General features: G+C 41.4%; 1 protein-coding gene across 3 annotated transcripts; it reads left to right on the top strand.

Annotated features, from left to right (window-relative positions):
• The first annotated feature begins 14172 nt into the window (after nucleotides 1–14172).
• Nucleotides 14173–41525, top strand: LOC122485350 (phosphatidylcholine transfer protein). 3 transcript variants are annotated; one of them, XM_043584004.1, is made up of 6 exons: nucleotides 14173–14438; nucleotides 32106–32220; nucleotides 34787–34866; nucleotides 38022–38193; nucleotides 39066–39133; nucleotides 40266–41525. In XM_043584004.1, exons 1-6 carry the CDS (start codon nucleotides 14295–14297, stop codon nucleotides 40329–40331), a joined length of 645 nt encoding a protein of 214 aa, XP_043439939.1. In that variant the 5' UTR covers nucleotides 14173–14294; the 3' UTR covers nucleotides 40332–41525. The 3 variants fall into 3 exon arrangements, with proteins under 3 accessions (XP_043439939.1, XP_043439938.1, XP_043439940.1); XM_043584003.1 differs by having other exon boundaries at nucleotides 14182–14438; nucleotides 32103–32220; XM_043584005.1 differs by lacking the exon at nucleotides 14173–14438 and adding an exon at nucleotides 20274–20583 and having other exon boundaries at nucleotides 32103–32220.
• Nucleotides 41526–72089: the final 30564 nt, after the last annotated feature.

Raw genomic sequence — 72089 nt, 5'->3', positions numbered from 1 at the left:
TAAGATAGACACTCAATTATTTTTAATTTCCTTTACCCACTGGGAGTACACGTTTGACTCTCCGGATAATGTAAATGCCGAACATTTTGTAACATAAGTGATAGCCAAACTGCAATTATGTGTCTATGATCTTTTTGAAATTTTCTTGGATACATGAGTGAAAAGAAAATCAAAATAACTTTCAGGTTATGAAACCATTCAAACCAGCTACACACTAGCTCTTTCACCTCTGCGCCCTCTACTGGCTGAAGGTCTGTATTGCATCAGCAAATTTAACCATTTCAAACAAAAGGATCACAATTTCCCTCAGCGTGTGACTGAAAGTCCTAACACACAAATTGCCACTTTAAAGAATCATGGTGTCTTCTTTTTTCCTTTTTAACAACACCAGGAAAACTTATTCATAATGTAAAAATTAAATGGGGATAAAAACAAATAGGAAATAAAAATCAAATGTAAACTTCATCTTCAATGGAACTGTCAAGATTGTGTTTTATCTTTACTCTATTTTCTCTACATAAGATGTATGTTATTTGTCTTACAAAAATAGGATTATGCTGTATATAATTTTTACAAACTTGCTTTTAGTACTGCTTACAGCAAACATCTTTCAATGTCAATAAAATGGACCACGTAATGGTTACATAGTATTCCATTGCAAGGATGTCCCATAATGCCTTTATAAATATTTACACAGTACACATTCAGTTTGATTTCAGCTTTTCTTATTGCTGTGTTTCAAAAAAAAATTTCCCTTAAGCCCCATATTCTCCATGAAGATACGTCAGAAACTAAAGCAAAAATTGATAATACTTCATGAACAATATTGGGGGCTAAAAATGATACATCAGTGCCCAAGGTCTCCATATAGTGTATAGTCAAAGATTTCTACTTCCTGTTTCCATTTCCTGTACTGAATATGCTTTTCCACTAAATCTTATAAACATATATTTATCATAAGCAAAGAGTGAACATTTTTAAAAGACTTAAAGTCTTTTTCTCAGTAAAATTCAAGAAGATATTTCATCTCAAAAATGAGAGTTGGCACCATGAACAAGGAAAAATCTGAGGTCTGGAAAAACTGGGTGAAAATTAGAAATAGATTTACCATGTTCAACTCCCAGTGAAGGAAGGAATGTCCTCTATTACACTGAGAAAAGCCCAATTAGTGAAGCTGAAGGTAAACCAGAGCGTTTTCTCAAGGCTCACAGGTAATAATAATTAGTTGAAAATAATGAGAGAAAAAGATAGGAAATAAGGAGTCTGAAAGGTGTAGTTAGTGCAAAGCAGGAATTCCATAACAGGAGCTGGAACCATGAGAACACAAGCAAAAATAAAAGCAACAGAAGAAGAAATTTTTGAGCTAAATAAATATTTGAGTCTGAAGTTTTAAAATGGTTCATTGAAAATAAATTAAACACATGCCTTGGTATAACCAGGCAAAACTCCTGGACATAAAAGGCACATTAAACTTTCTGTTAGAATGGAGACTTTTAAAGGAAAACAAATATGTATCTTAGAGAGGAACACAAGTCAAGCTATTCTCCCTGAAGCTAAATGCCAATCTTCAATGTTTATAGGACTTTGAGGATTAATCAAAATTAAGAACTCAAGAATAGTGAAGATGTAATTTAAATTTCCCTTTCACAAACTTCCTTTCAGAGCTCCAGTGAGGAAAACCAACAAAACCGTAGTGCTCTTGTTTGTGGAGCAGGGAAGGGGGGGCTGGAGCTACACCTGCTAGTTTGCCCTCCGTCCAATGATGGAGCCAGAAGTCTCTCCTCAGACATTTTGAAAACCACTGTTTCGCTCCATTTAATAACATGGGGAAGGAAAATAATTGTATAGCTATTGAAAAAGCTAGGTGAATTTAACCTTTTTGCCTCCCCTGGCAATATGATTGTCTATGTAGAAAACTGAGAACAATTTAAAAATGAATGGAGCCTGAGTGGCTCAGTTGGTTATGTGGCTGACTTTGGCTCAGGTTGTGATCTCACAGTTTGTGAGTTCGAGCCCCATATAGGGCTCTGTGCTGACAGCTTGGGATTCTGTTTCTCTCCTTTCTCTTACTGCCCCTCCCCCCCCCACTCTCTTTCTCAAAATAAATAAACTTTAAAAAAATGAATGGAACTAATGAAAGAATTTAGTAAGGTGGTCAGTTTATAATATACATTCATATATATGTATGCATATATTACACATGTATATATATGATCAACAAAATATATGTATATACATACAATTTATGTATGTATATAAATGCATATAGATTTATAGATTTATTATATATTATGTATTATTTATTATATATACATATATATATATGAAGATCAACAGAATTCTAATTCACTCAACAGATATTTATATACCAGATGTGTGCTAATAACTAGGGACACAGTGGTGAGGGGGATGGACAGGTCTAGATGTTGAACTTATGCTCTGATGAAGGAGACAGATGCTCAACTAATTACAGATCAAGATCGTGCTAGAAAGCAATTAGCATTTATTTGCTTACTTTTTATTGTTTTCCTCCTGCAGGTTCCAGCACAAGTGGAAATCAGATTTGTACAGGAAAAAAAGGCAAAGGCTGAGATAGCACATAAAAGAGGCTGGGAGAGAAGACTCTACAGAAAAAAGATTCGGGCTAATTCCTGACAGATGAGAATGAGTGGGGAGTGTGGGGAGAGAAGCTGAGACAGAGAAAAGCTCAGGGGACACTTGGCGTGACCGCAGACACTGAGGGACGGAGGCTGGAGCACAGTGAGGGGACAATGGGGAAGATGGGGATGGGGGCACAGGAAGGTCTACTCAGAGGGAGGCATGGGACACTGTAAGGGGGGTGAGAACTCTTAATGTTGTTTTATGCAATGTGAAGCCGGTGGACGGATGTCAGGAGAGGAGTGACAGGAGCAGTGGACACCACATTTTAATATAGCACTCCCTATCTCTCTGTAGGGGGAGTGGGTGTCTTACCAACTGGTGGGAAGGACACTGGGCAGTCAGGGGAACAGTGATGGTAGCCTTGGCCGGAGTGGGCAGTGTGTATAGAAAGAAGTGAACAAACTCAACCTATGTGGAAAGTACAAATAGCAAAAACTATTGAGTAATTGTATGAGGGGTTTGAAGGAGAGAAAGTAGTATCAGTGTAAGGTTTTCAAACTTCCAAACAAATTTGATGGACACACGACCGTAGGGAGATGGTGGCAAGGAGAGGCCACCCGAATGAGGCCTTTGCCCACGTAGAACTGGCCTAGGTTAAGCAGGCAGAATTCACCAAGGACTTGGTCTACGTTCCCAGAGAAGACAGGTAGGCTTCTGACCCAGACTTGAGAGCTGCCCTCTGTGAGAGGATCCCAGGTGTACAGAAGAAAAGGGCAGCAGTATTTATGCTGATGAGTATCAGAGTGTAATCTGGGGGCCACAGCCCAAGTGAAACCCTAAACTTTTGTCTGAAATGCCCTAGTGTTGACCTCAGGTCCCCTGCAGTGATTAGTCAGGGCAGCGGAAGGGACTTGGAAATACAATACTTCCAGCTCATCTCTGGAATCCCTTTACTGGAAGGAAGATGGTTGGCAACTTATTCTCTGACCCCCTTCCAGGATTTAAACACCTGGTTTTCTGAAAGTCAATTTTAAGAAAGTTGACATAAAGTATATGTCCCATTAGGTAAAATTATAAACTCATCTTCCCTAACATCGGGTTTGTATGTCTTATTTTTTTTAGCAGAGTATATAGACTAGGGACCTTCAGTCTGTATGGATCTGTGACAATATGGTTTGACTAACTGAATCACCAAATTGTTATCCAAAGTATTATCTCTGTGTGCCTTAATTCTCTTATTCTAATTCTCTCTCATAAAATAAAAATGGTGCCACAAAAGACCCTGAATAACCAAAGCAATCTTGAAAAAGAAAAACAAACCTGGAGGCATCACAATTCCAGACTTCAAAGTTTTATTACAAAGTTGTGGTCATCAAGACATTATGGTACTGGTACCATAAAATTAAAGTGCTGGAATATAGATACAGATGTAGATAGATATAGATATATATCACATACATAAAATAATTTCTCAAACTAATTGTTCATGTGTTCATGAGGATGGGATCTCACAACTTTGTACCCTCCAATTGCTGTTACGGCCATAAAAACATAAAAGATCACACTTAAGGAGGATTCAGATATTGTCTTTAACTTATCCTCTTATCTATTAATGTACTCACTTGTTTGATAAATATTTACCAATGATAAGTATTTATCAAACAACTGAGTACATGAATACATAAGCGAGAACAAATTAAAGGCAATATCTAAATCCTTTTCCGGTACTAAATGTTACAGTTTTATGGCTAGAATGGTTCATAAAAAGTCTTTTAGGAGTGAAGACCTTCATGGATATAATTGAGTTAGCAGCTACATTCATTGTTTTGTGTCTATCGATCCTATATTGGTAATAGAAGATGTAGGTATGAGAAAGTAGGCTCTAGAACCCAATAGGACTGACTCCAAGCCTCAGCTCTGCCTTTGACCTACCCATGTGACCATGGGAAAGTTCCTTCATTTCTCTAAACATTAGTTTCTTCATTTAAAACCTGGAGATTATAATGGAACTGATTTCAGAGTAGTATTGGAAGGATTAAATGAAAACACTTAGCATAGTTTCTGGCTCATAATGAGTACTCAGCAGGCTTAGGCTATTATTAACTGACTTACAGGTTATTATTTTATAAGCTTTGGAGCCCAGTAACAGCGTCATCACCCTCTTTATTTTCTCCACTGCCCTAGCAAGGCAAAACTCTTGAGCATTTTATTTTTAAAAAAAAATTTTTTTTCAATGTTTATTTATTTTTGGGACAGAGAGAGACAGAGCATGAACAGGGGAGGGGCAGAGAGAGAGGGAGACACAGAATCGGAAACAGGCTCCAGGCTCTGAGCCATCAGCCCAGAGCCTGACGCGGGGCTCGAACTCACAGACTGCAAGATCGTGACCTGGCTGAAGTCGGACACTTAACCGACTGCGCCACCCAGGCGCCCCACTCTTGAGCATTTTAATAAGAGCAAACGTTCAACAGTACAAGTCAAATAGAAGTAAACTGATTTGGACAGCCATTGAGACAGATTAAATTCAACTCAGCTATAGAATTGAGCAATAACTATTGAGAGAATACATTCCATAAGGGTTCACTTTCACATTACAGAGTGCTTTCATTTGTATTATTTGTATAATCCTCTCAGCAAATCCTTGAGATAGGTATTATTTTTATATTACTGTTGAGTAAGTAGGTTTAAAAAATTAAAATGATCTCCCCAATTCTTAAAGTGACTAGAACCCTGATCTTTTGACTCCAAAGCTAGCTTTTGTGACCATGACTCTATCTTGGGAATCCACAAACCAAATTAGTTCTATGCTGTGAAAAATATCACTGTGGGAATCTGATCTTTACCCAGATGTTTTTTTTTTTAATTTTTTTTTTCAACGTTTATTTATTTTTGCGACAGAGAGAGACAGAGCATGAACGAGGGAGGGGCAGAGAGAGAGGGAGACACAGAATCGGAAACAGGCTCCAGGCTCTGTACCCAGATGTTTTAACCATGATGTCATATAGTTCGTTCTTTCCTCAGTTGGTTACTAGTAACTAAGGACAGGTATACTTTTAGTCCCCCAATTAAAAAAACACACATAAAACAACACTGATCAATCACAACAGGTAATCTATAGTTGTTCTCTGTGCAAAGTTAGGCATTTGTGAGCATTCATTATTCATTCACTCATTTTACATGGTATTCCAGAATAGTGTTTTTCTTTTCCTTCTGCTATTTTTAATGGGAACTATAGTATTATATATTTATTGGAATTATTTCTTTTTTATTATTTTTTAAATATCTTATTTTTGAGAGAGAGTGGGGGAGGGGCAGAGAGAAAGGGAGCCACAGAATCAGAAGCAATCTCCACGCTCTGAGCTGTCAGCACAGAGACTGATGTGGGGCTTGAACTCACAAACCGTGAGATCATGACCTAAGCTAAAGTCAGACACTTAACTGAATGAGCCACCCAGGTGCCTCTAGAATTATTTATTTAATTTGTTTACATTACACAAATTTCAAATATATAGGAAAGTGCAGAGAATAATATAACATTCATGAACCCACTACCCAGCATATACACTAATATCGTGCCTTATTTGCATCATAATTTTTTAAAGAAATAAAATGGAACAGCTACTCTTGAGGAACAGCTACTCTTGATGTTAACATGAATCCTTCCCAGTTACATTTTGATGTTTACAGACTAAACACTACTAAATGCTATAAATATAAAATATCTTATTCTGTACATCCTTCTGCAACTTGTCTTCTTCATTCAAGAGTGTTTTCAAGATTTGTCTACCACAGACAAGTAGATTCTTTTTATTAAATGTTTATTTACTGAGAGAGAGAGAGAGAGAGAGAGAGAGAGAGAGAGAGAGAGCATGCACATGCAGGTGCAAGCCAGCAGGGGAGGGGCAGAGAAGGGGGGTGGAGAGAGAATCCCAAGCAGGCTCCATGCTGTCAGTGCAGAGCCCAATGTGGGGCTCGATCCTATGAACCATGAGATCATGATCTGAGCTGAAATCAAGAGTCAGACCCTTAACCTGCTGAGTCACCCAGGTGCCCCCAAGTAGATTTTTGTTTGTTTCAAAAGCTATATAATGGATATACCACACTTTATTTATTCTGTGTTTGGAGAATATTTTGTGTTGTTTCCAATTTTTTGCTACTGGAACACTGTGCCTATTTACATAATTATTAGTGGTTCCCTCAGGTATACCCATCAAAATGGACTGCTGAGCCAAGTAGCATGTGGATAGTCAATTTTAATAGGTCTTTCCAGGTTGTTTTTCAAACTATCATTTACATTTTACCTAGAACATTTTATGACAGTTTTCATTTCCTTGTATATTTACCAACTTCTAATTAAAAGAAAATTTTTTAATGTTTATTTTTGAGAGAAAGAGAGTGCACGAGCAGGGGATGGGCAGAGAGAGATTGGGACAGAGGATCCAAGCAGACTCTGTGCTGACAGCAGCTCGCCCTATGTGGAGCTGAAACTCACAAACTGTGAGATCATGACCTGAGCCGAAGTTGGTCACTCAATCGACTGAGCCACCCAGATACCCTACCAACTTCTAATTTTTAAGTTCTTGACAATCTAATAGCTATGAAATGGTGTGATTTATTTTGCATCTCCCCACTTACTATGGAAGTTAACTTTTCATGTGTTTATATGCCATTTGGGTTTTTTTCTCTGTTCATATTTTCAGCTGCATTATCTGGGTTTTTCTTATTGATATATAGGAGTTCCATGCATATCACCAATATTGATTTTTTGTTGTCAATGTACCAAATGCCTTCTACCAATCTGTGTGTTGGGTTTTGATTTATCTATAGTGTATAATTGAACAGGGGTTTTTGCTTTCTAATTGAAATGTTATTTTATGGTTTCTGCTGTTTTATGTCTTTAAGAAACCTTTTCTTCACTCTTGGGTCATAAAGGTTTATTTACTTTTATATTGTCTTCTGCAAATTTCAACATTTTGCCTTATGCAGTTAAGTCTTTATACATCTGGAGTTTACATTTTTATGTGACATGATAATGGAAATTCATTTTTGTATAAGGATAGTCCCCTGTTCCAATACCATTTTTTCTTTACCATATTTCACTATTGTAGTATAGTTGACAAACAACATTACATTAGTTTCAAGGGTACAATATAGTGGTTTGACAAGTCTTTTCATAATGCTCTGCTCACAAGTGTAGCTACCATCTGTCACCATGTAATGCTTCCAATACTATATTTTTAAATTATCCATTCTGTCTCACATGCTAGGGTTCAGTATGCACATGGATTTGTTTCTAGAAGGAAAGCTGTTCAATTATTTATTTTTCCTAGACCTGAGTCAGTATAACAGTATTTTCTTTATTATTGATCCTAATATCTGATAAGGCAATTTTTCTCCCCCCCCCCCGAAAGGTACTTTCCTACTTTTTCAAACTGCTTGATACTGTTAGGGTCAGCCGTTGGGCACGGTGAAGATAGGAGTTAGAGGCTAAAAAAATTTTAGCAGTCAAACGCTTTATTGGGAACTAAGGTTCCGGGCGAGGTTCCGTGACTCAGGGAGTGAGAGTCAAGGAAGCCACGCCAGGGTGTGGTGGGGTAGGGTTTTTAAGCTGCAACGGTTCAGGGTTTAGGTCCGGGTGGGCCTTTTTTCGCGCCAGGTCATGCTGTCGCTCGGTGATTGGTTGACCTTCAGTTTGTTCTGGCCCGCCGCTTGGGGCTTTCCGTTGGGTTGCGCTGACAAGATGGCCGTCCCCTCCACTGTGGTTCCAGGGACATTCTAACAGATACCTTTCTTGTGAAGTTTAGAATAGGTGTGTTAAGTTCTTTGAACACTCTTAATGGATTTTTGCTTAAATTTCATTGGATTTATAGTTTGAATTGATAGTGTTGGGAAAATAAAGTTTTACACCATAAGATGGCCAAGGGGACTAAAACAAGCTCTGGTCTCTAGCTTGGAGACCCCTCTTCTGGGTTCTTCTTGCCCTGTTTGCCCCGCGTGCAAAAACCCACCACAGATGTGGAAGCTGACAACTATAAATAACCCTTCCCCCCTTCATTCAGAGCTCGGATCTTTGGAGAAACAGTCTCCTCTGAGCCTGCTGGTGTTAAATAAATCGACCCACCAAGATCTCCGAGTGCCGCTTGGTTTTTCCACCAGTGTTCCAGACTGGTTCCGTAACAATGGAAATGCTCTTCTTAAAAAAATTAAATATCCTAATCTATGAGTAAGATGTCACCCAGGAAGAATTACAGAAAACAACTCTTCTCTAGGTGTTTTAGGCAGAAAGGAATTTGATGTGGGGGATTAACTGCTGGCTAGGCTCCTAGAATAAGTATGTATTTGTTTTGTTTTTTTATTTTTCAAATATATGAGGGCAGGGATTGGCTATTTTTTCTTTCTTTTTTTCTTTTGTTTTTGCATTGTCATCAGAGAATGATATATATTCTTTAGTGTTTGTTGAAAATATCTTCTGTGGCTTACAGGATCATCAATTTTAATGAATGTTTAATGAGAGTTTGCAAATTATACGGGTGTTCTGGCTATTGGGTATGGGGTTCTATAAATGTCCTTTAGATCAAGCATATGAATTATATGCTAGTGTTCCATCTCTTTGCCAATTTTTTGTCTGCTTGACCAATCAATTTCCTAGAAAAGAGCCTTAAAATGTTCCACTGTGATTGTGAATTTGCTGATTTCTCCTTGTACTGATGACATTTTTTTTGCTTTACATATTTGAGATTATGTTGTGAATTATATAAATATAAATTTAAGCATTCAGAATTCCTGAAGAGTTCTGTCCTTTATCATTATCCCACGAAATCCTATTTTTTTTTCCTTGCCTTAAATTCTATTTTGTTTGATATTTTTAGAGCCATACAAACTCCTTTTTGTTTAGGGTTTTCTTGTGTATGTTTTCCATACCTTTCATACCTCTCATTTTCTGTGTCATTATATTTTAGTTATTTCTCCTGTAAACACACATATAGCTGGGTTTTCTCAAAGTTTCTATTTTGAATAATTTTAAATGTGCAGAAAAGCTGAAGGAATAGAACAACAAAAAAAAATGTTTATCTTTCCCCTAAATTCATCAGTTGTTTATATTTTGTCGCTTTTGCTTCTCTTTCTTACAATTACCCAGTTTATCACATCATAAATATTGAACAATTATTTTTATTGAACTCTTTGAATGTAAATCACAGGTATCGTGATACCTTACTCTAAAATTATTTATGCTAAATTGCGTGCATTCCATTATATAAATATATACACAATATTACAAATGCATAAGCACACACACTCATATATACACATTTTAATCATTTAACATTTTATTGCTGAGTAATTCATTGATGGGTATATCACAATGTGTTGTGATAAAATCAATTCACCTCTTGAAGGACATTTGTGGGTTTTTTGTTTTTTGTTTTCCAGTTTTGGGCTACCACAAATCAAGTTGCTGTGAACATATGTGTACAAGTCTATATACGGACAGTGCTATTTTTTTTCTTTTGGGTATATACCTAGGAAGTGGAATGCCTGGATTCTATGGTAGGTGTATTAAAGAAATTGTCAGTTTTCCAAAGTGCTTGTATCATTTCCATTCTGCCAGCAGGGTATGAGTGTTCTATTGCTTCCACATCCTTGCCAGCACTTGCTTTGATCAATCTTTTTAGTTTTAGCCATTCTGATAAGTGTATAGTGGTACCTCACTGTGATTTTATTTTATTTTAAAGTTTTCATTTATTTAGGTAATTTCTACACCCAGGGTGGGTCTCGAGCTCATGACCCCAAAATCAAGAGTCCCATGCTCTTATTTTAAATTAAATTACCTTACTGACAAATGATGATGAATATTTTTTTCATGTTCCTATTTGCTACTGATATATCTTCTTTGGTGAGCTGTTGGTTTAAACCTTTTGCCTACTTTATTGGTTTGTGTTTTGAGAATTCATTCCATTAAATTTTAACATGTGCAATAGACTAAAACTAATCAATATCTCTTGTTTACCTCCTATAAATAAAACTCTGAACTCACCCTCCCTGTTTTAGGTTTTTGCTCTTTGGGATTTGAGTTACGCTTTGTTTTATTTGTCCATTTGTCTATTTCTTCCCCACCTGTCCATCCCATCTCTAACCTCTCCCTTCTCTTCTTTTGGAACTCCAGTCAGAAATGTTTTAACTTTTCAGTGTATCCTTCATGTCTCTTACTTAATCTTCACCTTTTCCATTTCTTTCTATCTCTATGTTGCTTTCTGGAGAATTGCCTCATAGCTGCCTTTTTATCTATCCCTTTCTCTTGAACAATTTTACCTGTTCTAATTTTAGTGACTATTGTGTTTTTCATTTGCAGAAGCTTCTCTTTCAGATTTATTTTTTTCCTTAGTGTTCCTTTTCTAGACCTTCTTTTATTTAGTTGTCATAAATGCATATTGAAAATTACTCATATTGGCCTGTTGTTATCTGTAGTTTTTTGGTTCCGGTAATCCTGTTTGCACATCTGCTAACTCTCTCACATGGAGAGTTGTTTCCTCAGATCTTCGTAACTCATTTATTGTATATGTATCTTCTGTGGGTGTTGTCCCACACCTCAGTAATTCTCCTGGGTAATTCCATGTGTCCTTCTTGTGAAAGTGTCCCTGTCTCTAATTCTGGCAGGATCTCAGGGGTTTCAGTGGTCCTGAATCAGATCTGGTGCTAATTTCTCTCTTTGTGGCTCCCATACAGGGCAGATGACATAAATTTAGGTCACATCTCTGGCATACACTCGGAGTTTGGTTTCTCCCAGCTGTCTTTTTATTTCTTTCTACTTAAGGCTTCAGGAAAAGCATGAGCTTCCTTGAGGGCCCCATGGTCTACAGCCTGGAGATTTTTCTGGTTTACTTGGAATGGAAGGGGCAGATCTGGAGGGATCCAGGCTTTATGAGGGTGTCCCCTGTCCAACCTCCCACCAACTATGGCCCAATACCAAGTCTTCAGTCCTTGTGTGAGTATTAGAACCCCAGCCCCAGCCCCTGGGGCATCAGTCTGTTTGGATTTCAGGAAGCTCCAAATATATTATTCCTCTCTTCCCCACCAGTGCTCTGAATCCGTGAGCTCTGAGCTCCAAATCCATTTAGATACATGCTGAAGTCTGACAATGGAAATTAGCATTTCCCCTTTATTACAATGAAGCAGAGGCAACTAAAGAATTACACCACTGCCTGAAACCAATCTTGCCCTCCAGGCACAGGCAGCAGTAAAAAGTCTCAATTCCAGTCCCACAGCCCACACTCTGGAGTTTACTACATAAACTAGGGCAGATAAAAATGTGTATTTTCTACAAGTAGGAGGAGCCAGAAGGGGTTGATCTGGGCTTATCTAATAGTTCCTGTTCTCAAACTCATCAGCCATTTAAATCACACATCTCCTGAGAAGGAGTGTGTGAATGAGTGAGGCCAGGAGGATTACTCTAAAGGAGGGAAGTTCCTCCACAGAGAAACACGGCATGGGGGAGTGTTGGGGGGGGGAGGGGGTAGTCAATCCCTTCTAAAGATATCCCTTGTGCTTGCGTCTCTGGCTTTCATTCTATCTTCCCTTTCTGAAATCTGGTGCATACTCTTCCTTTATTTTCAGCCAAACACTCTATTTAAGACTATTTTGGTGTATTTTGCCCAGAATTCCCATGTTTGAGGCCAGGAGCTTCAGCTGTCATTTGTTGGAAGTTCTCTAGAGAGTGTTTTCACAAAGGAAACAGGATGGCCTATTAAAATAGGCAAGTCCTGAAGGAGAACAGGCCGTTTTAGACCTTTCTCCAAGCCTTTTCTAGGTTTCTCTGAGGCTGCACAAAATAAAAGCTATTTGCTTCCTTCCTTCATAAACTGTAATAAAGTAAACATGTGCATAAACCTCAACATAGCCAAATGTATGTGTGCTTACCTTCTGAGTTTAGTAGATAAACACACTTTTAAACATATGCAGTATGTGCAATTTGAATTTCTGGCCTTATATCTCCTATTTCACAAAATGCCATTTACATAACATTTACGTAGCCATTTACATAGCATTGAAACACTGAAGCATTGCAGCTTCATCAAAGCACGCATTTATAATGGGATTCCTTGAAGATGTTTGAAAATACTTCCTAGGTAATGGGTTTTGATGAAATTTCTTTTTTCAAGCAGTTGAATTTCAGTTTAAATATAATACAGTTTTGGGGCGCTTAGGTGACTGCCTGTTAAGCCTCTGACTTTGGCTCAGGTCATGATCTCGCGGGCCCTGAGTTCGAGCCCTGCTTCAGACTCCTTGCTGACAGCTCAGAGCCTGGAGCCTGCTTCAGATTCTGTCTCCCTCTCTCTCTGCCCCTCCCCTGCTCGTGCTCTCTCAAAAATAAATAAGCATTAAAAAACCCATATATATACTATATATAATACAGTTTGTATAAAGAAGAGAGAATTTAAGAGGCATTACAAAAACAGTAGGAAAATAGGTCTCTAATCTCTTGTGCATTTTGTCTAGAACCATCCTCATAGAACAAAACCGAACCAGCTCATAATTGAACAAAACAGTAGCTTATCTGTGCTGCCAGATCTGATCTTATTTCTCTTCTTGGAAATTTGCATGAACCTAGAGTTTGCCTTAATTTCAAGGCTTTAAGTTTAGAAGGAGAAACATTTCAATATAGGAATGCAAAATACATGGACATTTTTATTGAACATGTATTTACTTTGACAGGCAATGTGCAAACATGTTCTGTGTTTATTTTATGTAGTCACCTCCTCAGTTCTCACTGGTTACACAATTCTTACCCCATTTTACAGATTGGGAAACATGGATTTTCAGAGCGTATTGACATTGTGGCGTGACATTGTTTCAACTACTTAAAGCCAATTACAGGATGCCGGTAGGACATATGCTAACACCCAAAGGAGCTGAGGGAGCAAAAAGATCTTTGAGTTGCATGAAGATCTGAATTATGCAAGCAGCAGAAATCCTCGGTGGACACCATGATACCTTTTAGATTATCTTTCACCCTCCAGGGTGGCAAATTACCTGGTAGACCCATTATGGATTAGGTTATTTAATCCTTTTTGTGCCATGGACCCCTTTGGCCTCCTGGTGAATCCCATGCACCCCTTCTTGGCATAATGTTTTTAAATGCATAACAGAAGGAATAGAAATGACATTGGAACAGTATTCAGTTCTAGCATCTGATCCCGGAGATTTTCAAGCATTTCTGCTCTGTCCCTCTCACCTCCCAAGTGTACCAATCCCCTCAGAGACTTTCCCTGCCTTCTTCAGAGAAGGTAAAGGAGGGACACCCAAGCAGGTTTTAGGAGGTACGGGGTGGGGAGGAGGATGAGATGGGCTAAGGAGCGGTTTCTGAGATGGCGTTAGTTTCTTCCTTTTTCTTCCGTCTACAAGCCTTCTCACTCCCCTAGCCCCTGCATCTTGCCCGAGATCAAGTCCAGTGCTTCTCTGGTTTTACTTCTCTTCCATCTTCACGATCTCAGGCCCCGCCCCGCCCACCTCCCTAAGCCCGCCCTTCCGTGGCCACGCCCCCTAGGCTCCTCCCTCCCCATAAATCCCTCGAGAGCCCCATCGTGCCTCTGGTCCCTGCCAATCACGCTGGACCACCCTCTCGGCCTGCCCCAGAGCGCACACCCAGCGGATCCGCGGCTTCGCCCAGGAGGCGGAGAAGCTGGGGCTGCCAAAAGATGGAGTGTGGTGCGGCCGGCGGCTTCTCCGAGGAGCAGTTCCGGGAGGCCTGCGCGGAGATCCAGCAGCGCGCGCCGGCAGGGGCCAACTGGGAGCTGCTGGTGGAGACCCTGGGCTTCAGCATCTACGGGCTGCTGGACCAGGTAGCGGCCGGCCAGCTGGAGGATCCCAGGCAGTCGCTTGTCGGGGCCAACCTCCCCAGGGGAAGCGCGGGGCAGCGGCCTAGGAAGTCAGGGCCGGAGTTGGTCACGCGGAGCAGGGAGGAGCGAGCGCAGGGGCAGTGCTGGCAACTGACTTTGCCCCTGCAGTTGGGAGGTCATCCGAATTCAGCCTAAGTCTGAGGCCCAGGGCGGGAGTGGTTTGTTGGAAGCTAATGATAGGGTTAAAATGCAGGACTGCAGAGTCTGAGCCCCATGCACTTGGCTGCAAGGGACGTGGATCCTCCTCCCGGGTGGGTGCCACTGATGTGTGTATGTTGGTGGGGTGGAGGGAACCTTAGGGTTTGCATACAGGTGGAAAGGAGACCAGACTTTTCAGAAACTGACTGGATGTGCAGGGTGATAGTGTGTGTGCAGAGCAGTGTGGCTGAGAAGGGAGCTAATATCATCTCAGTCATTTTAGTCATTTCATTTTGCAGCTGCCCCTTTCTTGTAAGGGGCACTTAAGAATTTAGTCTGAAGCTTTAGGGAGAAGATTAACTTAAAGGGGAGGAGGAATAGAGTTGGTTATGAAGCAATTCTCCAGGCACTCCCGGAGGCCTTTGGAATCAGGTAGCTTTCCAGGTGGAACGATTGCGTTGTACCTGAGACCTTTCATCAGTTACAGTGAGTGATAGTAGCTGAAGGCACATGGGATAATAAATCACTTTCAGGCAAGTGAAGTGAAATCAAGGTTTACTGGCAGAGAACCAGAGTTGTATAGAGTAGGGAGGCACTCTGAACGTGTGTGTAGCAGGGCCACGGGGTGTGACGAAATGAACAAGAAGCTCACAGTCCAGCGCAGGTGGAATTAATTTCTGAGTGTAATTTCATTAGATGCCTTGGTGCCAAAGTGGACATGTTTTCAGACAAAATCTTTTATTCTTCTGACCATTCCATTTTCCTTACCAGCCATATCCAGGCATTTGCCAAGTTTTGTCAATTCAGCTGCTCAGACAAGCCTGATATCTGGCCCCCTTCCTTTCCCTTTTCATTCCTTTGTGGTTGGCACTTTGGATGGTACCTTTCACCTAGAGTTGCAGAAGACTTCTGGCCTTCCTCCTTCCTCTCTGATCCCTTCCATCCTACACATTACAGCCTGATCAGGCACCTGAAGGAGAGGCTGTGGTCTTACCACTCCCCTTTCAGTGGCACTGTTGATTGCAGAATTAATACTATTATAATAGCTCACACACTGCATGCTGTCTTATGTTCCAGGCACTGTTTAAGTGCTTCACAGGTATTGACTTACTGAATCCTCATGTCAGTCTTAATGTAAGGCACTGTAATGATCACCTTTTTGCCTATATGGAAATGACTGTGTGCAGAGGTTAAGGTGATTGCTCAAGGTCTGAACTGGGATCAGAACTCACCTGTCTACTTCCAGACCTGTGCCATGAGCAGGCTCCTGCATTGCCTCTCTGAGAGAAGTCAAATGCTGCTGGGTAGACTGTACAGATCTTTCTCAACTTATGATGGGTTTACATCCTGATAAACCCATCATAAGCTGAAAATATCATAAGCTGAAAATGCATTTAATACACCTCACCTACTGAGCATCACAGTTAGCCTAGCTGATCTTAACTGTGCTCAGAATGCTGTCATTAGCCTATTGTTGGGCAAAATCATCTAACACAAGGCCTATTTTATACTAAAGTGTTGAATATCATGTAATTTTTTGAAGAGTGTACTAAAAGTAAAAACAGGATGATTGTATGGGGTGCAGAATAGTTGTAAGTGTAGTGGTTCACTGCCCCTCCCCAGCATCAGAAGGTACTATATCACGTATCACTAGCCCAGGGAAAGATAACAATTCAAAATTCAAAGTACTGTTTCTACTGAATGCATATTGCTCTTGTGCGTTTGTAAAGTCAAAAATTATAAGTTATCCTGTCAAGTTGTTGACTGTATTGAATTGCATTAAGGCTTTTTATTTTATCCTGTTTCTTTTTATTTTTTAATGTTTATTTATTTTATTATTAAAAAATTTTTTTTAATGTGTACTTTTGAGAGAGAGAGTGAGAGACAGAGTATGAATGGGGAAGGGCAGAGAGAGAGACACACACACACAGAATCCCAAGCAGACTCCAGGCTCTAGGCTCTGAGCTGTCAGTACAGAGCCTGACACGGGACTTGAACTCACTGACTGCGAGATCATGACCTGAGTCAAAGTCATCCACTTAACTGACTGAGCCATGCAGGTGCCCCAATGTTTGTTTATTTTTGAGACAGAGAGAGAGAGAGAGAGAGAGAGAGAGAGAGACCGAGTGGGGAGGGGCAGAGAGAGAAGGAGACACAGAATCCTAAACAGGCTCTAGGCTCTGGGCTGTTAGCACAGAGCTTGACTAGGGGCTCGAATTCAGGATCGTGTAATCATGAGCTGAGCCGAGGATCAACAGACTGAGCCACCCAGATGCCCCTCATACTTCCTGTTTGTTAATACCATCTAAAGATTTCCACTCTATTGAGATGAGTGAACTAGTTTGGTCCCAACTTACATTTCCAGCTTTATCTCCCATGATTCATCTGCACACCCCTTGTCCTCCAGCCAGCCCAGAGCACTCTACCCTTTACTCCAGTGAGCCTGTGCTTTCTTGCTTTTGTGCTTGTGAGCTGAGACAGTGCCTGGCTTTCTATTGTGTCTTGTTTCCATTGTGTATTGTTACATTGCAGGGCCTGCCTCCCTCCTGTGGGGAGGACATGAGTGGTATTCAGAATAGTTCCTATCCCTACTAACAATACCGTAAGTCTTATTTCAACCTGTTTAGGGATAAGGGCATTCATGGTACACTAGTGTAAATTATAGGTGCTCCCAGGTGACTTCTTTAAGTTTAAAGGGCATGGGATTCCAGTAGGTGTGCCCTGAGCCTCAGCAGCTAGGACAGAGGGCCATTGCTCCATGGCCACTTTGTTCTCCATCTGTATTAAAATGTCAGGAGGTCCTACTGAGTTAGGGTATAAGCCCTTTCCTAGAACCCTTCCTGGGTTCTAGCATTTTCCAGCATTATTTGCTGCCTGGCCCACTTTGCTAAAGCCTCATTTTCTTTCCAGTTTGACTCTATGTTTTGCCTTCTTCCCGGAAGAGAATTCCCTCTAATTTCCAGTTAGTAAATCTTTCCATCCGAATACCATACCTTATCAAAAGTGAATTCACTTGTCCCACATTCTGCATAGACCTGCACCTATCTGCCCCAAAGCCCTTTTCTGTCTTGTGGGCCAGTGGTGTTTAATCCACCCTGCATGTTACCATTATGTGTCTTTTCTTCCACCAACCCAAACCATTTTACACACATGAGTGTATATGGCCTTGGGTCCTCAGGTCCCCAACTGGGGGCTCAGACCAGAAGACCTTGGTCCTTCTGTTAGTCTTCATCTTGACTAATCTACTTGACTATTGCTGCAGGTGAATCCAGGTGAGGTTAGGTATTTCAGTCTTTGCTTTCTGGCTTTTTAAATTCCAACAACTGGGGTAAACAGAGTGGACTTGTTTGGAGCCCTTTAGTGTTGAAGGGCCAACAGGGGGTACGACTGGTCGATTTAACTTTAGGTAGTGCTACCTTTGCCTCAACCCCATCAACATTTGTTTCATTCATCCTGTTTCTTAATAACCATCTAAAGATTTCCACTCTATTGAGATGAGTGCTCTGATTCTCCCCTCTCCCCATTTTCTTGTTAGTCTAATTTTTCTTGGCATCTTTAAGACCATATAAGGGATACTGAGATAGGTAATCTGGTAAGTCTTCTTGGATTGCTTGAATTTTGCAGCAGTAAGGTTACACATAGTACCCATGCAAAGGGGACCTCCTCTATCAAAGTATTTACCATGATTTGGCTAAAAAGCATATTTAATAGATGAATATCTCCATCATGATAAAGCCAGTCCAACATGACTTGCATATAAAGCATATTAGTGGCCTCATGGGGTGGGGTAGGGAAAAGCAGGTAACACTAGGAATTTTTATGATAGGAAGAATCGGGCAGCCACCCTTCTCATGTAAACAGATTTTGCAGTGGCTTTTATCCATTCCACCAGGTTGACTGTTCCCTTGGGAACAACCTACTATGTAGCTGGATCATGTATAGACATTTATGTTAATCCACCATGGACTGTGACGATGATCTATTATTGCATGTTTTGAAAAGACTGAAGTGTAGGGGCATTTTAGTTATCTGGTGTAAAAAATAAATTATATTAAATTAAAAGGTTGTAGCTTTTTCTGTTTATGTTTTTTATTTATTTTTGAGAGAGAGAGAGAGAGAGAGAGCGAGAGTGCACAAGCAGGGGAGGGACAGAGAGAGAGGGAGACACAGAATCTGAAGACAGGCTCCAGGCTCTGTGTAGCTGTCAGCACAGAGCCCGACGTGGGGCTTGAACTCACAAACCGCGAGATCATGCCCTGAGTCGAAGTTGGAAGCTTAATTGACTGAGCCACCCAGGCGCCCCATAGATGGTCACTTTTGATATACAGTATTTTGATACTTTTTAATTTTCTCTTTTTCTATTAAATCACAGGTTTTTGACTTTGAAAGTTTCTTTGAAACCATTCTGTTCAATGCCATCATCTTTTTCATTCACTTCTTTTTTCTACTTCCTTTGCCTTTTGTTTCCTTCCTCTCTTCTCTTTTTTCCTCCCCAGGTTGTAATGTCAATAACTTACCATTACATAGTGATGTAATTTACAAAATGCTGTCACGTGTAAGTTTCCTTTGTCCCTGGAAACAAATCTGGAAGATAGGTAGGGACAGGCCGATTTTCCTATTTTACAGATGGAAATAATACCCAGTTGTTAAGTGAGCCACACAGGACCTAATTACTGGTAACTAGACATGAACCAGCCTACTTTGATAAGCTTAGCACCAAATATACAGCTTGCTTCAAGGCAAAAATTACATTCTCTTTCTGGAGGATAAGCAAAACTAGCCTTGAACTGCCACATGGTATCATGGGAAGAACATGGGTTTTAGAGGCAGACAATCCTGGGTTAAAATCTCCATTCTGCCCACTGTCATTTTTTTTTCATTCAGAGAAGATTCATCAAAGTGCCTCCCATGTGCTATTGCCCTCACAGGCACTGGGGATAAACAATGAGTGGGAAGATGTGCCACTGTTCCAATGAATGAGTTCTTGAACAATGAACGACATTCACTGATGAGAATAAACCCATATCATGTAATGATACATTGAGTGAAAAATGCTATGAAGACAGTAAAGTGGGGTAAAGGGATAGAGAGATGGTATCACAGTGGTGGCCAGGGATGATGTGATGTGTTTTAGATGAGGGAATCTGGAGAACCCTTCTGCCGAGGTAACATTTGAGTGGCGACAGAAATGAAGTGAGAGATTGCATCATGCAAATATCTGGAGGAGAAATGTACCAGAGAGTGTTTTTCAAAGCACAAGCACATTAGGATCACCCTGGGAGCTATTAAGACATGACCAAGCCCTACTCTAGAATCCTGGAATTAATTGATCTGGGGTGTGGCCTGGGTAGTCCTTTGAAAAACTCCCCTTTCGTTACAGGGGTTGATCATTCTGTTGTCTCTACTTTTGTGTATGTTTGAAATGCTTCATAATATGCTGGTTTGTTGTTGTTTTTGTTTTCAATGTTAAAACTTCCCAGGAGATTCAAATGGACTTGCTGGGTTTTAAATCACTGTAGTAGGGGGAACACTGAGTGCTAAGTCCCTGAGTCAGGCTAAGCTTGCCTTGTTTTCCAGGAAGAGCCAAAAGGATACAGAACTGGGGTGAATCTATGGTTGGAGAGTAGCCAGGGGCCAGGCCCCACTTACTAGCTGGGTGATGTTATTCAGTTATCTTTTCATTTTGAAATCCCAGCTTCCTCATTTTCAAAACAAGGATAATATTTACCTTTCAGAATTACTGACCTCTCAACAGTCATCAAATGAAATGGTATATGGCACAATGGTATTTCTTTTTTTTCTTCTTTTTGTGTTTTATTTCTAACCAGTTGCCAAGTGATGCTGAAGCTACCAGTCCAGGGACTATACCCTGAGTACCACCAATGTATGGGGACCATCTAGAATGGTGCTGGGGGGTGGAGAGTCCTAGAGAAGCAGTGGAAACTGAAAGGTAAGAGGGAGAAAGAAGAATATCTTAAGACAAAAGCAACACCATTTGAAGACTCACTCTCCTGATTTTTAAGTTAGTGGCCACCTGGGGGAGTGAATGTTGACTTCTGAGCTGTGCCAAGAAGTCTCCCTGGTAGAGAAGGGCCACAGGTCACTTACAAAAGCGTTCCCAGTGATCTGCAGTCAGGTCTCCTTGGAGCTCTGGGCCACATCACCATGCCAGTTGACACTGTGACATGCCTACAGAGAGTGTGAAATCAGCAGGCAGAGCTTTGCACCCTCAATTTAGACCAAGTAAGTAGTGGTCTGAGCTGATGGAGTTAATGGCTTGACTTCTTAACATTTTTAAATCTGAATGTCTGGCGCTGTGAGAAGGAACTGCCTGCAGTGTGCCTTTGTCCTTTAATGGGCCTTCTAATCAAGAAGTTTGCTCAGGAGCTGACAGCTCTTTTCCAGGGACTGTTCTTTGCTATGCTGTGTATCCACTAAGATACAAAAAGCCTGGCATTCCTAGGAAAATGGTGTTTAGCTAGGCTGGGCTAAGGGAAAGTTTGGCCTTTAGGTGGGAAGCACAGATTTAACTCCCACAAGAACAGGTTTACTTCAGTGGCTGAGAAGTTTCCACTAGCACCCCACAGGTGAGATCACAATCGTCAGGAGTGTCTTCACTTCCAGATTACAGGACTGTTCTGCCCCCTTCTCTCACCCTTTTACCTCTCTGCTAAGGGAAGAGTAGCTACCGGCATGAGTGACCTAATGATTATTGGACCTGGGACACTTATGGAGCCACATTTTACTAGTGGGCAGGGCCACCATGTCTGAATGAGGAGCACCCATGTGTGGCATTCTTCTACCTGCCACAGACTGAGGCCAGCTCTTGTGCTCTCTTGCTCATGCTCACTCTCTCTCCCTCTGTGTGTGTCTCTCTCTTTCCCTTTTTCCATATTCCTGAGCAAGCAGCTGGATGGATATATCAGAGCCTCAGGTCTTCCCCTCCTCACCTCTCTCTCCTGATGAGCATGTGGTGTGAGACTGTGTGAGAATGCTGGTCCCAAGGTTTAAGTTGAGGGGACTGAGAGGAGAGGGCTGAGTAGGACCTCCCACTCCTGTCTTGGTATAAGCCAGGCTTCATACCCTCACCCTGTCTTTCCCCAAATTCCTCCATGGGGGTCACAGGAGGTGACTACTAATAAAGCAAAACTCTGATTTTCATTGGGCCTTCGGGACTCTGAGAGCAGAAGTGACTTGTCAGCAAAGATTTGGACATTCTGGATCCTTGGACACAGTACCATACCAATTGAAGCAGGGGCTGAATGGGAGCAGTGTCAAGTGCAATATGGTTCTTGCTGGGTCTTCCAACCTGCTGTTGACATCAGAGTCACCACCTATGGGTGGAAGGAGAATTCTAGGGGGCCCTTCAGTGGGAATAGTTTGTTACTTCACAAGCTCACAGTCCCTGGACATAATTTTGTGAGGCTATTTTATCCATCAGGGAAATTATGTAAATGAATGTATTCATGTAAGAAAGGGAGCATCCATGCAAATACGAACCTTTGAATTTTAGTCTGGGACTTTTAATGTGTTTCGTTTTTTAGTGGGGGAGAGAGGGAGAGAGAGAGAGAGAGAGAGAGAGAGAGAGAGAGAGAGAGAGAATATGAATGAGCCAGGGAGAGAGGCAGAGCGGGAGACAGAGACAGAATCCTAAGCAGGCTGCATACTCAGTGCAGAGACCCATGCTGGGCTTGATCCCATGACCCTGGGATAATGACCTGAGAGGTGAAATCAAGAGGTGCCCCTTTAATGTGTTTTTACGACCCAGAAAAGCTTAGATGGGGTGCCTGGGTGGCTCAATCGGTTAAGTGTCTGGCTTTGGCTCAGGTTATGATCTCACAGTTTGTGAGTTTGAGCCCCACATTGGGCTCTCCACTCTCACTGCACAGCCTGCTTCGGATCTTGTCTCTCTGTCCCTTCCCAGCTCTCTCTCTCTCCCTCTCTGTCAAAAGTAAATAAACACTAAAAAATTAAAAAAAAAAAAAAGACCCAGAAAAACTTAGAGATAGACTTAACCACCTTATTTTGCCATTTAGTTTAGGATAGATACCTCTCCATAGCTACCTTTGGGTGAATGAAAACTCCAAAATATTTGTTCATGTGCTCCTTCAAGCAGTCTTTAGGACCTATTGTGTGCCTGGCATATGCTAAATCCCGGTGATACCTGATGAATAAGACAAAGTTCATACCTTCAAGAAGCTTTAAATTTTTTTTTTTTCAACGTTTATTTATTTTTGGGACAGAGAGAGACAGAGCATGAACGGGGGAGGGGCAGAGAGAGAGGGAGACACAGAATCGGAAACAGGGTCCAGGCTCTGAGCCATCAGCCCAGAGCCTGACGCAGGGCTCGAACTCACAGACCGCGAGATCGTGACCTGGCTGAAGTCGGACGCTTAACCGACTGTGCCACCCAGGCGCTCCAAGAAGCTTTAAGACAATAAAACAAGCACTTTATATATTATATAGATCTGAGTTTCTGACCTTTATCTTTTTTTTTTTTTTCTCTCTTGGAACATCTTTTAACATTTCTTCCAGAGTAGGTCTGCTGCTGCTGAATTCATGCAGTTTTTATTTGTTTGAAAAACTTTTTATTTCTCCTTCCCTTATTTATTTTGAGAGAGAACAAGGGTGAGCAGGGGAGGGGCAGAGAGAGAGGGAGAGAGAGAATCAGAGCATTGTCAGCACAGAGCCCAACGTGGGGCTCAATCTCGCGAACCAAGAGATCATGACCTGAGCTGAAATCAAGAGTATGTCGCTTAACTGACGGAGCCACTCAGGAGCCCCTCTCCTTCACTTTTGAAGGACAGTTTCACTGCATACAGCATTCTAGGTTGGTGGATTTTCTCTTTTAATACACTATATATTTTATTCCACTCTCGTTTTACATGGATGGTTTCTTTTTTTTTTTTTTTAATTTTTTTTAATGTTTTTTATTTATTTTTGAGACAGAGAGAGACAGAGCATGAATGGGGGAGGGGCAGAGAGAGAGGGAGACACAGAATCGGAAGCAGGCTCCAGGCTCTGAGCCATCAGCCCAGAGCCTGACGCGGGGCTCGAACTCACGGACCGCGAGATTGTGACCTGAGCCGAAGTCGGCCGCTTAACCGACTGAGCCACCCAGGCGCCCCACATGGATGGTTTCTGACAAGATGTCTGGTGTAACCTGCGTCTATGTTCCTCTATAGGTCAAGATTTTCTTTTTCTTTTCTGAATTTAAATAGGATATATTTTGCTAACTAACTTGGATGTAAATTAAAAATAAGTTAATTAAAAAAAATAAATAGGGTATATTTAATTTTTTTTTTTTTTTTTGTATTTGTATTTGTCCTGCATGGCATGCTCAAGATGGGCAGATTTACTTTGAAGGGTGGTCTGAGCCTGCACAGTAAACACCCATGTGATTCAAAATAAAACGTAAATATGACTACGACACAAAGTTTCCTCTCTTACATGTGTAATTGCAGTACGACTCATTGGCAGTTCAGAGTTTTCCGGAGTTTTATGTTTTGGAAGTGGTGGTAGCAATGGTCTCCAGCAGGGATCACCAGACTTTTCCTCTAAAGGGCCAGCGAGTAAATATTGGAGGCTTTGTGGGCCAAGAGGCAAAATGGAAGATATTATGTAGGTGCTTATATAACCACCTAGAAATGCAGAAACAATCCTTAGCTTGTGGACTGTTCAAAAATAACCAACAGGACAGATTTGGCATCACCTGACTAAAGTATGTTTCTGACACCTGACTGCTCTGTCATTTTAGGATTTATGAGCCTGAGACTCTAGCTGGGTTCTCAGTTTCCTCATCTGTAGAGTGGAAATAATTCCTGTTCTGCCAAATTTGTATGGGGATCCAATGAGAAGATACATTTTGAAACACAGTAAATTAAATGGTTTTTGTTGTGAGCCATAGCTAAGTGTATATGTCCTACCCAATATACTCCCCAGAGGCCTGGTTTATACCTGTTGTCCTGGTGATATTTTTACCACATCCCTTTCACTCTCAAAAGTATGCTGGTTGGAATGATAAATAATACGGTCATCCTCGCTATAACTATATGCACTTCAACAGCTTTCTTATTTATCCAATGGTATGTTTGGAGAGGTCAGTGACAATCCAGAGACAGTATCACAGACCATGACCTCAGCTGTCGGATCACTGGCTGCAAGCCAGGTTCTACGGTCATTATTTGAGTGACTTTAGGTGAGTTTCACAGACTTTTTTTTTTTTTTTTTTTTACAGCTCTAATGAGGTATCATTTGTATACCATAAAATTTACTCAGTTTAAGTGTACAGTTCAATGAATTTTTGTAAATTTATGGAGTTATGCAGCCTTCATCACAGTCTAATTTTAGAACATTTGTGATATCCCCAAAAGACACTTCTTGTGGTGGTTATCATTCCCAGTCCAGACAGCCACCAATCTGCTTCGTGTCTCTGTAGACTTGCCTTTTCCAGAAATTTCTCCGAACTCCTTTAGCCTCAGTTTCCTTGTCTGAAAAATGGGTTTCCCAATGAGCCACACTTCATATTATCATTGTGTGGATTAAGTGAGATAATCCGATATCAGTCCAGTGTCCAGTATTCAGTAAGCGCTCAGTGAATGTTAGCCATCATTATTATCTTACCTAGCTATGTGCAATCCTTAGGGATTAAACCTGCCATGTTTTTGTAGAGAGATCTAAAATATTAAATCAGATTTACTCAACTGCCTTTTTTTTTTTTTAATGTTTTTATTTGTTTTTCAAGGGGAGAGAGAGACAGAGCATGAGTGGGGGAGGAACAGAGAGAGAGGGAGACACAGAATCTGAAGCAGGATCCAGGCTCTGAGCTGTCAGCGCAGAGCCCAATGCGGGGCTTGAACGCACGAACTGTGAGATCATGACCTGAGCCGAAGTCGGACGCTTAACTGACTGAGCCACCCAGGCGCCCCACAAGTGCCTTTTTTTTTTATCTTGATACACCCTTCCAAGTGGCAGCTGTAGCTTGATTCCTGTCATTAGAATTGATGCTCTTTGGTGAAAAATGCTTACTTTTCATAACTTCAGAGCCTGTTTACTTGCCACAGAGTGGCTGGAGTTGGTCAGCTTCCACAGTCAAAGTTGAGATCTTGTCCCCTCCTGAGGAATGGGAATGAGCTCTTTGAGAGGTTAAGAAAATTCAGCACACACTCAGAGGTGCATTTTCAGGATTAGACAAATGTGATGTATCAAGACTGTCTCATAGTCAGTGAGGTCAATGCAGATGAACATCATAATTTACAGAGATGGGGTGACACCTTTCTGGATCAGGTGGGGGAGAGGTAAAGGAGGTCTAACAGATTAGTCCTCTGAGGGAGCTGCAAATGTCAAATGCAAACATTGTGACATTTTGGCATTTCTCATATGTAAACACATGAGCTCTTACAGAATTTATCCTGCTCAGGACAAACAAGTGTGCTGTTGGCAGTAGTGTTTCTCAAAATATGTTAACCTTATAAATGCAGTTGAAAATAAAATGTCCAGTTCTTTTATGCATTTGAATCAGCACTGCTAAGAAATATAACAATCTGATGTTTAGACAAGTGCCCCAGAATAACAGTATCTTAAAAATTACTGATTAGTGAGATCAGTAGCAAATTGCCAAACCCTGTTCCCACACCTCCACCATTTCTTCATTTATAAAGTGGAGATAATAATATGCTTACCTCACAGGATTATTTTATGTATTAATCACCAAGCACTGTGCCTGGCTTCATACTCCATAGATGTTAGTTTCTCTAAAAAATGTGCATTATGTTACAGTTCTGAATCCTCAATTATTTAATATGGAAAAGGGGATCATTGTACCCACCTTATGAATGACAATGACATCTAATATCTGCTAAGTACTTATGTGTGAGGCACAATGGTAAGAATTTTAGATGGATTAGCTCACAATCCTCATAATCATCCCCTTAAGTACAAATTCATTAGACCCACTTTGCAGCTGAGGAAAGCAAGGCTAGTGGGTAGAAGAGCTTTGACCCTACTGGGTTGTGACTCTGAGCCCATGCGATAACCACCATGGGGTATTTTCTGGTTTGTGAGATGACCCTGGAATAATACACGTAAAGATAGCAAAGCACTAGTCCGTTGAAAGTTCTATTATTCATCCTTTCCCATTCCTGCCTTTCTCCTGCTCTGGATCTGAATCTCTACAGAAGAGGCATCTAAAAAATATTCCTCTGGCTGCTTGGAGGCCTGTTAGACAAACACACCAGGCTTAAGGCCTCAGGGGAGCATCTCAGTGGGCAGTCCATTCTGGGTGGTCCAGGGAAGGAGCAAGAGCACTGGCTTGGGGACCAGAAGGAACAGGTTCCCGTCCAGGCTTTGCAACCAACAGCTTCATCAGTGGGACCCTTGGCAAGTCACTGACCTCTTTTACGTAAAGGTCTAAGGCCCCTTCTGGCTCTAAGATGCTATGTGATGGGTCTTCTTTATCTTAATCATTAGATTGTGGTTTGTAACAATGGTTTGAAGGAAATGTGCAGACAGTAGGGCTAAACAGGAGACACTGAAGGAAGTAGAAGGGCCCATGTCACCTTCTTTCTGGCTGTCCCAAGTACTAGCTGTGGGACTCAAGCAAGTAATTTAGCCTGTCTGAGATAATTTCTTCACATAAAGATGGAGATAACACTAACATCCCCATCTCTATCACAGAACTCTGTTAAAGATTACATGAGGTAATGAATATAAAACTGAAAACTGAACAATTACTAGTATTAGTAAAATAATTTATAGCAGGTCAAAGTGACCAGAAAACTTCAAATACAGAATGCATGGCTATTGCATGACTACTGACATCACCAGAGGGAAGTATGTTCCAAGCTCAAAAGCCAAGAATATGTGTATGCCCGATTTCTTCCCAGGGCCAAGGATACAGTAGGTCCTAGCAGGTTTGTAATTTTATAATAAAATTTATGTTAATTTTTTGTAATTATACTTTTTTCTGACCTAGTTTAAGGAGGTGGCACTTTCTATAACAGTGTGTGGAGTTTCAGATATGCAAAATTAAATATACTTAATGTTGATTAACGCTGGCCATGATCTCTTCCCTCTCTTCCTTGACAATGCATTGTAGCAATGCTTATGTACTTCTGTACTGTTTTAATGGATTTATACATAATAGTTTTTCCTTGTAAATGCATCTAAGTCTTATCAGCACTATTCTGGCCGTCTGCTTTTCTACTTTAGAGTAATAATGCCAAGTAAAAACAAACCTGGACTCACAAGGAGAGACTTTTATCCACAAGGATTATTGCAAAGTGGGGAGAGAGATTATTGTAATAGGGAGAACGCTTTGACCATAAGATCTGTGAATGTCTCAAGAATGAGGCAAAAAGAGTTTTTCTTTTATAGAGATGAGTAAACAAGGTGAGAAACCAGTGTGAGGAAGTGAGATAAAAGGTGGCATGCCTGGATAGTAGATCAGAGAATATTTTGCCCTGCGGCTAATCTGTTCTCAGGAGGGGCTGTATGCTGGCTCAGCCTGAGGGTGGGCCAACATTTAGGGGAAGAATGAGAGAAACTTAACCAGTCTGGTTCACAAGAATTTTGTTCTGATCGGATCAGTGGGGACAAGCAGTTCAGCTAATCATTTATGAGGCAATGCAAGGGAATTCAGAGCGTCTGTGTCTGGCCTTGTCACAGGTAAACAAGGGCAGCATCTGGGAGTCTTATCTAAGTCCTATGGGGAATGATGGTTCTTTGCAACAAGCTCTTTTCTGGAACACAGAGGAGAGGGGAGTTTCTTAACCTTCACTGTTCCCCCAAATCACAGGACTCCTGTAAAATTCATTGTTGGAAAGGATCATTTTTATCAATTAAGATTGCTTTTAGCTGCAAGTAAGAGGAAACTGTACAAACAGTGACTCAAAGAGGGGTTTATTTTTCTCATTTAACAAGTAGAGCAGGGGTCAGTAGTTGATGGCACTGGTTTAGCTGATCAATGATGCCAGTAAAACAATGAGTCTTTTTAGTCTTCCTCCTCATGTTTGATACCTCTTCATTACAAAATAGCTGCTGTAGCTCCAAATAGCCATAGTCAAACCAGTGTAGGAGACCGGCAAAGTCATTAGTTGTGTACATTGCCACAGAGGTTCTCTTAGCAAGAAAGAAGGCACTCTGTGCTATGGTAAATCTTCTGTTTCTTTTGGTCACTGTATTCTACACAAGGTATTTACTGATTCTCTACCACCGAATAATTTTTTTTCAATTTTATTCATACATGGAGAATTAGAAAAATATACACCAAGTTTTACAGCATGATAAATAAATGGGACATTCTTACAAATGATTTTCTGGAGGAGCTTCAGGAAAGCCAAGAATCTCTTGAGTAAACTTATTTGGAATCATTTATTGAATCATCTACTGAATCTTACACATAATGCAGAAAGTTTATATTTCTAATTTTAAGGAGATCTTACACATCAGTAATAAAAACTTTGCCCAAATCAAGCCAAGCTTTATTCCCTTTCCTATCTATTTGCACAAACAATGGTACCCAATCCTGATGAGATGTTCCTGTGCTATTGGTAAGAGTATACATTGGTATAAATTCTTAAAGCCTTATAAAAAGCATGAAGAACCTTAAACTTATAAAAAAGCATATACAACCTTTACTAAAATCTATCTCTAAGGAAGAATGAAAGAAATTAGAATTATGGACCAAGTTGGTCCATCTGAAATAATAATTATTCCAGCAATATTTATATTTGTAAAAAAATTAGAAACGAAGGACTGAATGAGAATAATTAAATTAGGTCTGATCTCTCCATAGAGAATACAAGTTGTTTAAACCATATTATTCCGATTTTGTAACATATAGAAGTATTTATGTACTTAAAAGAAATATGTCAAATATTACCAATAGATCTTTGTGGATTATGGGGTTACATGTCATTTATATTTTCCTTATTCAGTTTTTTGCATTTTCCAATTTTCCTATAATGAATATTATTTCTACAGTTATAACAAATTCACTTTATTTTTTAAAGGAAAGTAAAATCGTGTATATGTTTGCAGAGATCCTTGTCAGAAAGAAATAATAGGTGAAAAGGTGCCTTGATCCAAGAATTTTGGTGGGCTGTTTGTTACTTGAAAAGAACATTTTATTGATAGACGAGGGAAGTGTTACCAAGCATTTTGTTCCTCTGGAGTCCTGGCATTTCTCAGTTCTGCCACGAAGGGAGTGTTTAAAGGAAGTTGTAACAATAGTTCGTTCTTCTGTATTCACGTAAATCACATCGTTTTATTTTTCTCTTTCTAAGAGGGCTTTCTGTTTTTCTTTTCTGTGATATGTATAGGACTGAGGTCACTAAGGACAGTAACTAAATTCAGAAGGGGAAGGGAACCAGTGTAAGGAAACAGTTTGTCTTAATTTATCTTATCCAGATAACCAAAGTTAACTCATGTAAACTGAGATCATTATCTCAATGCATAATTATCCCTTTTGCTCAGTATGTACAGAAAATGGGCCCCAGCATTCCTGAACAGGGAACTGTCTCTCTTCCAGAGATGATTAATAAATGTATGAGTATGTATAAACCCTCACTATCTTCCCATCTGTGTGAGGGGAGGGCACAGGAGGGAGAAGGAGGTGTTTCTCCTGATGTTTGTCTTTCTTTTGGGGTATACAAACTAGCATATCTAAATACCTCGTGTGCTGTGCTCACAGCATGTGAGGTGTTTAGATCTGCTAGTTTGTCATTTGCTGGTTGGAAACCTTTGGTATAAAGTCACATACTTTTAGAGCTGGAAGAACTTTATGAATTCCATTTCAATTGCATCTTCCATTTCTTACCAGTTAATTTAACAGACAGATGAGATTCTTAAACTAGGATATGTTTTGCCCTGGGTTATGCCTCCTGAGCCAGGAAGCCCTTGTAGCCTCAAGATATCTAGAAAGCTTCACCATGTTTACCTCTTGACTTAACATGTTCGATTAGCCAATAACATTGCTTTAGCACATGGAAGAATGTGTCATTCTAAAAGCATCATTTTTGTTTTATTTGTTTGCTTTTGCATGGAACTTAATCTAAAAGCCTTTGGTTTAATCTTAACAGTAAAGCCTTTAGGCAAGGGGAGGGTCAGGAATTGTTAGTTGCCATCGTAGGGAAAGTGAAATGCATAACATGGCCAACTCTAGCCCCAGAACCCTCACAGAGGAGGATATGGTCTCGCATGAAGGAAAAAAAAAAAAGGCCGGTGGGGGGTGGGGGTGGGGTGGGGGGCAACTCTCATCCTTTGGAATCTAGAAATGGTCTCTCTCTCTCTTTTTTTTTTATAAAGAGGACTAATGTGATTTGAAGCTGATGTTTTATACACAAGTTCTTTACATAAAAAGGAAGTTGTTGACAAATTCTTTCCTGGCATTGATAAAAACAATGTGTTAGGTTTCATTATGCCCCATGGATATCTAAAATAGTAACCTGTCCCCTGAGCATTAGCTGCCTATATGACACTCCCACTTGGATGTTTAATAAGCATCTTAAACTCAAAAGTAGAATTCTTGATATCCCCATAGCTCACATATCACCTCTTCCCAAGTGTTCTCTATCTTAGAGCATGGATCTCTCATTTACCTAGTTGTTCAAGCAGAGGTTCTAAGTAATTCTTTACTTTCTCTTCTCCACAGGCAATCTGTCAGCACTTCTTGCTAACATTACTTCTAAATATAACCCTAAATCACTGACTTCTCTCAATCACTGTTGTCACCTCCTTGTTTAAATCACCATCATCTCTTATCTGGACCATTGGACTGGTCTTCAAACCATCTTCTTGCTCCCTTATGATCTATTTTCTACCAAGCATCAAGGATCATCTTTTTATTTAGTGTTCCTCTGTTTAAAGTCACTCATTGGTTTTCCTTAGTAATTAGAACAAAATCTTTATCCCATCACCCTGGTTTACAAAGCCCTGTGGAGTCTGGACACCACTGTCTCTCTGACCTCAGCTCCTACCACCTCCCCAATCCACAGTTCTCTGGATCTTATGACTTCCTGTTTTTTGAGCATGAAGGTTCATAAACATGAAGGTCTTCCCTATACCAGGAATGGGTTTTCCTGATCTTCCCATGGCTGGTTCCTTCTAATATTTAGAATAAGATGTTCTGATAAAGGTTATCCCTCATAGAGGTCTTTCCTGATTACTTGATTACGTAGGACACCCCTTGCCCCCAAAACAGGCACCACTGATGACATAACTTTCCTTATATACTATTCAAATTACCTAGATAGCATTTATAGCCACCACCACCACCACCACCAATGTCTACAATAAATGTATGATCCACTAGAGCAGGGGCCTCATCTGCTTTTTCATTATTGTGTTACCAAGACCACAGAGGAGGTACTCAATAATTGGTGTTGTATGAACATCTGCTTTTCATATGCTGTGTCATCCAGCTGTCTATTTGGAAATCAATAGATTGTTTTGCCTGTTCTGTTTTTACAGCAGACGGGACTTTATGAGTATAAAGTCTTTGGTGTTCTGGACGACTGCCCTCCAGCTTTACTCGCAGATGTCTACATGGACTTAGACTACAGAAAACAGTGGGACCAATATGTTAAAGGTGAATAACATCTATTATTAAGAAAAAAAAATCTAGAAAGTAGAATCTATTGTTAACTTATTCCATCTAGTAGAAAGCAACAGGTTCAATTTCTACTGTTATGTTTTATTTTTAATCTTGGCATGCAAGTCTTAAGTGTTGGGCTGAAACATGATTCCTTTGTGATTCCTTTGTGATTCCTTGCATTCCCTTAGCTGCTACTCTCCAGTTTGCTCTGGGGGCTCCTTTGTTCTCACTGTAAGTTGAACATCATCTCACATACCTAGGTAGTCATAGGCAGCTTCTTGGAGGAGGTGGTGTCCAAGCTTTGTTTTGGAAGTTGAATCAAAGTTTTATCAACAAGAAGAATGCATATAGGTGAGAGGGTGAGAAGGTGAGGGGATGGTGGGCTTGAGGCCATCTGAGGCCCAGGGAACAGCATGAATAAAGGGAGGAAGGCATGAAACAGCATGGTGTGTTCAAAAACTGTGAGCAGTTTGGTTTTATTGTGTTATTGGGGTAGCAGAATGTAGAGCTAAGGCAGGAGGAAGGTCCAGAGCTCCAAGGCTCCAGTTCTTAGATTTTGCCCTGAAAGTCAAGGAGGAGGGGAAGGGTGATGCCCTGAAGGAGAATGCCACCTGTGAAAGGCATTAAATAGGGGTTCCTCCTGTCACTTAAAGGTGGGAGTGGCCTCTGCCAAATCAGTCACAGTGGAAGAGAACTGCAGAACTAGCCAAAGTGCATGTAAACTCTGAAAGACCTTTGCTATAGTCAGGACTTTTGGTTGCAAGCAACAAAAAGTTAACAAATGCCAGTGTGAGAAATGGAAAAGAGTTTATTGGTTTCATGGCATTGAAAAGTCCAGGGGTATCTGACTTCTAGGACAGCTGCATCTAATGCTTAAATAACTTCTCCATCTCGACTCAGTTTTCTTCTGAGTTGACCTAATTCTCAGGCAGATTCTTATGTCATGGCAAAGATGGCCACCAGAAGATCCAGGCTTATAGTCTAACCATATAGATAATAACCCCACGGGAACAGGAAGGAGCATTCCAGTTTCCTGCTCACGGCAGCCAGAGCCCCAGAATTTGCTCTCATGGCCTCCTGTGGATGTTTGTCATGGTTGTGGTCTCCTAGTGTTTTCCAGTACCCTTTCTATCTAGGAAGAACTGTGATACTTGTCCATTCAAGGGAGAAGCCAGATGTTCTCTGTCCCAGTCTCCTCAGGGATGTAATATAGATGTTGCCAGTAAGACACACATGCAGCTTCAATGTGAGAGAGAACTGCAGCATGCAAAATCAATTTTCTGGTGATGGTCAGGGCTAAGGTGTCTGACACTGGGAGAAACAGTTGCAGAGCCTCTGATGTTTGGTACTTGGCATCAGCCATTCACACTATAGTGTCCAGTCCGGTAGCAGCAGTAGTTTGGCTTCTCTGGAACAATCCTGAGGTTCTAAGCCCAGCTCTGGTCCTTCTAGATATTCTGTGAGCTACCTGAGGGCCTTTACTAAACCACAAGGTAAGACCCTGGCCAGATGCACCATCCCTGAATGAATCACTGTGGCCACATCTTGCTCATTTTCCCAGCCCTGAAATTAATGCTGAGTCAGTCCTGCTTAAACCGCATAGTCAAGGAGGGGAAGGGTGAAGGAGAATGGAGATCACTGGTTCAAGAAGGGGGAGGTGATGCTGAGTATGCAAAGGTCACAGATGTCTACTTCTTCCCTTCCTCTCAAGGGCTGTCTTTAGTCTCTTGTGGCACCAATGGGCAAGCTCTTTAATCCATGGTCTTCTAATAGATTTTCCTCCCAAAGCTGAATTAAAGAATACTTTTCCCCCATCAGCATCTCCTTAAGGGTCTGTCATGGTTACTTCAGCAGCCTTGGCTTGCCTCCTTTAAATAAATGCTTAGTATGAAGGCATACTGCACAGCTTGGGGTCAGAGGGTGTACATGCCATTGAATGCTTTTGCTCTCTCCAGCCAAGTTAGCTGCTATTTGCACACTATAGAACGATGAAATATTAAGGGAATCTGGTCATTGCAGTCATGGTAGTGTGTAAAGAAACAGGGGAGAGAAGCAAGACACTTAGGGTTAGCCACAGCTATGCCACTTCCTAGCTGTTTAGGAAGGACACTGCCCTGGCTAGAACCTTCATTTCCCAGTTGAACGCACTAGACTGGGTGACTCAGTTCAGGGCTAGCTGTAATATGTCAAGAAATCTAGAGAGAGAAATCAAAAGCAAAACTACTGGTACTCTAGTGACATCTGCTGGTTGCCCTGATTTTATAACCTGAACGTTTATTTTTGGATGCCTGATTTTGTTCCATTGCATTGTATTTGAGAATCTTGCGTGTGCTATACAATGGACACGTTTTGTTATTTTATTTTTACTGTGTTTTAATGTCTACTAGACTCTGCTCTTGGGCAACAAGCTTTTAGCATTAATGAATCTTATTTCTCCTAGAATTCTGTGCCTTATGAGTTAGTGGTTTATCATTACCCTCAGAGATAATCATACCTAGGCTTTTTGTTAAATGAAGCCCAGAAAGCTCCCAGATACATTAACTTCTTTTGTTCTCCTTAGAACTCTATGAAAAGGAATGCAATGGAGAAACCGTGGTCTACTGGGAAGTGAAGTACCCTTTTCCCATGTCCAACCGAGACGTATCCTTTCTCAAGGCACATCACTACTTGACTTCCTAAGTGTTTCTGTGCCCCTTGGCTATTGCCCAGTGGTGTCATGCCCATGGCAATGTGGACAGTGTTGTCCTTTGATTCTTGCAGAAACATCTGCTGAAGCTGTTGCTTCTTGTGTGGCTTTTGGAGACCTCAGAGTGTGATTTCTGGGCCTGACCATGTGGAGCGTCTATGATTGTGGTCACTGGAGGGCAGCTCAGACTTTCCTGAAAAGTTTTCTAAGGCTTGAATTTGTTGGCTCCAGAAATGGGGACCTGGAGAGAAGTTCTTCTAGTGTTTACAAATTCCCTCAATCTAGAGGTGGAAGTGAGCACCCAGGGAGGTAAAGTGACAGAGGCATACATACAGAGTGGGGACTGCAACTCACACCCTCACTTTTCCAGCCCTCCCCATCTCCTCTCCAGTTTGAGTGACCCCACAGCGATCCCTCCTTGACTGCTGGCTCTGGGTACTGGGGATATGTTTCTTCCCCAGTTTCCTCATTTATCATTAAAGCAGTTGAATGGAATGTGGGGAGTTTTAGCTAACACTACAAGGTTCTAGGAGGCCCTCTCAGGACAAGCCTCCTATGGGGGATGGAATTTCAAGGACAGGCAGGGTGGGGGCAGGATGACTGAGGGGTGAGGTTTCCACTCCTTCACTGTCCTCTTCAATCATAGCAGTCAAGTGTTTTACACACTGAATTTCCATAGAAGATCCTTTCAGCAAAGGGTCTTGTGGGTTAAAAAAAGTTTGGAGAGCCACTGAATTTCTAGCTCTGACATTATACAAGTTTGTATGTTCTTAAATAATTATTCACAAGAAAGAGAAGGAGCATGCGGGTGTGTTTTATAGAAATTGTGTGTGTGTGTGTGTGTGTGTGTGTGTTTGTGTCTAAGTGTATGTGTTTACCTTGGCTCCAACCAGATTATAAAATCCTTAGGGGTTTATTTCTTTTCTTTTTTTTTTTTTTTTAACGTTCGTTTATTTTTGAGACAGAGAGAGATAGAGCATGAATGGGGGAGGGTCAGAGAGAGAGGGAGACACAGAATCCAAAACAGGCTCCAGGCTCTGAGCTGTCAGCACAGAGCCCGACACGGGGCTCGAACCCATGAACTGCGAGATCGTGACCTGAGCTGAGGTCGGACTCTTAGCCGACTGAGCCACCCAGGCGCCCCTTAAGGGTTTATTTCTTGCCCGCATACTGCTAGGTAGTTGGTACACACATGGTACATATTTCAACAGATCGTGGATTACTTCTTAGGTTTTATGTGGTTACCTCTGATCCTACCAACAACTGTGCAAAGTGAGTTCCATCATCCTCATGTTGTAGTCAAGGGAACTGATGCAAAGAGAAGTCAGAACTTTGCTGTGGTTTACACAACTAGTGGGTGGCAGAGGCAGGTTCTGGACCCAGGTGCAGCTCTTTACAGAGATGGTGACCTTGACCAGGGCATGAGTCCATCTCTCTGACCTCACTGTGACACTGCTGGGTAGGTCTTAGGAGTGGACACTTGGGGCTACTTGAAGTTCTATTTAATTGGCTTTCCAGGCCCCACAGTCCCACAGTGAGTTTCTCATATGCACATATGTCTCTCCACTAAGGGTTAAATTTTTGAGAACAGAGAATAGCGCAGTGGAAAAGAACATTCATTTTGAGCTAGAGATCCCAGACTGAATGTGAGCTTATTCCCTGATTTGTTGTGTGATTTTGGAAAAGTCCCTTCGCTTCTCTGGACCTCAGTGACCTGGTGGTTCTCTGTTCATAGGCTCTATGGAAGGTCCAGCAACCTCCCAACCCTTTGAAGACCTTTGCCAAGTCTTAATAGATCAGCTGATTTTTCCTCAAGGGAGTGTCAGGTGATATCTGTCACATGAGCTGAGCAAGTTTTGGGAGAGAGTAGGACAATCTTGGCTGTGAGGAAAGAGGCCTGGGGGAGGAAAGCCAGAGCTAAAGCAAATTCATTTCTCCCCCAAGACATTTAAGAACTTTACTCGTCAGTCCACAGAGAACGGGGGCAACATCCCATCCTGCAGGCTGTCTGAGTGAGGGCTGGGACCACTGTGGGTGCCACAGAGACTCTGAGGTGGCATGGGGCTATGGTTGTTGCTGTTATAGTAAGTATAATTGTGTTATACTTAGGGTGATTTTTTTTTTTAATTGTTTAGTCTTTGAATTCCTTCTAGTGCAAAACCTAAAATTCTATTGAGGCCTGTCTAGCTATGAAAGTCTAACTAGGTTTGGGGGCCAGATCTGGGCTTGCATTCAGGTTCCAGTTGAGCTATGGGTCTTTGGCAAGTTTCTTTACTTTTCTGAGCCTCAGTTTTATCATCAGTAGGATGGGGAGACTTACACCGAACTCACAGGGACCATTTCAGGATCAAAACTGGTGCTACATGTAAAGCACATAGTAATGTCTGAATAAATGGTAACTCTCACTGCTTCTTAGGATTAAATTATCTTCTCTAGAATAGTGCCATAGACATAGTGAGTGTTCTACAAGTGTTTATTGAGATGAAATGGCTTTGTTATTTTTGGTGAATCAATGTTGACCCAGAGAGGACATCTACCTACTAAACATTCAGGTGCTTAGGTTTCTTCCTATGACCAGCAGGTGTAAGTAACATTGCTTGGCCATCCTCTGTGCTTAGAAGTCAGCAACTAGAGCTTTGGAGGAGGGAAGGACAAAGTTTATGGGGTGCCTGTTCTGCCCTGGTTTCTCCAGTGCCCCCACCAAGCATGCCTGCTGAGCAGTGTAACCCTCTTTCCCTACAGAGGGAAACTTAGCCTCAGAAACAGGGAGTAACTAATGCAGAATCACACCACTGATGAGTGATCAATCCTCTGATAACTTACAGTGCCTTCTTAGAGAAAGGAGGAGGGGTTTCTCTATATAATTAAAAGCATCAAGGACTCGTTCACAGGTAGGTAAGGCATGCTGTCAGATGAGAACATCAGACAGTATGGGACACCATCTTACAGTGCAGGTAGAGAGACAGGGCAAGGAAGTGAAGTAACAGTATAAGGGAACAAATGCCAGGTGAGAGGAACAGAGTCCTCTCCCTTTGCCTCTGGCTTGTGGGTTTTCCTTCTGCCCATCTGTAAGGCTGGCATTGATATCATGCCTTGACTGGCAGTACAGTACATCTACATCCGGCAGCGGCAAGAGCTGGACATGGAAGGGCGGAAGATCCATGTGGTCCTGGCCCAGAGCACTTCTGTGCCGCAGTTTGCCGAGAGGCCTGGTGTGATCCGGGTAAATCAGTACAAGCAGAGCCTCGCAATCGAGAGTGATGGCAAGAAGGGAAGCAAAGGTAAGGCCGGGGTGCATGTTGGTGCACTGACCAGGGCCACCTGTATCAAGGCCATGCTGATTGTGAGGCACGTAAAATTCATGGTGCTTATTCCCCGAGTTCAGAGGATGGGCACGTGTAGAAGACAACACCTGGAGAGAGACTCCATTCTCCCCCAGAAACTTGAGTGCGTGGGGGACATTTAGATCTGACTCAGCCCATTCTTTACTGACTCTTGCACTGTCCGGATGAAATTAGAGCCAGAAGGTTTAGAAACTCTCACTTTAGATTGGTCCTCGGGATGCATACATTGGGCCTGAGGGTGGGCAAGAAGGCTGGCAGCACTGTCTCTGAGGACGCAGCTCCTGCCCAGCAGAAACCCAGAGACTCAGGACTTGCCTCTCTGGAGTTCCAACCCATGTGGAGAAAACCTGTGAGCAGAGTAGGCATACGTAGCCGCCTACAGTACTGGAACAAGTGTGGCCTTGCATGTGAGGCAAAATCTGAAGCTTAGTTCTGACGCTTTTCAGATGTCACCTTGGACATGCCACCTAACTTCTCTGAGCCTCCATGTTATCATTTATAAGCTCGGGTTTGTTCTTACCGACCCAATTGTACCATGAAGGTAATAAAGAGAGAAGTAATTAAATAAGATATTATATCCAGGTATATAGAACATTGCCAGGTGTTTAATGAGTAGCAGCAAAATGTGCCTGTGACTGTGATTTAAAAATGTTTACAAATAAATATTCTGGGAGACAGGGAAGAGAAGTCCTCCTGAATCCTGTGCTCCCTCCCTTCTTTCAGAATCTAAAAGGGGAAGGTTGGCAGGGTTTGTTTTTGTCTTTGTAACATTTTTCCTCCTCCTGAATTGTCTTTTCTTTCTCCTCTAGTTTTCATGTATTACTTCGATAACCCGGGTGGCCAGATTCCGTCCTGGCTCATTAACTGGGTCGCCAAGGTGAGATCCCAGGAGGCAGGAGGGGGAAGTGTCTTTGACAAATGTTGACTTAGTCCAAGGGGCTGTCAGGCTGAAGAGACATCCTATCTCAGGCCTAATGAGGCTCTTTTATGAAGCAGCTTGGTTGAGTGACTACAGTTAGGACTGAGGTTGCCAACACCCAGGATGTGGAGTCTGGGACAAAAGACAAAGAATCCTCAGCTGGAATGTCAGACCCTCCCTGCCGGCAACACCCTGCTGGGATCACTGTCTGGATCCTCCTGACAATAGCCTGCTCATTATAGAGAAAATGGGGCCTTTAGACCCTGCCCTGCTTATGGAGGAGTCTGGAAGGCTAACCTGGCTCCAGAGACAACCAGATGTGTCCAAGCCTGGAAGCCCCCAGTTTTGTTACTGATGTTGTGTTGTGTTTTGTTTCCCTGTAAGGAGAGGGAACTGCTGTGGTACTGGATCACTGCAGACTGCCTAGGGACCTGGCTTGATGAGAATCATTCAGCCTGCTTTGGAGACCTACTTCCTGGTGGGAGGGCTCAGCACGTTCCCTGGAGAGTGAAAAGCGCACAGGGTTTGAGTCAAATACATGTGATTTTGAATCCTGGTCCTGCTTCTGTCTGTGTAATCTAGGGAAGCCATCAATTTCTTCCCTTTTAAAAATGGAGATGGATACTACCGATCCTGTAGAGTAGTAGTAAATAAAGCAGTGTCTGGGGAAAATCTTGTACGAAGTTCGGCACTGACTAAATAATAAAATAGCCTAACCCTTTGCCCCACAGCCTCACCATTTTCTAATTCTGTAAAAGAAGTCCTTTATCTGATTTCTGTGGAAGAATCCCACAACCCAACCCAATCCCATTTCCTATGTTTTTTCTCTCCAAAAAATGGTGTCTCAGAAACATCTTAGCTTTTTACTAGTGAAAGCCAAGGCATACAACAGTGTCCCCTGCTGTCTAGTCTCGCCTGTGCCTTGGGTCTTCTGTCATTATCTGTAGCGACGTTCTGTTGAAATTGGACAGGGGACCTACTGTCATATTTATTATTCTCAAGGCATCTTTGTTTACCTTTGCCACATCCCAAAGAATCAGGAGTAATGTCTGTGAAGACACAGAAGTGACAAGTGTTCTTTCCTTTGCAGAATGGCGTTCCTAACTTCTTGAAGGACATGGCAAAAGCCTGTCAGAATTACCTCAAGAAAACCTAAGAAAGGGAACGAATGGTGTGTCCATGGAACGATGTCTCTGCAAGTGCCACAGCCCACTGATGCTCAGCTTTTCTTTCACTATTCTATCTTCGGAGGCCTGCACACTGTCCCACACATCGTCCCCAAGTGTGTTTGCCTGATGCCTGGCTTCCTTTCCCACTCTCCCTACCCCGGGACCGGCTGCCTTCTTCCACTATTGAATGTGGGTCAGATTAGGGAAACTTTTGCTTGTTTATTTTTAAAAAGGGAAGTCCTCAATAGGGAACACAATCATTCCATTGTGCCATCTTAGGGGGATGGGTGGGTGGAGGAACAACAAATGCAAGGGCAACCAATCCTGGCAAGCTGGCTCCTTCCCAGAATGTGACTTCTTGCAACCCAGGAGAGGCTGCTGGGATGCCATCCCCTTCAGACTGGACTCTTGGTGCATCAGACTGGGAGACACGTGCTGATGTCCATTTGCCTGATGCTTTGGTGTGTTGATTTGGCTGGGGTCTGAGGTGATGATCCAGTAAGTCTTTCCACCATTTGTACTTGTAGAAGATCCTGAGCTGTTTTGATTTCAAACCATGTTGAAACACATGGCAGGCCTGATTACACACTTAATGTGATAGCCATGTTTTCTCATCATCTATGTCTGGGATTCTCCTTCCCACATGCCACTGGAGAGAGGCTGACCATACCTCACTAGCTTTGCATTTTATCAGAAACTGAGGCATCATGATGGCTCTCTGGCGGTTTGCAAAAGTCAAAATACTGTGCGCACAGCTGTGATAAAGTGTCTTTATATGCAATAAAATGAATTTCCCTTCTAGAATGTTTGGAGATTCTGAAGGGATAAGACTTCACAACCAGGGAAATATTAATTAGTGGATTGGATGACTCTACAACTTTTTTCTCAGGAATTCTACCTAAGATGTCTGCCTCTTCTACCGCTAAAAGACGTCCAGTTTCCTGTTTTCTCCTGAATTTTGGTAGAGCAAGATATTCTGTGGCTCAAGGCATAGCCTTAATGATCTCAGGGAAAAATTTTAACCACTGTGTGTGATGGCACTGAACCCTGATTAGGGGTCATAGACATTTAGGATGTAAAGCCAGAAGCAAAGGATTTATTAAAATGGGATACCTCAGACTATATGTTTTCTCTCTGGGAAGAAAACAGATTGAATACCAATAAATACAACGTGACATAAATTTGTCCTGTTTGTAGTTTTCTTCGTACCTTGCTCCTTTTGTGAGAATGAACCAGTTGGGCCTCGTTTGTTTGCAAGACACATCCAACCTGAGTAATGAACTTGAGCATAAAAAAGAATTTTAGGTGCACTTACATGCAAGGCCAGGTGTAGGATGGACTCAGGTTAGGGTTGTTAAGACTGACATTAGAATTTGGCTACATTTGGGGCGCCTGGGTGGCGCAGTCGGTTAAGCGTCCGACTTCAGCCAGGTCACGATCTCGCGGTCCGGGAGTTCGAGCCCCACGTCGGGCTCTGGGCTGATGGCTCAGAGCCTGGAGCCTGTTTCCGATTCTGTGTCTCCCTCTCTCTCTGCCCCTCCCCCATTCATGCTCTGTCTCTCTCTGTCACAAAAATAAATAAACGTTGAAAAAAAAATTAAAAAAAAAAAAAGAATTTGGCTACATTTGTCTTCAGGTTATCTTTGATGTTGGGCTTTGTCTGGTGGCATGATTGCTGCTGACAGCAAAGGGTAGGCCTACATCTTCTCAGGCTCTTGCTGAGCCAAAAAAAGACAGCATTTCTTTCCAGTAGATCCCACACCATCTTATGACTCTCTCAACCATATGCCTGTCTGTTCCCCAGTCATTTTGGACATACGGATAGGCTTATACAAATAAGTGAATGCTTCATAAGTTTACCATAAAAAAATTATTATCAGTAATATAACTGGAATTTAATTTTAGATAAGTGAAATCTAAAAGTCTCTTGTAACAGAGGGCCAAGTTGAAATTTTAAGTATAGAGTCACTGAAACACAGGCACAACGATTATAGTCTTTGAGCAGAGAATCGACATGAAATGGTGTCATGCAAACCAACTTTAAACAGTGTTTAATAATTTGTTAAGAACTCTGAGAACACGAATATGGAGTTTCTAGGTAAAGTAGTACCAAAAAACAGTCACAAAGTTTGGGATAATTAGTAGAGTTTTGACTCTTTGGCATTTATGTGTGCTAATTTGGAGAAGACAGTCCTACACGGCATTGAAACGAGGTCCTGTGAAAAACTGAGAACCCATGAGCCAATAGTAAATGCCAGAGGTGCAGAAAATGTAGGACTGGTGCTCTTGAGGTTGCTCCCGATTCCTCAGGGTATGCTCTCTATGAACGCTGGATGCATTGCTTGGAATTTGAAAGTTATATATTGTCATTCCTCTATCACTTTGGTTCACTTACTCTTTTCCATTCTGTCTCTCCAAATGGACAATAAGATCTCTGGATAGAAACAGTTACTTCACTTTGATTACCAGCCCCTAGGGTTCTAGATAGTAGGCACTCAAGTGAGTGACTGATTTAGAGAGACTAAATGACACACACTCAGAAGGCCAAGCCTATTCGGATATGGAGATCTAATTCGATTACATTAAACAACAATTCAGGCCAAATTATTTCCCTAGTCATTTTTTGTGTGTGTGCGTGTGGTGAGGGGGCTCTAGATTCCTCCGGTTCCCATTGGTCCTTTAAGGGGTGGCTTTGCTGGTGTGGTTACAGGTTATTTTCTAATGTTACAGAAATGGTACAGTCTGGACACAGTCCAGTTGGGATTAGTCAGGATATCAGGGTTTTAATGAAAAACAAAAAATAGCACTACTGTTGGAGCTAAATTTTTTCCACAGGTGAATTAGTCACATTGCATAACAATCCAAAGCTATCGACCACATTGGAATTGATGGGTTCCAGCAAAGGGTCACCTCCCATGAACATGTTCCTATTTCACAATGACAGTCCTGGCCTGGCTCCCTGGCTGAGGTTCTTCACCCAGAGTCCCCATCTATAATGCTTGTCCTTCAAACCTCCTGCTTCCCAGCTGGATTTGGGAGACACAGAGCAGGAAGACCCCGTTTAGTTCTTATGTTTCCAGTATCATCACGCAGTTGGCTCGGAGAATTATCCTTAAAACTTAAAAGCTTTGAGACATGCATTCACTGAACAGCTATTTCTTGAGTCTGGTGTCCACCTGGCAAGGGGACCAACATGGCAGATCCTGGGATGGATGAGACAGGCTTGGTGTCCACCCTCACGGAGCTCGTGGTCTAGTGAAGAACACACCGTGGACAAGCTGTTGAAAGATGATGAGTTTTGAGAAAGGGCAAGTAAAGGGTGCCAGAGGTTGTAAAACTGGGGACACTAACCGAGTTTGAGGGGTCAGAGAAGAACATGTTGTAGTGGGCTGCCTGTAGGCTGGAGAAGAAAACTGATCTGCGAGGAAGGAACCATTTACATAAAGCTGCTCTGGCAAGAGAGCCAATCACATCTGAGGAAATACCAAGGCCAGTATGGCTGGGGCAATGGGAAGGAAGGAGAGGCATCTCACATGTGGCTGAAGAAGCAGGCAGTTACACCGTGGGTGATCGTGAGAGCCATGGCAAGGATTTTGGACTCTATACCCAGAACACCAATAAGCTTTGAAGTATTTTAGGCTGACCTAAAATCAGCAGTGACCTGATGAGTTTAATCATTCTTTTTTTTTTTTTAAATGTTTACTTATTTTTTTCTGATTCTGTGTCTCCCTCTCTCTGCCCCTCCCCCGTTCGTGCTCTGTCTCTCTCTGTCCCAAAAATAAATAAAAAAAGTTGAGAAAAAAAATTTTTTTAAAAAAGAAGGGGCGCCTGGGTGGCGCAGTCGGTTAAGCGTCCGACTTCAGCCAGGTCAGGATCTCGCGGTCCGTGAGTTCGAGCCCCGCGTCGGGCTCTGGGCTGATGGCTCGGAGCCTGGAGCCTGTTTCCGATTCTGTGTCTCCCTCTCTCTCTGCCCCTCCCCCGTTCATGCTCTGTCTCTCTCTGTCCCAAAAATAAATAAAAAAAAGTGTTTACTTATTTTTGAGAGAGAGAGAGAGAGAGAGAGAGAGAGTGAGTGCGTGAGCAGGACAAGGACAGAGAGAGAAGGAGACACAGAATCGGAAGCTGGCTCTTCGCTGACAGCAGAAAGCCTGTTGTGGGGCTCAAACTCATGATTTGGGAGATCACGACCTAAGCCAAAGTTGGATGCTCAACCGACCGAGCCACGCAGGCACCCCAAGTTTAATCATTCTTAACAGCTGCTCATTCCCTCCCCCCTCCATGGTTCCTTCTGCACCACATGGAACAGTCCGTCCAACACTGTCAAGGGGGTACTCTCCAAGGTGCTTTAAGCCTTGTCACTTGGAATCCTCTCTACTGTCAGGTAGAAGGCACAGTGGCTCACACCCAAATCTAGTTTCCGAAGTGGAGCATCAGCCTCTGAAGTCTAACCAGAAAAAGAGAGGCAGAGAACCTCATGGTCCATGCTGGTGTACCCCACACCCTCCAATGGGTGCATCACACAGCCCACACGAGCAGAACTGTCGGGATCCGGAGGTGGGAGAGCAAACAGAAAGGCATAAAAAAGGTAAGCAGGTCTGCTTTCTCCAAAGTTTCTTTTTCTACACTCCTCTTCCTCGTGAGAAGACAGAAACATTGTTTGTGTAGGTTCTCAGAGTTTAGAGCTAACAAGACAGGAGGGCTTCAGAAAAATTATTTATATTGCTAATCTACTTGTATGTTTTTGTATGTGTCTGTGTGGATACACATTATATGTACTCCACTTCATAAGACAGAAAAACGGAACAACTAAGTGGCATTAACACGATAAGCCAGGTTGGATGCTAGGCAGAGGAATTCATAAAGGTGGAACAGATTCTTCCACTGGGGACACAGCAGTCTGGAGAGGACTGAAATAGGTGCACAGTTTATGATAATGACAATGGGATCACCAGCACATGGAAGGAAAACACGTAGTATTTTAGGACTTCGTGGCAAACTGCGGTTAAGACAACAGGTCCAAAATCGAATTGCTTACACCAAGCCCCACTCCCCCAGTGAAGATTTAACTTAATTACAGCTATGGCTCACCCACAAATGGAGTCTTAGACCCGTCAATCAGGAATCACCTGATCAATCCTAGTTAGGTAATCTGCCTGACAAACCCGTGCCATCCCCTAAAGGAAAGTGACCTTGCAATAACTGCGCTGCTCTGTCGTCTAGCATAATTCTCGCGTTCTCACTCCCTTCTTCCTTTTATTTTGTACAGCTCCTCGGAGCTCCTTTCAATCTGTTAGACTGGATGCTGCCCGATTTGAATCGAGTTTTGTTCACATACGCTCTTAAAAGTTCTACCATGCCTCAGTCGATCTTTTATCAGCTCTGGTCAGAAGAGGAAACAAAAGGAGACCCCCAGGAGCCCCCAGGGGCAAGGAGCCACCAGGACCTACCTGCTGAACCCCCTGAGCTTCTGCTTTCCCGCTGCTTCTGGAGGCTGTACGTCCCTGTTGGATGCTAGCTCTGCAGCTCTCAAGGGAGGTGTTTCAGATTTGACTCGAGCATTTCTCTCTCCGGACTGAGTCCGGACACTGGCTGAGTCAGATTGGGCCCAATTTAGAAACTGGACGAGGCACAGGGTGGGCATGGGTATGACTTAGAAACTAAAACAGACTAGGGGCCGGCTGGGTCCAACATAGAACCATGGGTGGCTGGCTGTGAGGAGACTGGGCCACGCTTAGCACGCGGACCAGGTCGAAGCGGCCTACTTCCGTCTTAGAAACCGGAAGGCTCTGGGGCTGAACTGGGTCCCACTTAGAAACGGGACCGGGTGTGCGCGGACTGGGTCCTGCTTGGAAACCGGACCGTGGGGGGGGGGGGGGACGTAGAGGGGCCCGCTTCGAAACCGGACCGGGTGCCCATGGACTGGGTCCCGCTTAGAAACTGGGTCCTACTTAGAAACGGGACCGGGTGGGGGCGGACCGGGCGGAGGAGGACTCGGTCCCGCTTAGAAAGCAGACCGGGTGGGGGCAAATCGGGTCCCACTTAGAAACCGGGCCGGGTCCTGCTAAGAAACCTGACCGGGTGGGGGCAGACGGGGTGGAGGCGGACTTGGTCCCGCTTAGAAACTGAACCGGGTGAGGGCGGATCGGGTCCCACTTAGAAACCGGGCCGGGTGGGGGCGGACCGGGGGAGGCGGACTTGGTCCGGCTTAGAAACCGAACCGGGTGGGGGCGGAGCGGGGCCAGTGTGTGGCCTCAGGTGAATGAAATGTTGTTTTAAGCCTGAGCAAGCAGGTTAGCCTTACCAAAGGTAATCTTGAATTCCTGTGGCCGCAGTGGAGAACTTCGACATAAAGCTCATCCATTCAGGAGGTGCCCTAGAGCCAAGCACTGACCATAGGGGTAGGGGGAAAACTGTTTTTCCTCCTCTAAAGTTTCAGGTGGCCAGAGTGTGACCCTCTGGGACACGCCACACACTCCAGGGCCTGCGGATGGGATCCTGAGGAAACTGGCAGAAGCCTGTGAAAGGTAAGAATTCTTAACCAAAATTAGCTTTGCCCTTTCCATCTCTGTCTGTGGGGCCTGGCTGAGAGAAAAAGGTAAAGTTTCATGTTGTCCCTACCCTTCTAAATTCAGATTGGCAGGCAAAAAAACATTTGTTAAGAGTGAGGTCTTTGCATTGTGACTGGTGAACACGCTTTTGTATACTCATTGATTGTCAAACCCTTCCCTCCAGGGACAGCTATTGTCTCCTTGTTTGTCTCATTTTGGGTCCTGAGAATATGGCTTGGCAACAGGTTGGGGACCCTGATAATATAGCTGTACAGAAATGTGGGATGCTCTCCATTTGTGGCTGGGATCCTACCCACTGTTGCCAATTCTTAGGGGAATGGTCTTTCTTTAGGTTATCTCTGGGGGTGGCTGTGGGTCTTGCAGCATAGTATCTGTGCCTGTGGTCCCTATGGGGTTGTTCCTTCATGATGGGAAAATTTATTGCTTGTCCAAGGCTGAAATTTGACAAGGTAGGCAAAAAGATTTTTTTTTTCTCACTTTTCTTCTTTTTAAAGTAGTTCTGTGGTCAGTCGTTGGCCAAAGTGGAAGCTGATATTTAGAGCCTGAAAAGAAATTTGTTTTAGGCCTTACCCCTAAGCTAAATGATACTATGGACCCAGAAAGAAGAAAAACATCTCGCACCCTTGTCTAAGGATTTACTAAAGCGTTCCAAAGACACGGCTCTGAATCTAAACATAGGAGTCTCCTGATTTCCATCTTAGTTGAAGGTCTCCCTGATGTAAAGAAGCAAATTGAGGATAATGTAGTTGGATGGGTGGGACAGTCTCCATATCATTCTGGTTGCAGCTCAGTTCTTTGAGAAATTAAAGGCAATTATGCTTATCTTACAAATCGAATATAAGCCCAGAAATGTGGTTCTGGAAACAGTTCAGAGTCCACTTATCCATTTTTCCAGTCCCCAGATCTCTTCTAATCATTAGAAAGGCTTGCAGATTTTGTGAAAGTTCTGGACTTGGGGAACAAGAGTCATTTTTGACGGAACTTGCATTTTTTTCTGTGCCTGTTGAGATATATGTATTTTACGTAGTCTTCTCCAGGAACCAAGGGACCCTGATATAAGAATATCAGGGGGAGGAAAAAAAAAGGCTATTTTGAAAACTAGTTCTGTGAAAAGTCTTAAAAAGTCTCTTCCACAAACATTAATAAAAAGCTATCTGAGCAGGGGGAACTTATTCCATCTTCCAAAAACACAATTTCGATCCAACTGCCCTTTTATAAACTAGTGTCCTTTTATAAACTTTTACATTATCACACCTGTCTCATGGCTACAATTTTAAAATGAAAGCTGTAAGATCTGTTTGAGCTGTTTGTATATTTATGTACAGTTGTGTATTTATGTTATAGGTACATAGGGAGGGGGTTTGTACTTCTGACTGGTATTGCCAAAATTAGTTTTTTTTTTTTAAAGTTTTAATTTAAATTCCAGTTAGTTAACATACAGTGTAATATTAGTTTCAGGTGTACAATATAGTGATTCAACACTTCCATACATCATGTAGTGCTGGACACAAGTGCATGCCTTAATCCCCATCACCTGTTTAACCCAGCCTTCTACCCACCTCCCCTCTGGTAACCATCAGTTTGTTCTCTATAGTTGAGTCTGCTTCTTGTTTGCCTCTCTCTCATTTTCTGCCTTCTGCTCATTTGTTTTGTTTCTTAAATTCCACGTAAGAGTGAAATCATAATGTATGTCTTTCTCTGACTAACCTCACTTAGCATAATACTCTGTGGCCTCATCCATGGCATTGCAAATGGCAAGACTTCATTCTTTTTTAATGGGTGAGTAATATTCCATTATGTGTATGTATGTGAGTGTGTGTGTGTGTGTGTGTGTGTGTGTGTGTGTATCACATCTTCTTTGTTTATTTATCAGTCAGTGGACACTTGGGCTGTTTCCACTATTTGGCTATTGTAGATAATGCTGCTGTAAACATCGGGGTGCATGTATCCCTTTGGGTAAATACCTAGTAGAATTGCTGGATTGTAGGGTAGTTCTGTTTTTAACCTGCCAAAATTAATTTGAAAAGAGTTCTATTTAATTGGCTTAAAGACAAATACGTATTATATAAATATCCTCTGAGAAATATAGAAACTAGCCCAAATATTTTGCAAGTTCACATGATCTAGGATAGTCCTCAGTAAATAAAAGCTAGTTTAAATTTATTGGTTTAATTAAAACCGGAATTTTAGAGTTATCAGTATTAAATGTAGTACTTTTATTTGACCTCAGTTTACTAAAAGTCATATAAGCTCATGTTAAATTCATATCAACTTCTGTTACAGAATTTTTCAGCAAGAAAGATAACTTAAATGATTAGCTGTTTAATATCTCATGAAATTTTCACAAATAATCTAAATGTAATGGTTAAGAATAAGTAAATTAAGTAGATTTAAGTAAGACAGAAGTTTATAAATGAGCTTTCCTACAATGATTATGTTTTATATGTTTACTTAAAATCAGTTTCCCAAATCTTTTTGGGACGTTTCAGCCTACATAATCATGTGACGTACTTTTTTATGATAAGTCTTGAATTTGGACAGAAATTTGGCAAAATTTGGGGAGGATTTTCTTCACAGACTAAAAGAATAGCCTGAGGCATAGCAGAGGCTGGAGAGTGAGAGACAGATAGCCATGGGCAATTGGGGGTAATAGCTAATAACAGCCAACATTTATTGACCACTTATGAAATGTCAAGCAGAGGCTTAGCACTTTGAGTACATTAAATTATTTCATCCTTGTTCACCTACAAAGACTCCGAGAGAGCATGGTACCTCGTCTTGTTCCCAACTATATTCTCAATACATAGAACACAAAAAATATCTGACTGTCTGCTGAAGGAATGAGTGAATCCATGGGGTAGCAACAACCCTAAAGCCCTATGATCTCAGTTTGACCGATATGCCAGAGAGATGGACTCCCCCCAGATTTACAGCTAATCCTGTGCTCCACTTACTTCTTACCAAAGAGTGGACTTGGAGAACAAATGAATTTTTGGAAATTTTTTAAAGCTAGAATTGCTTTATTTTTCAGTTATTTTGTGTGTGTGTTTTTAATTTTTTTGTTTAATTACTTAAAAAATTTTTTTTAATTCTTCTTTGCTACCCATTTTGATCCAACACCCTTGAAGGACTTCTGCCAACTATCTGGAAGTCCACACACTGGAAAGGTATTATTGGTTTAACTGGGGGAGGGGAGAGAGGCAGGCGGCAAAGCAGAAGAAGAGAAGGAACTTTTCATTTGCAGGCCAGAATCCTGAACATTCAGAAAACCTGTATTCCCCCAGGGACAGGTATGGAGGTTGGGTGGGGGCAGCACACCAAATCCATTTTCTTCTATCTATTTTACCCAGTTTCTCTCTAGCGGTTCAGAAACTGAGAAGAAGCCAGTGGATACCAAGCAGGACAAAAACAGCACTTAGAGCTCAGTGAAGGACATACAGCAACTTTTGTTTTATGTCAAACAGCTTACGAGGGGCTGGATCTGTTTTTAAGTGGTCATGAGTGTGGTGTTTCATTTTCCAAGGGAAAGTGAATAATGGTTCTCATCAGGAGCCTGTATTTCAGGCCTGGTACTGAATAATTACTGGACTGCTGAAAGCTTCCATGTAGAAGTTCACCCTCCATTCTACTGCTTGGCTCATGTTCCCATTTGAGCTACTTTAAGCTCTTGTAAACAGTGTTTGTTTTCCATTACAAGCTAGGAAATGTGACTGTGTGGCGACGGTGCTGGGTCCCTGGAGAGGGCCTGGCAGGGAGGCCTCTTCCTCACATCTCATTTCAGTGTGTAACTTGCTGTCAAGGTTGGGTAATCACTGAAGCTCATGTCTTCCCATCCTATTCTGTTCCACTAACTTATAAAACGGCCAGAGACCCGCTTGAGGACTGGCGGATCAACCAGATGTTTCCTGAGCACAGACAGTGTGCATTTCCCCTTGCACATCATCTTGTGAGAGGGGAGGGCTGGCAGACGCTCACCCCGGCTGACATCATTGGGCGAGGTAGCCTGGGGAAGAATTTCAAAGCAGAGCAGCTTGGCCAGGGAAGAGCTCAGCTGGCAGACCTGTGCTGGGATTAAGTGACCCAGATAACTGGGGAGAAGGAATCAGCAATTTACGTGTGTTTATTCTCTGAGAGGAAGTAGACCCTCCATTCCCTGAATATCCATGGGCTACGGGGTGAACTTCCCCAGTGGCTCCACAGACACAACCAGGAGCATGCTCACTGTATGGCTCCTCATCCAGCTCCTTATTTTCCCTGACTTTTGCTTGAGGTTGATGTGGGTGGGACAAGCTCTGTTGATTGCAGTGAATAATAAATAATAACCACAAATTAACGAGCCCTTCTTTCCCAAATGCAACATAGTGGAGCTCAGTTGCTAAAAAAAAAAATCTATGATTCTGAATCATCTTATAGATCACTAGCTTGTCACATTCAGGGTGGTAGGAATGAATAAAATAAAATAATTTTTTAATATAGAGAACAATTGGCATGAAATTGTCAGCTCCCCCCTTTATTAAGAATAAACTCAAAGAAAAAAAAAAGAATAAACTCAAAGAAATAAATGAATAGAATGTACCATTTACTATCACTATAATTACATAAAAGAAAGTTTGGTTTAACTTCTTTTGTTCAATCCCTCCAAGGAATTTTCTTCATAGCTCATAATCAAAACCAAACTAAGAAGACCTGAACAGTTCCATGTGACCTAGGATCTGGCCCCTGCCTACTTTTCAAACTCCACCTCCTTTTCTTATGTGTCTGTACCTCAAACTTCTCTCTGTACCTCAAACTTGCCTTGGTCTTTGCATTGCTGTTCCCAACATCTAGAATGCTATTCCCCCAGATCTGTATATAGTGCTCTGCCAATGGGGAAGCTTTCTGATATGGCTGCCAATGATCCCTACCTCCTGATATTCACACCCTTGTGTAATCCTCACTTCCCGCCCCCCCCCCTCCGCCCCCACCACACATACTGTATGTGACCTGGACCTAAAGACTTGCTTCTAAAGAATAGAATAGAATAGAATAGAATAGAAGACTTTCTTTAAAGAGTAGCAACAGTGATGGGATGTCACATAGGAATTAGGTTATAAGACTGTGACCCATAGAGATTAGGTTATAAAAGACTGACTTCATTCTTGCTTATTCTCTCTGGCTCTTGCCTACTTGTTCTGATGAAGCAAGTTGCCATTTGTGAGCTGCCCTATAGAGATGCTGGTATGACAACCGAAAACAGGCTCTCGGCCAACAGCCACTCAGAACTGAGACACTTAGTCCAACAGCCTGGGAGGAACAGAATCCTACCAACAACCTTCTGAGTGAGACTGGAGGCAGATCCTTCCCTGTTGGGCTTTCCTGTGACTGCATTTCCAGAGGACGTCTTGGTTGCAGCCTTGTAGGAGATGCTGAGCCAGAGACACTGGAACCAGCTAAACCATGCCCCGCTGCAGGCACTTTGAAACACTGAGATAGTAAAGGTTTTGTTTTAAGCCAGTAGGTTCTGGGTTAATTTGTAACTAACACACTGCCTCACTTTATGTAGGTCTCTGCTCAGATGTCTCCTTCCTTAAAGTAGTCTCTCGCCTGCAAAACAAAACAAACCAAACAAAATTAATCACACGTTATTCTCTATCCCCTTACCCTTACTGTATTTTTATTCATGGAAGTTATGACTACTTACATTATGTATTTATTTATTAGCTGGCTTTTATAGTAGAATGTAAGTTTAGTCAACACCCACTGTATCTAAATATGAGCACTTATTCATGTCTGAAGAAGGTGGACGTATATTTGCCCTGATAGTGCTTAAGTTTATTTGACAAATGCTTATTGTAGGCTACTATATGCCAGGCCCAGTGATTATAGGTTATTTATTCCTGTTCTCTGGGATCTGGGCCAGTTAATTTTAGTCTGTTGGCTAACCTTTTTTTTTTTTTTTTTAAAGCTAAGTTACTCTGTTTTGATAATGCATCTTTCTATGCCTCTAAGTATTTGATAAAAATGCCATATAGGTTGGAGTCAAGGCTAGAGCTGTATGTGCTGTATTGAAGTTCATTGTTGGATGAACACAATTTTTTGAAAAGTTCTTATTTCACACTGCGCTGAAGTCTGACTTTATGCTACTTTCATCTACTGGCCTTAGCTTTGCTCTCAGAAATAATAAAGAACATATCTAGTCTTTCCCAAGCCCTGTTATAATTGCTTCATTAACTCTGTGTCTTCGGGTGTATGTTTTATTTATTTCTGCTCTAAACTTTTCTTGGATATTTGGTTTTTATTCATTTTATGAGGTTGATATTGCAAATTCAGCTTTCTGCTTGCTTGAGAGGCAGTGTGTGAGCTATAGCTATGGCCCTCTCTCCACCCAGTTTCCAGTGGAAGTGGTAGGGCCCATGGTCCCCAGGGATGGTCTCCTGAAGCAGCAACACCTAGGAGCTGTCCTATCTGTCTGTCTTAAGCCCTCACATTCACCTTTCTTATCTCAAGGCAGATTCCTCCATTTCTGGGGTATGTGTGTGTAGGGAGTGGGGGTGGGGTAGATGGTGGCTAATCAGCCTGGCTGTCCTCCTCCTTTCATGGAAAATACCAGAGGGAGACCATCTCTGAATGTGGATCATCCTGTTGTCCTCATCCTTGACAACTGCTTTCTTCCCGTGAGCTCTGATCTCCACGTTTCTCTGCAATTTTATCTCTATTTTCTCTTTACTTCTGGGTCATGAGTGTAATAGTTCTTATGTTTCAGTCTTTTTGTTTTAATTCTGATGCATGTATTTATGTGTATATATTTTGCATATTTAAAAAATATATGACTATGTGTATATTATATGCATAAATATATGAGTATATATTTTTCAGATGGCTTAGCTGCCATCTGAAACCATTATTTCTCCTTCATTTTTTATCATTCCTTCAGATACTTGAAGAGCATCACCATTTTCTCCCTCCTTGGTCTAGACATCTCAAATCCTTTTTCTCCCAGTTTTTTGAGAAACAATAGACATACATCACCATACAAGTTTAAGGTGTGCAGTGTGATGGTTTGATTTACATAGATTGCAAAATGATTACTACAACAGGTTCAGCCAACAGCCATCATCCTGCATAGATACAATACATAGAAGAGAAAAAAAGTTTCTCCTTGGGGTGAGAACTATCAGGATCCACTCCTGCAACAACCCCCCCTCCGTAACATACAGCAGTGTTAACAATGGACATTAATGCTGCATGTTACATCCGCAGTTCCTTTGATGATTCTAATCTACAAGAATTTTCTGAACCCTTCTCACCAAAAAAACCACCTCCTCTATTCCTATAGACACATTATTTTATTTAATAACTCCCAATGTTGAGAGGGATGCTCAGAATACAGTGGGATTATTCTTGTAATCCGTGCTCCCCCACCCCCTGACCAGTTCATGCTGTGTGGCAGATCGTTTTTTAACCACATATTTATACTGTTAGCTCAGAATAATCAAATCCCTTTCCACCTTCCTTGCAAATTTTAAATATGTAAACTCTGTCAAGCAACAGTTGCCCCATCCTCTACTTGTATAATTGATCATTTCATCTAAACGAAAGACTTCTTACTCACCTCTCTTGAGTTTTATCATGTTAGTTTTAGCCTCCACATCCTGTTGTAGTTGAAATTTCAGGAAATGCAGAAAAACTAGCTTCAGTTTATTCTTGCCTTCACCAAACTGATGCTCCTTTGATATACTGATCCCCAATGAATTGTGGCTCCTTCCATCTATATAACGTTTTCTCCTCTATTATTCATTTATCAGAGAGCATACTATACTAGCTTCTTTAGCTGAAGCCCATTTTTACTCACTGAGATTATGTTATTCATTCACTCAGTAAAGATTTATCAAGGGGCAACTCTGTGCCGAGAACCAAGCTGGGCATTGGTTATACAGAGATAAATGAACAAACATGGCTCTTGACCTTACAGAACTTATGGTAGACTATTTACATTTTTATACTCATTTGTAGACTTGTTATTATACTTATAATTGCTAGTGTTTACATAGTCTGAATTTTACCTTAAAAAAAAAAAAAAGACCAATCTTGATAAAGCAAAAACCGTAGAATCTAGGTCGTGGGTTGATGGGTGTTCACTATACAATCCTTTCAACTTTTCTGTATATTTTAAAATTTTCATAATAAAATGTTGGAGGAAAATTTGTGCTTCATAAGCTATATATTTTTTAATGGTGCTCAGCCATGGGAGTGTACTTATCCTTTTTAAAATATCTTTACATTGTTTTCCTTTTTATGTAATTCAGGATACTGCAGCCTCCTTCCCCCAGGGTTCTCGGGAGAAATTATCACGTAATAGAAAGAACACTTGCATTGGAGACGGAGTAGGTAGGACTCCAGCACTTAGTGGCTTTGTGCCCCCATAAGTCATTTAATGTCTCTAAGCCTTGATTTTTCTCATCCCTAAAGTGGGGGTAATCATATTCATACCCCAAGTTCTTGTGAAAACTAAAATTGTGTACATACTCACTTAGCATATTTAAAATGCATCCTGCCCACTTCTACCACTCCCTCCACTCGTCTACTTTGTACATACCATTATTTCCTTCCTTAACAAATGTGAATTAATTAATCCCCATGCATGCTGCTTTTCTTGTTTTACCCTTTAAAAAATAAAATTCCTAGAAATTGAAATCCCTAATGTATTACTGGATGCTTTGGGTTAGCAAATATGGTATCAAAAGATACGAATTCATCCATCACCTTCAAGTTTCCTTTTCAGGTATGGGATTGATGTTAAGGAAATGCTGTTCATATCCTGACCAGGTGGTCTGAAATTGCTGCTATGTTGTATATGCTTTGTTGTCAATTCCTGTCTTGATTTAGTATGTTTATGCTATTGTCTGTGTGTCCTGATTGCTCTGTCTGCAGTATCTTCCCCCTTCGAGCCTGCAAAAGCCCCATGCTTCCTTTGAGAACAAGTTCAATACTGTGTCTTTTACTCTTGATGTTTCCACTGTATCATGTCATTTCTCAAAATATCTTAAAGAACTTACTACTAGATGGTAAGCAGAGAAAAGCAACTCTTCCGTCTTTGAATTCCCAGCACATAGGACTGGGAGTACCACGTAGGCACTTGTTAGAGATCACTCATGGGTGCTTGCATGGATGATGAATCACTAGAATTCATCATCCCTGGGTCTCAGTTTATTTCCATGGGACAAGAGAGATAGCCGTGTTACTTCAGAAGCCTGTTTGAACACTGAAATGCTAGGATTCTTTGCTTTTGTATTATGTTACATACAGTATACCATTTTTTATTTCAAGTATTGTCTTAATGCCAGATTTCTCAAAGTCAGAATCTTCTTGATTTTTAGGCACTTGGGATTTGGATGTTTATACATCCCCTGTCTCTGACTCTGTGCCCTTAATTGCACCAAGGGTATGATTGAGTCGCTATATCTAACCAGTCCCTGACCTATCTCCCACTCCAAATAAACAAACATACACCTCCCTATCTCTTTCACCTTCCATCCCCTCCATCTCCCAGATTACTTGGTTTAGAATATTCCTTCGATCTGTGGCCTAACTCCGAAGGAGGTTGAATGGATTCCTGTCTCCTGGAGGAGCCTGCTGGGTCTCTGGATAAGTACTAAGATGATGCTAGTTCTTTGAGGCTCAGATCCTTTATCCTCCAGCAGCTGCTGAGTTAGTTTCTTGGAAGATATTTAAATTGTAAATTCTAAGGTATTGTGAGCCCCCCACTGATTATTCTGGAGATTGAGCAGCACTCAGGGAAGACAAGGAGGCATGTTGTTAGGGAGGCATGAGACCACATCTTATATGTATTTCTCTCTCCTCACCCTTTAAGTGGCAGCATTCTGGACATGTTTAATATTCTCAATTCTCTACTTTCTCTACTAGTCACACTCTTCAGATCCTGTCCACCCTCTCTGACTGCTAAAGCTTATTCATCCTCTGCAGCTCAGTTGAAAATATTACTTCCTACAGAAAGAATTTCTCGATTCTCCTATTGTAACACTTACAGTACTGCTTGGTGATTGATTATTTGTGTGATTTCTTCACTTAACTAAATTTCATGTAGGAGGAGATATCGTCTTTCTTGTTCCTTGTTGTATCCCAAGAGTTTTAGTAGTGCTTAACACACAGTAGTTTCTCATCCTATATCTATGACGTGAATTAATAGTAGTCCCTCTTCTTACGGAAATTGACATAAGATGCACAAAATAAGCGTACGATGTCTATCACTGTATATTAATACAATATGAATGAACAATGTATTAATGCCCCTCATTGTGCAACTCCTAAGGATCCTGTGGACATAATATTGTTTCTCTCATTTGGCAGAAAAGAAAATTTAGGCTGAGAAGTTACATCATTTCCCAGGGTTACACTACCACTAGAAAGTAGCAGAATTGGATCTGAACTCTAGCCTTCTGATATCAGGTTAAGTGCTCTCTCCATAATGTTGCAGCAAGTGTTATAAGATTGTACAAAATTCTGCTGCATTGCAGAAATGGGACAATTCACTCCTAAGATAAGATGATATTTGAATTTGGATTTGAAAGAAGAATAAGATTTGTTTTTAATTACCAAAATCAAACAATGACCCTTAGGCATTTTAATGAATTCAGGTAATACAGATGTGTTTAATGTAAGATATGAAAGCTCATCTTTCCTTATTCTAATTACATTCCCAAGATATATCATAAACCATATTTGTGTATATATACACTGTGGTGGTTTTATTTGTTTAAAAGGAATTATACTGTAAATACTGTTATGCATCCTCCTTTTTTTTTTTTTTAAGACTTCAGTACAACTTGGACAACCTGGTATGTGTTGTATTTATATTTACGGGCTGCATTGTTAACTGCTGCATTTCATCCTTTCATAGGGAATGTTTCAGAGTGTGTTTAACCAGTCTCCTATTGTGGGCATTTATGTAGGTGGTTTTCCATTTTCTCCTTTGTAAAAAACTGCAGTAATTCTTCTGAGTCCTTGTTAAAGATTTTCTGTCTATCCGTTCCTAAGAAATGGGACCCCTTGTGTCATGGGTTATATGCAATTTAAATTGTGAAAGAGGGGTATCTAGGTGGCTCAGTCGGTTAAGCGTCTGACTTCAGCTCAGGTCATGATCTCATGATTTATGGGTTCAAGCCATGCATCGGGCTCTGTGCTGATAGCTCAGAGCCTGGAGCCTGCTTTGGGTTCCGTTGTCTCCCTCTGTCTCTGCCCCTCCCCTGCTCATGCTCTGTCTCTCTCTGTCTCTCAAAAATAAATAAATGTTAAAAAAAGTTTTAATTGTGAAAGAAACTGACAAAAAATGCACAGAATGTGCCAAAGCTGTAATTGGAGGGCAAAAAACATTCAAGGTGGAGAAAGTCACACAGCTAAAGGTGCCAAAAAACGTAAGTCACATTCCTTTGTTGTTCCCCAGATGTTTCAGCATTTTGACCCTTTGTGTGAGCTCTGATGACAAATTCCAGCTCCTGCACAGCGCCCAGAAGCTATTTGTCAGTACGTCTCTTTATCCTCCCTCCTGTCCCTTCAGTGATGAAGTCCCTAGAGGTTAAACACTCTCATTATTAATCTTACCACAAGAATCTCTGAAAACCAATGTTTGCTGCCCTTTGGTTCTTTACTTTCATGACTCCTCACCACACACAGACCCCTTATTGTGCTATTCACAACTTTCCAGATGAAACCAAAGGCTTGATTCAACTGTAGTCAAAAGAAATGAATTCACCACAATTCCACACACATACGTGCACTAACCCTCCGCTTTCCACCAGTGACTGAAACTTAAAATTGAATGAACAAGACATGAGATGTTTCTAAAGAGCTATCCCATCACAATCAGCTTTATAAAGGCACAAATGTGCAGTTGCATTTAATGGTGTTTATTTTAAAACATACGATGTTTACCCTTGAAAGCCTATTATGCATCTCTCACCTTACAGTGAACAAAAGGGCATTGTAACTTCATGTAGGCTGACTGCTTGCTTAAATTTAGGTCTGCACTCAAATGAGAAAAATACTTGAGTATCAGTCATCTTGGAATCCAAGGGACTTATTCATAGAGCATGTGGGGCTCTATTCATAAATGATTTATGTCTTTGTATAAAGGAGAGTGGGGGTTGTGTGTGTTGCTCAGAGAACCATCGACTGCCTCTCCTGAGTAATTTATACAAGATCAATATTTATCAAAGTGAGCCAAGAATTGTGCCATAACTCTCAGAGAGCCAAATACTTCGTTTACAGTTCCTTCACCCATGGAAGGGAGCATGACAGATTAAAATGTTTGCATAAAAGCTACTTAAAGTGGTTCTCACTTGGTTCCTGTTGCTTTAGATACAATGTGATGCTTTGGCAGAAATTGCAGATTTCTGTCATGGATGTTGCTCACTGACTAACACATAGTAGATGTTTTTTAAAATGTATTTGTTGAATTAATGACTAAAGGGAAATAAGCAAATGTTCCGAAAAGAAAGGAAGGTTTCCTACTGTATTTATCCTTTTAACATATATTAATTAAGCACCTGCTAAGCCTTATGCATTGAGTGAGGACACAGTTATTACCTGGAATGATTCTCTCAGACATATGGGTAAACAATTAAAAGTATATTAATGAAAAATGCTATATGCTTTGTTAAAGGTTTTAAAAAAAGTGTTTTGGAGATCCTGAGGAAGGAGCAACTAATTCTTCTCAGAGAAGTTTAGGAAAGGATAAGAGTAAGTAGGAATTACACAAGTAGATATTAAATGGGGGAGGGAATTTTAGAAAGAAATAATGGCATGAACAAAGGAAACATGAGAGATCTTCAGAATGCAGGAATAGGGAAGATGTGTTGCCATGAGAGATTAGAGTATTTGTGTCAATAATGGGAAATAAGTATGAACTTTTCCATTAGAGTTGGATTGTGAAAGGCCTTATACACTCAACCAGTGAGCTGTTGCTTTATTTTGTGAGCAAGAAGACACTTCCACAGATTTTTAACCACAGAAGTGACGTCATCACATTTCCCTTAGCAATATATCTCTGGTGGCACAATTTATACTATCTCTATACCATCTGGTAGAGAAGGGTAGAGAAGAGATGACGAATGGCTTTCAATTTGTTTATCAACTCTATGAAATTTATATACATCTACAGGAAAACAAAGTATATCAGAACGTGAGGAAATATAGCTATGAGGGGGACAGTGATTTTGATGGTGGCAGTCTCTTTTTGATTTCCAGAATTTTCCTTTGATGAAGGAATTAGTCCATGATGGAGTCTACAAAAATGAGCTCTGAATGATAGTGTAATCCTAAGGCAATAAAATCATGCTGATGTGTTATGGTGTTTTCTTTTTATTGTCAACATCACCACCATGACTGCTACTTAGAAACCACCAAGTTTAACAGCAGCTGCTAATTGTTCACTAATGGCCTGCACTCTCAGAAGTGTTTATAGAACTAATACAACTAGATTTCTACTGGCAGAAACTAGTTGTCAGAATTGTGGGTGTCTTAGCTTCTATTCCTTTCTCACATGGGGCTTGGCAAGACTGACTTATGTATCCTGAGAAACTTAACAGAAGACAATGGGGGAAGGGAAGGGAAAAAAAAGTTAGAGAGGGAGGGAGTCAAACCATAAGAGACTTAAAAACTGAGAATAAACTGAGGGTTGATGGGGGGGTTGGAGGGAAGTGAAAGTGGGTGATGGGCATTGAGGAGGACACCTGTTGGGATGAGCACTGGGTGTTGTATAGAAACCAATTTGGCAATAAATTTCATATTAAAAAAATAGTGAAAATCAAATAAATAAAAAAAAGAACCAAATGTACAACTTTTTTTGAAGATGGACTTTCTTCTCCCCCTACCATCTCCTCTGGCCACAAAAAGAATCCTTGGATCATTATTATTTTGCTCCCTATTCCTAGGTTTAAGAAAACCCTGTCTTTATAAGACAGTAAATCATCGACCGATGCCCCCTCCTTTTTGATGGCATACCCTGTGAGATTTGACTGACCTTGTTAAAGCTTCCACATGAAGCCAATGATTGAGCAATAAATATATAGCTGACCTTTATAAATGCAAATGTCATGGCCTGGAGAGATGGGTGAAAGGTTTTTGCTTTTCATTTTAAATCTTCAGTATTGTCAGGAGTTAAGACTCTGGCTAAGACTAGAATCAGGACAATTTTGAAGTGCACAGCAATTACCTTGCATTTACTTTATTATATTTGCAAATTATATTTTTTCGATTTCTTCAGATTTAAAATAAATTCCAACGCTTTAAAATTGCTTCTCGGGGCTCCTGGGTGGCTCAGTCAGTTAAGTGGCCGACTTTGGCTCAGGTCATGATCTCGTGGTTCATGGGTTTGAGCCCTGTGTCAGGCTCTGTGCTGATAGCTCAGGGCCTGGAGCCTGCTTCAGATTCTGTGTCCCCCTTTCTTTCTTCCCCTCTCCAACTCGCACTCTTTCTCTTGTCTCTCTCTCAAAAATAAATAAACATTAATTTTAAAAAAATTGCTTCTAATTTGTTTTTGGTCCAAGGTAGTTTAATAAGCACTCTCTTACATCCTTCTAAAATACTAAGAGTAAATAAAGTAGATATTAGTGATAGTGATAATTCTAGTATTGGTAAGAGTAATGGTTTTGATGATGATGATGGTAACTACAGTTCATTAGCATTTCCTTATATACTAGGTCTTGTGATAGTTTCTTTACATGTATTCCATCATTTAATCTTTCCAATAATCTTATGAGGTAGAGAACTAAAACCTAGATTGTGATTTGTCCAAGGTTACACAGCCAATAAATACTAGAACACATTAAGGAATTTAAGTCTTTTGTCTCCTGGTCCAAGTTCTTTCACCCACGTATTGCCAAATATGATACATAGAATGCTGTTCCTACTCCTTAGGTGATGCATCTCACCTTTAGGGAACTTGGATTAACCTCACTTCCTCTGAGAAGCACTCCCTGCCACTTATTAGCCATGTGGTTTTAAGTAAACCATTTAACATGAGTTTACTCATCCATAAAAAGGAGGTAACAATATGTGGCTCAGAAGTTGTTGCAAAAATCAAATCCCTTAACCTAAAAGGCCTAGAAAGGTCTGGCAGGAAGCAAGCACTCACTAAATTGTGGTTCATTTTTCTGCACTGGCCACTTGACTCCTTATGCACTATCCTAATTATGAGGAGTGCAAGTGACAAAAAGAGTCATGTGAACCCAAGGCTCACAGACTTTGGATATCGGCACATTATTCCAAATTTCTCATGTGAGCCAGCAAATTGCAATCTTTATGTCTGTCCAAAGCGTTCATCAGCATTGCACTGGACTTTAACCCTACTATCACTAACAGGGAATAAAATGTCCTAAAGGTTGATGTCTGAAGAGAAGGGAAAAACAAAGAACCCTGGTAGGTCAGTCTCAGAAGGAGCCAAAGCTCACACTTCCTCAGAACAAAGGAATGTACGTTTTCCCCTTGCACATTTAATGTATAGTTTCCAAGAGGTCAGCTAAAAGTAATGGACTTCAGCCAATCTAATATCAGGCAACTACTCCAACATATTTCCCTTTGATACCTGGTGAGGCAGTGGTGTCCAAGAAACATCTAGGCGATGCAAAACAAGCAGAAACCCAGCCAACTCCGACTGCTACATCACTAGTCTCCTCCAAGCTTGGGTTGAAAAACTACAACATAATACTCTACCTTTTTTGCCCACTCTTTCTCCAAATAAGAAAATAGAATTCTGATGTGAAGAAAATAACATTAGAATTCTTCTTTCTTTTAGTACTCAAAACAGTGGCTAGCCTTTTCATGTTTCCACCTCCTCCCATAAAAGCCCTTTTTCTTTTACCTTAAACAAACAAAAACAAACTTTTTATAAATTGAGATTGAGTTCAGTCTTATTTTTCCTTCATTTGAAAAGGTCCTGTAGGTATGATTTTATATCTGTTATCTGTTGGCACTGGGATTCTCTTTAGGGTTAGCAAAACTAGTCTCATAATCTCTATTGTAGTTATGGGAGGAGGTTTAGAAGATTGTGTAATACACCCAGATATCTTAGCTAGTAGGTGGTGGAGCCAGAGCTAGAACCTACAGCTTCTGACTTCATTTGTTTTTCAAAATCAGAGCACCTCAGAGTGTTTTTGCTTTTGTTGCTGTTCTTAGTGTGTGTGTGTGTGTGTGTGTGTGTGTGTGTGTGTGTGTGTTCCTTGTATACACCTAGTGCAGAGTTTAGAAACATAAAAACAAAAACAATGAAGCTGTTATTACCTAGAAACATACCTTCCAGCTGGCAAATAGATGGCATTACCCTAAACAGAAAGCAAAGTCATTGTAATTAAGTGCTGGAATGAGCATGCAAACCAATAGTAGAAATTACATGAGAGTCTTTAGGGAAGATCTCTGGGAATAAGTAAGAATCCACCCATCTGTGAAATCCGGAGCCCTGGTTTTCCCAACCATTGTCACAACTCAGGGGTAGAGAGGTGGGGAGGAGTGAGGGAGGCAGTCCCACTGAATGGTCTGTGTTTATAGAAATTCCTTCATTGAGTGTGACTCTAACAAGCTTTTATTACCCCTACTGCCTCAATTGTAGGAGTGAGTTTGATCTCCCTGTTGCCCCTGAAACATGACAGGGCCTATGACAGCTTACCCACAATCTGCTCATGAGAGGGGTTCCCTGTGGATGTAGTATTTGGAAACAGGATTCCAGAGACATGGATCCCCCTGCAGAAATGATTCCCCAAAAGTCTGCTGGAGGAAACCATAGTCAGGAGGGAAATTGGAGTAAAAAACTTAACTTATGAAACCATGGTTTGGCCTAATGGGCAACACCAGGTTAAAACCAGTGGCTAGGCCATGACAGTTAGTGGCTAGGATGTCAGGAGAATGAAAACAAGGTTTGATGCCTACACAGGTGAAATCAAGAAATTTAAGCAAATTCTGGAAACTGTGGATCTTTCCTTTTTTGTGGGAGGAGTTATAGCCAAGCTGCCAGAGTTCTTTGAAGACATAAGGGAAGGCTGGACAGTTTTTACCAAGCTATTTACCCTTCATGTAATGCCCTTGTCCTCCTATCCCTGACTTTGATTCCCAAATTTCCTGCAAGGCTCGGCTTTAATATTTTCTCCAGCATAGAATTATTCACAGCCACCCAGACAATAGAGATCTTGTTCAGTTTGTCATGTATTCAGATAACTCTGTATTATCATTTCATTTGTCATATACAAAGTCTTTTCTCCAAAAATAATATAAACTTATGACAGCAGAGGTGAGAATGTGATGCCTTTTGAAAAGTCCCAAATGCCTTAGTCGAATAATTATTATCATTATAGCAAACACACGTCCAGCACTTAAACTGTGTCCCATGCTTTCTTGTAAGCACTTTTCCACACATATTATTTAGTCCTGACAACAACCTACACAGTATTTCCTGTTATTATCTTATTTTACATGTGAAGAAACTGAGTCCTAGAGAGTTTCAATGATATTTCTATTGGTTCTTGGTTAAACCACTGAGATGTTGACCTCTGAAATCTCCCCAGAACAATTTTCATAAGCACTTTTGCCTCGCTCCACTGCCAAAGAAGTAGATGTTACGTGGAATCTGAATACAGCACCTGGCTGGAGAGGGTTGGTTTTCTGATGATTCACACTTTTAAATAAAAATAATAAAACCCTTGGCTGGACAGCTTCACTTCCCCAGTCCAGCTGGGATGTGGTCACTGTGGTTCCAAAACACACTTGGGTGATATTCCAGCTTGAATAGCATAATTTGCACATTTGGTTGTCAAAGTTCTGCACGGTGGTCTTGTGATCACACTCCTTGTCCAGTGCCTGCCAAAAGTTCGCTAATGCTTTGGCTCTCTGTCCTGCTCTTTGCTGGAAGTGGCATGGAGGAGAATGCCTTCTTTAGTTGCAAACCTAAGCTAAAAAGGGACAAAATGGGTAAGTGACCTAAACCTAAGTCCTGATTCAACCATTATTTGCAGGGCACTAGTATGAATCAAGTATTTTCCTGTATCTTATTACATTAGATCTTCCCAGTAGCCCTGTGAGCTGTGTCACTGTCAGTATTTTATAGATGTGTATGTAGATTCAGATGTGCAAAGTGACTTGTCAAAGATCATTATTCAGCTAGTAGAAAGGAAGAGATCCGTTTTCTGTGGATCTCCCGTTTCTGTGCTCTTGCTGCTGCATCAAGGTACTTCTAGCTCACTTTGAGGTGGATAAGGTGAAGAATAGAGCAATATGATAAAGATGATGCTAGTAGTAAACATCACTACTAACATTTATTGCATCCTCACTATGGGGTAGGCACCTTGGGAATACCTTACAAGCACCATTTCATCTCATCCTCACAATAACATATGAAGTAGACACTATTTCCCCCATGTTACAAAGAAGGAAGGTGGTGTTCAGAGGTGTTAAATCATTAGTCTATACTAATACTATACTATACTAATGATAGCACTAAGATTTGAGCCTAGGCATCTGTCACTATAGCTTGTTATAACAGCTGTATATACTACGACATGGGAGTAGTGGATCGGATTCTTCCCCTGCCCTGGATCTTCATGACAAAATATGAGATGAGCACTTGAAAAAAAAAAAAAAAAAAGGTCAGATTGACAGGATTGCCAATGGAATCCATTTAATCAAAGTCACAATTCTCAACTCTTACCTCCATGCTCAAAGATTGACTTAGGAAAATTGCAGACAGACTGCAAGGCAGATGATGGAGTTATTGAGATGCAACCTTACCTGGCCTGGAGCTTTAGATGCCCAAGCCAGTTATCTGTGTCATTAAGTCCTTCTCACTCCATCTTACTAGGATACCTTGCCAAGCCTTTGGGAATCCACACCTCTGTCATTGAGATATGAGGAGGGCCTTTAGTTAGTAAGAATTCTCAGACACCTCTTCTGGAAGAGAGTCAGTCATGTGCCTTCTGTTGCCAAGGGGGTTATCACCCTTTTGCATGAGGAGAATAGTGAATCTAGGAGTGGCAGCTACTCCCAGAGTGATTGAGAGCAGAATCATACCTGGCAAGGGAGAAAGGGAAGAGGAATGGCAGATTGAGGATTAGTTTTATATCCAGTTATTAACACACCAGACTAAAAGGAGCAGGGCTACTTTGCATGTGTGAATTACTCGTTACACTGTTTTCCTTTCTCCCACCTTTTCCTTTCCCCTTTATTTTAATTTTTATTAAAAATTAAAGACTTAATTTAAACAGTATTATCACAATAGAAGGATATTCACATTCTGCTTTAGGTTTTCATAATCCTTATGAGTCTCCCCCCCCCCCCGACAATGTATCATCCATTTCTATGTGACTATAATTGTAAAAGAGAGTGCTTTTCCATGTTGCCCCATATTTCTTGAAAACATTTCTTATCAAAAGCTAACTCAATGTATGGATGACAAAAACCTATTTTTCTTGTCTTCTTCTTTTCATTGATATCCTGATATTTTTATTTCCATTCTAGAGCGTGAGGTTATTCATGACTATTCCAGAGGTGAAGGCCTAAAAATCAAGGGAAATGTAAATTTGTCTATTCTGCCATGTAGTAATGCCTCCCATTGAAAATAAAACAGCTATAAGATAGAAGTGAGAGGGTGGGAAAAAAGGTCAAAACTGTTCATTCAAGTGAGTTTTTATTCTGGTTATTTTCAAGTTAGGAAAATGAAAGGTGAAGAAACACACTAACAAGCTGACAAACAGCCCTGCACTTGGCGATGGCCCGGCAGCTGTGCCCAAGGGTGGACACCTCTGGCCGTGCCAGCAGCCATGCCAAGGCTGGGTGAGGCTGGGGGGAAAGAAACGCCTCGCATACCTTTGGATCTGTTTAGTCACTGACTCAGGAAATAGGCCTGTGTCACTCAGCTGGTAGCATCATTACTTTGCCTGGGAGGCCAAGGGTTCAAGTCCCATACCAGAAACTTGGCAGCTTCCCAAAGGCTATGCTTGTGTTGTTGTGGGAGGCGGATGATGGCATGCGCTGGAGAAGAGAGCTGTTTCTCCTTGGTTCTTCCAGAGAAATGGGGATTTGGGGAGCAAGGGTGATGACACATCACTCAGCTGAGTGCTTTGACCCACAAGCTCTGAAAAGCTGTAGTAAGGAATCGGCAGAACTATTACCCTTCCAGGAAGAGAGGACAGACTGAGCTCTCTGCCATGGTGCACCACCTTTTTAACTCAATTCTCAGCTTAGTCTTTGTTGCAGCTACAAGAAACATAGAGACCAAGAACAGCAAAAAATGGTGACAGGTCTTTATTGTTAGAGTGAGGAAGCTGCAGTCCTTGGTTAGTGAGGAAACCAAACCTGGAATGCACATCCACACTCCTGTAGAAAAATCTCTTGATGAACTTTTCTTTAAAATACTTGCATGCAGCATTGCTTGACAGTTTAATGTGATCTATGAAAGCATTTTGTCATTTGATATTTCAGTTAGCTTAAAAGTTTAGAAAGTATCACATTTAAAAGTACTTGGAATTATGTATGTTAAATATACCCAATAATTTTGCCTTTGAGTATGTATTGGAAATCAGGGAATAAACAAATGAACAAAAAACGGTGGTACAAAGGGGCCTGCTGCTTCAATGAAGGTGGAAGTGGTGATGGATCTTTTAAAATAAAATCAGCTCACCCCAATAAAAGATAAACCATGTAAGCACGAAATATAATTTCTTCTCTTGTCTGAAGAATTTCTATGACAGCTTGCGTGGCCTGAAAAGTAAGTTTGTGTCTGTCATCTGGGCATGGAACAATACTTTACAAGTTGGCACAGAGCTGGTTCTGGTTGATCTACTTTGTGCTCAGCCCTGGTGCTGAGCCCTTTGCCCCAGGAGCATGGGAGGCTGAATGAGGCTTGGGATAGTGCTCTTCGGGTGAAGTTGTATAGAATGGAGAGGCCTCAGTAACAGGAGTTACCTCTCAGCCTGATGTAAAATCACCCTTTCCTCCTTTTCCCCTTTAAATAAAATACTTTGCTTGTGACTAGCTGTAAAGGAGGTACCTACTTGTATAGGGACTCCTTGGGGAGGCCCAGATTTAGTGTTTCTGGTTCCATGACATCTTTTGCTGTGTTCCCATGGGATTCATTTCTATTTAGTTATCAGAAGTTCTCTTCTTCTCCTGTAAAGCCTTCTCTCCTACCCCTTGTGTCTAAACATACAGTGAGAGAGATTGTGGCAGTTCTAGGAAAGAGAAAATCCTCCAAAGCTGAAAGAAAGCTAAGCAGTTTTGGATCTTCCTTAGCATTCTGTGGCACCTGTCTATTGTTTTTTGTGTTCTCCACCTGAAATTATTAGCATCTCTCTTTTTGTGAGTGCAAGTTTTTAGAACAGCTTTATTGAGGTATCATTCACATACCATACAATATGTCCATTTAAAGTGTACAGTTCAAGGGTTTTTAGTATATTCCCAGAGTTGGGCAACCCTTGCCACAATCAATTGTAGAACATTTTCAGTACCACCAAAAGAAACCCCACATCCTTTAGGCTAGCATTGTCCAATCCCCTGTCCTCCCAGCTCTAGGAAGCCATGAATCTACTTTTGCCTTATGGATTTCCCTATTCTGGATGTGTCATTGAAATGGAATCAAGGATCTATTTAAGCATCCTACTGTTCTTCCATAGAGCCTGGCAAAAGACCTTGTACCTAGTAGGGCTTTGAGTTAGGTTAAATGATTACTTGTATTAGTTATATGGATAACCTGGTCTTAGGATCAGTATAGTCCATGAAGAAGGAAACTGGATAGAACTAGATGAAAAGCCTCAAATGTCATTACCCAGAGTGTGCTAATGATCTGGACATTACCAGAATGGACGGATAGCCTATGATTCATAGCTTCTCCTAGGTCAGATTCTGCAGACATGGTCTCCTGCACTCCCAGTCTGTTCAATGATATAGCACGGACGCCATAAACTCAACAATTCAGAAATCGATTCCTTAGAAGACTGGAGTTCTCTCATAAGTTGGCACACCACACTGCGTGTTAACAGGCAATAACACTAAAATGCACTAAAGACCATGTAATTTATTCCCAACATGCTGTTATTCTTTCCAAAACATTAGCTTTGGAGCAGAACGTTTGCTAAATGTTGTCTTTATTTCCAAAGCTTGGGGTAAAGATCATATGCAACCAATGGCTGAGAGATAATTGGCCACTTTACAGTTTCAACCTCAAATGAACTCCCCTGTCTGAGTAAATTTCCTGGTAAAAGATCCCATTTTAATAGAATGTGAAAGCTGCAAGAAGGATGGAGCTTACAGATCTCAGTATGGTCTGTTAGATAAATGACCAGGGGTAATATATCTTAAAACCACATTTTGTAGACAGTTAACAGAAAGCCCAGAAAAAAAAAAAATACTCACTGGTTCAGCATTCATGCCTAAATGAAAATAACATGTGTGCCTTCAGCCCAAGATGTGCCAGGGCTTGGAGGGAAATTGGCAAGGATTAAGACCAAGAGCCTTTTGGGAGCTGTTAGGCATTGTCCTCCTGGGCCTGACCTCACAACTTTCTCTTAGAGGAGAAAGTAAAAGGTGGCTGCCTTCAAGCTTTGCTCTCAGAGTTGCCACAAAGAGCCCCCCAAAACACCTTGTGGCTGGCTTCTTTTCACTGAGCTGGCATTGAATCAGAAATAAAATTATCATTTTGTTTAGTAGATGAAGAAATGGATGGCTTATACTATTTAATCTAAAAGTGGTCTCTGGCATGGCTTTGGGTCCCTAGGTGTTGAGAAGTGCTTACGAACATGAGGCTGCTCTTGCTCTGTATTTAAAGTGAGATGCTTTGTTTCCTCCTTTGGATTCGCCTCTTTTCTGAGGTCTGCCTCATGGTGACTTGGTGACTGTGAGTTGTGTTTTGCAGCGTGGAAAGGTGGTCTTACGGTTTTAAGTTCAGTTTCATAGGGCCAGGAACTATCCAGGGAGACAGGGGAGAACTAACCATGGCTCCCCCTTGAATAAATCAGTTACCATAATTGGTTGTGGGGGAGAAGGAGGGGAACATAAATGTGATGAGTACCATGGCATAGGTATGGATGGGATATAATAGAGCACAGCCTAGGGTGGATCAGAAGGACTTCTGATTTCTTATATTGGGTCTTAAAGGAGGAATAGGAATTGGCCAGGCATGTAGAAATTGGCAGGTGAGTAGAAGAGCATGTTTTTGAGGCAGATAAGTACAGCAACAGAGATAGCATGATGTGGTTCAGCATGTCTTGGATGGGTGGGCATGTATTTTTGGAAGATAGGGCTGGACAAGTCTGCAAAGACCAGAGCAACATAAGCCTTGTATTTGAAATGCGACGTACCACTTTCCTAGTTTTCCTAGCTTTTTCAGTGTGGTAACCAATACCCTGAATTCTGTCCTAGCAATTACAACTATATGCATTTCCTCTCTTTTGCTCCAAACAAAATCATATTCTGGCTCTGCCACTTACTATGTATATAACCTTGGACAAGTTTGCCACATGAAGTCTTTGTTTTCTGTTCCATAAAATGGGACCAAACCAAAAACAACGTGAGGGGGTTATTGTGAATATTGTCAGGATCAAACAAGCACAATGCTTGGCATTAAAAAGTTCTCATGAAATATTTGTGGAATCAAACTGGTACAGGAATAAAAAGGAAATTCTACTGCCTGGAAAACAGCCTTTAGCTTTCCAAACACCAGTGGCTGCCAAAGTAGTCTAGGACACCTGGAAAGAAGTAGAAAAGGGATCTGAACCCTGAAGAAGAGTGACAGGAAGCCAGGGACCCAGAACCAGGAGACAGTAGGCCAGCAAAGCAGATCGAGGTGGAAGGGATACAACTTGTGCCAGAACAACAAGGGCATCACTAGGTCAGCAGTGCAGACAGGAGGGAGGAGGTGGCAGATGCTTGCTCATAGAGCACTTCAGGGAATGGATGCACAGCAGCCCATGGTTTCCGCTTTCCTGATGTCATCCTGGTGTCCTACCAGGCTCTGGAAAGAAATCAAAAAAGGGAAAGAAGAGAGGAAAAAAGGGAAAAAAGAGAACAGCTGCATTTTTGTATAATAACAATAACACACTTTTGTGATAAAAACACTCACAAACGAGGAACAGAAGGGAACTTCGTCAACCTGAGAGCATCTATGGACAACCCACAGCAAACATCATTCTTAATGGTGAGAGGCTAACAGCTTTTCCTCTAAGATCAAGAGCAAGACAAGGTTGTCTGTTCTTGCCGCTTCTATTCAGAAATTGTACTGGAGGTTCTGGCCAGGGCAATTAGGTAAGAAAAAGAAAAAAAAAAAAGGCATCCAGATTGGAAAGGAAGATATAAAACTATCTCTTTTTTTGCAGGTGATATGATCTTGTTTCTGGAAAAACAATCTTGAAAAAGAAGAAAAAAGTTGGAAGATTCATAGTTTCTGATTTCAAAACTTACTACAAATTGACATTAATCAAGACAGTGTGGTACTGGCATATGGATAAACATGAAGATCAATGGATTAAGATTCAGAGTTAGAAATAAAACTTCTCACTTACTGTCAACTGATTTTCCACAGGGGGTACCAAAAAATTCAATGGGGGAAGTATAATTTTTTCCACAAATGGTGCTGTGACAACTGGGTATCCACATGCAAAGAATGAAGTTGGATTCCTGCCTTACACCATATACAAAAAATGTATCAAAGACTTAAATGTAAGAGCTAAAAGTATAAAACGCTTAGAAGAAAACATAAGGGAAAATCTTCATGACATTGGATTTGGCACCAAAAGTACAAGCAACAAAAGATAAAATTGATAAATTAGACTTTACCAGATTAAAATTTTCTGCTTCAAAGGATATCATCAAGAAAGTGAAAAGACCACCCACAGAATGGAAGAAAGTCTTTGCAAATTACATATCTGATAAAAGGCTTATATCTAAAATATATAAAGAACATCTACAACTCAATAATAAAGAGACAAAAAACCAAATTAAATGATAGAAAAAGATCTGGAGTGCCTGGGGGGTCTCAGTTGGTTAAGCGTCCGACTCTTGATTTCAGCTCAGGTCATTGACCTCTTGGTGCTATCAAACCCTGCACCCAGCATAGAGCCTGCTTAAGATTCTCTCTCCCTCTCCCTCTGCCTGACTCTCTCTCTCTCTCTCTCTCTCAAAAACAAAATAAAAAAGGAAGAAAAGCAT

Source organism: Prionailurus bengalensis, chromosome E1 (assembly GCF_016509475.1).
Source record: "Prionailurus bengalensis isolate Pbe53 chromosome E1, Fcat_Pben_1.1_paternal_pri, whole genome shotgun sequence".
Lineage (NCBI taxonomy): Eukaryota > Metazoa > Chordata > Mammalia > Carnivora > Felidae > Prionailurus > Prionailurus bengalensis.
This window is presented reverse-complemented; position numbering and strand designations above follow the sequence as displayed.

Excerpts from the sequence above, each read along its gene's own strand:
- LOC122485350 (XM_043584003.1), top strand. The coding sequence starts at position 14,295 with ATGGAGTGTGGTGCGGCCGGCGGCTTCTCCGAGGAGCAGTTCCGGGAG. Across the intron at positions 34,867-38,021 it reads TTCCCATGTCCAACCGAGAC|TACATCTACATCCGGCAGCG; the intron begins GTATCCTTTCTC and ends CTGGCAGTACAG. Across the intron at positions 39,134-40,265 it reads TCATTAACTGGGTCGCCAAG|AATGGCGTTCCTAACTTCTT; the intron begins GTGAGATCCCAG and ends TTTCCTTTGCAG.